The 72,089-nt window shown below is 43.3% G+C and overlaps 1 long non-coding RNA gene across 1 annotated transcript; it reads right to left on the bottom strand.

The window, feature by feature from the left end:
• Positions 1-21,775: 21,775 nt before the first annotated feature.
• On the bottom strand, positions 21,776-58,013 carry LOC124788257. The gene is made up of 2 exons (XR_007016076.1): positions 57,817-58,013; positions 21,776-23,578 (listed from the first exon to the last, which is right to left on the bottom strand). It is a non-coding gene; the product is annotated as an uncharacterized LOC124788257 (long non-coding RNA).
• Positions 58,014-72,089: the final 14,076 nt, after the last annotated feature.

Below are 72,089 nucleotides of genomic sequence, written 5' to 3'. Positions count from 1 at the left end.
CATGTGGCGAAACCAAAGTGAAACCACATCCACGACTTGTCGGGTATTCGAAGAGTGCTGTGGTGAGTATCTCCAACACGTGGCGAAACCAAAGTGAAACCACATCCACGACTTGTCGGGTATTCAGAGAGTGCTCTGATGAGTATCTCTAACACGCGGCGAAACCAAAGTGAATCCACATCCACGACTTGTCGGGTATTCGAAGAGTGCTGTGGTGAGTATCTCCAACACGTGGCGAAACCAAAGTGAAACCACATCCACGACTTGTCGGGTATTCGAAGAGCGCTGTGATGAGTATCTCCAACACACGGCGAAACCAAAGTGAAATCACATCCACTACTTGTCGGGTATTCGAAGAGTGCTGTGATGAGTATCTCCAACACGCGGCGAAACCAAAGTGAAACCACATCCACGACTTGTCGGGTATTCGAAGAGTGCTGTGGTGAGTATCTCCAACACGTGGCGAAACCAAAGTGAAACCATATCCACGACTTGTCGGGTATTCGAAGAGTGCTGTGGTGAGTATCTCCAACACGTGGCGAAACCAAAGTGAAACCACATCCACGACTTGTCGGGTATTCGAAGAGTGCTGTGGTGAGTATCTCCAACACGTGGCGAAACCAAAGTGAAATCACATCCACGACTTGTCGGGTATTCGAAGAGTGCTGTGGTGAGTATCTCCAACACGTGGCGAAACCAAAGTGAAACCACATCCACGACTTGTCGGGTATTCGAAGAGTGCTGTGGTGAGTATCTCCAACACGTGGCGAAACCAAAGTGAAACCACATCCACGACTTGTCGGGTATTCGAAGAGTGCTGTGGTGAGTATCTCCAACACACGGCGAAACCAAAGTGAAATCACATCCACGACTTGTCGGGTATTCGAAGAGTGCTGTGGTGAGTATCTCCAACACGTGGCGAAACCAAAGTGAAACCACATCCACGACTTGTCGGGTATTCGAAGAGTGCTGTGGTGAGTATCTCCAACACGTGGCGAAACCAAAGTGAAATCACATCCACGACTTGTCGGGTATTCGAAGAGTGCTGTGGTGAGTATCTCCAACACGTGGCGAAACCAAAGTGAAACCACATCCACGACTTGTCGGGTATTCGAAGAGTGCTGTGGTGAGTATCTCCAACACGTGGCGAAACCAAAGTGAAACCACATCCACAACTTGTCGGGTATTCGAAGAGTGCTGTGGTGAGTATCTCCAACACGTGGCGAAACCAAAGTGAAACCACATCCACGACTTGTCGGGTATTCGAAGAGTGCTGTGGTGAGTATCTCCAACACACGGCGAAACCAAAGTGAAATCACATCCACGACTTGTCGGGTATTCGAAGAGTGCTGTGGTGAGTATCTCCAACACGTGGCGAAACCAAAGTGAAATCACATCCACGACTTGTCGGGTATTCGAAGAGTGCTGTGGTGAGTATCTCCAACACGTGGCGAAACCAAAGTGAAACCACATCCACGACTTGTCGGGTATTCGAAGAGTGCTGTGGTGAGTATCTCCAACACATGGCGAAACCAAAGTGAAACCACATCCACGACTTGTCGGGTATTCGAAGAGTGCTGTGGTGAGTATCTCCAACACGTGGCGAAACCAAAGTGAAATCACATCCACGACTTGTCGGGTATTCGAAGAGTGCTGTGGTGAGTATCTCCAACACGTGGCGAAACCAAAGTGAAGCCACATCCACGACTTGTCGGGTATTCGAAGAGTGCTGTGGTGAGTATCTCCAACACGTGGCGAAACCAAAGTGAAACCATATCCACGACTTGTCGGGTATTCGAAGAGTGCTGTGGTGAGTATCTCCAACACGTGGCGAAACCAAAGTGAAACCACATCTACAACTTGTCGGGTATTCGAAGAGTGCTGTGGTGAGTATCTCCAACACGTGGCGAAACCAAAGTGAAACCACATCCACGACTTGTCGGGTATTCGAAGAGTGCTGTGGTGAGTATCTCCAACACGTGGCGAAACCAAAGTGAAACCACATCCACGACTTGTCGGGTATTCGAAGAGTGCTGTGGTGAGTATCTCCAACACGTGGCGAAACCAAAGTGAAACCACATCCACGACTTGTCGGGTATTCGAAGAGTGCTGTGGTGAGTATCTCCAACACGTGGCGAAACCAAAGTGAAACCACATCCACGACTTGTCGGATATTCGGAGAGTGCTGTGATGAGTATCTCCAACACGCGGCGAAACCAAAGTGAAACCACATCCACGACTTGTCGGGTATTCGAAGAGTGCTGTGGTGAGTATCTCCAACACGTGGCGAAACCAAAGTGAAACCACATCCACGACTTGTCGGGTATTCGAAGAGTGCTGTGGTGAGTATCTCCAACACGTGGCGAAACCAAAGTGAAACCACATCCACGACTTGTCGGGTATTCGAAGAGTGCTGTGGTGAGTATCTCCAACACGTGGCGAAACCAAAGTGAAACCACATCCACGACTTGTCGGGTATTCGAAGAGTGCTGTGGTGAGTATCTCCAACACGTGGCGAAACCAAAGTGAAGCCACATCCACGACTTGTCGGGTATTCGAAGAGTGCTGTGGTGAGTATCTCCAACACGTGGCGAAACCAAAGTGAAACCACGTCCAGATGTCGCTGTATGTCCATCTTTTCGAGATGGTTGCGGGACTTGGCTGTTCGAAACAGGATGTCAAATCAAACGCCTTTCAACCGTCTAGTTTACAAACTTATTTTATTTGACTACCAGTTTTGGCGATTTACTGCCCATCTTCAGGCACCTGACCGACGTGTAGGAAGATTCCACTTCGGTTCTGGTCAAATCAGGTGCCAGCAATACTGGCATTAGTAGATTTTTGCTTGCTATGTCGATCACTTCAACTGTCATCTGCCGACTGCGCAGACGTCGTGAGGTTGGGCGGCCACCTCTCATTACAGATGTCGGTCGTCGTAGGCTGGTCAGACTGGTAAAACAGGACAGGCGGCGAACTGTGGCAGAACTAACACCAGGCTTTAATGCTGGGCAAAGCACAAGCCTGTCTGAGCACACAGTGCACTGAACACTCCTAACGATGGGCCTCCACAGCCGACGACCGATCCAAGTGCCAATGTTAATGAACCATGAATTTATTTTCAAATTTTTTTCTTAAAGAATTTACTTTATTTACTAGCGATTCATCAAGAACATTAATACAAAAATGGTTCAAATGGTTCTGACCTCTATGCGACTTAACTTCTGAGGTCATCATCGCCTAGAACTTAGAACTAATTAAACCTAACTAACCTAAGGACATCACACACATCCATGCCCGAGGCAGGATTCGAACCTGCGACCGTAGCGGTCACGCGGTTGCAGACTGAAGCGCCTTTAACCGCACGGCCACACCGGCCGCCCACATTAATACATTTAATCAGACTAGGTGAGCGTGGAAGTAGTTGCCTTCAGGGAAGTAACTGATGGAAAATTACTTTTAAGAAATGTGAATTTTATTCCTAAAATCTTTTTCAAAAACAGATTTAAAATTATAAGCAGGAAAGCACCCTCGAAATATCAAGTTACAATTTTATTTAGAGGAAAAAAGAACAGTATTAACAGTATTAGCCTTCGGGCTGAGAAGTTTGCCTGCTCCCTTTCAACACGGCCGTAGTCATGACCGCTCACAACAACCTCTGAAAAAGTACACTGGTGCAAATCTGCAACACACCAGATTACTTCAAACTAAAAAGTTTTTAACAACTCACACAAACACATAAACTATGTACCCCGTAAGAGGGATGGAAATAGTAGAACACTCAATTTATTAGCCACCGAAAGCGCAATTTTTTTTTTTTTAAAGACTCTTACGGTGGAAGGGTGGCAACCTTATAACCTAAAACGACTATTTCAATAAAACCCATGAAATGCAGACTTACATTAAATGTACAACCTGCTCTACATTACACATATACCACCTCGCAAGATGATAGACAAGATAGAAAAGTATTTCAAGAATTCTGCCTTTAAAATATATATATATATATATATATATATATATATATATATATATATATATATATACAGGTTTATTACAAATGATTGAAGCGATTTCACAGCTCTACAATAACTTTATTATTTGAGATATTTTCACAATGCTTTGCACACACATACAAAAACTCAAAAAGTTGTTTTAGGCATTCACAAATGTTCGATATGTGCCCCTTTAGTGATTCGGCAGACATCAAGCCGATAATCAAGTTCCTCCCACACTCGGCGCAGCATGTCCCCATCAATGAATTCGAAAGCATTGTTGATGCGAGCTCACAGTTCTGGCACGTTTCTTGATAGAGGAGGTTTAAACACTGAATCTTTCACATCACTATGCGTGAAACTTGCCCGCACGCGTTCAACCGTTTATTCGCTCACTGCAGGCCGACCCGTTGATTTCCCCTTACAGAGGCATCCCGAAGCTTTAAATTGCGCTTACCATCGCTGAATGGAGTTAGCAGTTGGTGGATCTTTGTTGAACTTCGTCCTGAAGTGCCGTTGCACTGTTATGACTGACTGATGTGAATGCATTTCAAGCACGACATACGCTTTCTCGGCTCCTGTCGCCATTTTGTCTCACTGCGCTCTCGAGCGCTCTGGCGGTAGAAACTTTATGAAAAACAAAACTTTATGAGTTTTTCTACGTATCTGTAGTGTGTCGTGACCATATGTCAATGAATGGAGCTACAGTGAATTTATGAAATCGCTTCAATCATTTGTTCAAATGGTTCAAATGGCTCTGAGCACTATGGGACTCAACTGCTGAGGTCATTAGTCCCTTAGAACTTAGAACTAGTTAAACCTAACTATCCTAAGGACATCACAAACATCCATGCCCGAGGCAGGATTCGAACCTGCGACCGTAGCGGTCTTGCGGTTCCAGACTGCAGCGCCTTTAACCGCACGGCCGCTTCGGCCGGCAATCATTTGTAATAGCCCTGTATATATATATACATACATATATATATATATATATATATATATATATATATATATATTCACTAAATCAAAAACAGTATTTTACAGTATTTTAAGTTGCTGTTGCATAACCTTTTGTGTATTCTTTTCGGTGAGGTGTGGCTCGTTTGTATGTCTTTGTCCAGCTGAAGAATCATCGTTGAGGTGATTTTAATTATTTGGTGTACATTATATGTTGAGTATCAGGAGGGAATCATAACTCAGTGTGTGCATGATGACTGCGAGATTTTGTGGTAGGATGATCTGTGATTTGAGGTGTGTTTAAATTTTAACAGTTGTGTTAAGGAATGCCAAAGTTGACCAGATCGAGACAGATGGAAGTTTCAGGAGACTTAGAAATATGCGACAGTCTTTTAGATATGGAGGCGCCAGAAGAGAACAGTGAGGAGGTAGATACTAGCGAGCTGTGTGAAGTAGCATCGCAAAGCCAAAGTAATGTGAATAACGGGCATGGTCAGGCACAAATTAATAACCAAGTATCTGAGGTAGAGCTTATGAGAGAAGATGAGAATGAAACTTTAAGTGCAGTGTAACATTCAAAAATTACACGCCACGGAAGTGCAGCACAGAGCTGACCCCAGTCGTGAGACCACACCGCCAAAACCTACAGCATTCGACTTGCAGACTTTTCTAAGTGAGAGGTTTAAGAAAGACGAACAGGGTAGGGGAAATTTTATTGAAAAAAAGCGGAGGAAAAAAGATAGAAAATTCAAGACACCAGGTGAACAACTCGAGAAGAGGGAAAATTTACTAAGGAAATGAGAGAAGAAAAGCGAAGAAACTGGGAATGCAACATTTGAAGAAAATAAGAGGCACAAAATTTGAAGAAAATAAGAGGCAATTTAACAACTTAAGCGAAAGGCTAGACGAGCAGACTGGGGCTGTGAAACAGAAAGTAGAAGACCACATAAAGAAATACGAAGGGTAGGGCATGACTTTGGAGTAGAAGACAGATGATGAGACGGAAGAATTGGGTATGAGAATAAATATGCTAGAGCGGACAATGAAGGAGCCACAGACGAATTGAGGAAAAATGTCAACACACTGACACCACTACTAGGGATATTGAAGCAGTTCAGCCATGGAGCGAGGGGTATGTAAACTCATAGAAGAATACTATGGGAAAAATAATAGAGCAAGTTGAGGTTCTAACCACCGCCGTTGAGCAGCTGTCGAATTATAATAAAAGCAGCATCTGACGGAATGATACCAATAAACACGAGTGAATTTGCCGAGATAAGAGATTTGGTGCTATTTAAGGATGCGCAGGAAACTATTAATCGCATGAAAAGGAAGATGTTGGTGGCCCTCGTGAAAGAAAAGGAGAGCGGCAGATTTACCATGCGTAATAACAGAAAACAGAACGTAGCGATTCAAAGTGAGGAAGATTCGTGAACCTACTGAGAGATTACACCGCATCAGGAGAGTGCTGTCACCTTCAACTCCTCCAGTTAATTACACCAGTAATTACCACCATGGCTACCAAGGCTGTATCATGCGACCTAGTCGGCGGGGAAATCAGTAAGCAGTTCGTGTCGGAACAAAAATTTTCATTCTTTTCGGTGGTTCCAAACCGCCTACATTCCGTGAAACATTACCGGAACCTTGGCGACACGTTTTAAAATCTAATTCCGTATGTGCTCACTTCAGAGACGAAGGAGCGACGAAAATGCCAGCAATTATGGGACGGTCCAACCGCACGACGAATTTACGCGCGCCTTTCTTGAAGAATACTGGTCGAAAGGAATGCAAGATCAGGTGAACATGGGGATTTTTTTTTGTCATCAATCTTCTGACTGATTTATTACGGCCCGCCACAAATTCCTCTCCAGTTATTTGCTAGATGTATTCCAATCTCTGTCTTCCTCTACAGTTTTTGCCCTCTACAGCTCCCTCTAGTACCATGGAAGTCATTCCCTCATGTCTTAACAGATATCCTATCATCCTGTCCGTTCTCCTCTTCAGTGTCTTCCGTATATTCCTTTCCTCTCTGATTCTGCGTAGAATCTCCTCATTCCTTACCTTATCAGTCCAACTAATTTTCAACATTCGTCTATAGCACCACATCTCAAATGCTTCGATTCTCTTCTGTTCCGGTTTTCCCACAGTCCATGTTTCACTACCATACAATGCTGTACTCCAGACGTTCACTCTCAGAAATTTCTTCTTCAAATTAAGGCCGATATTTGATATTAGTAGACTTCTCTTGACCAGGAATGTTTTTTTTTTTTTTTGCCATTGCCCGTCAGCTTTTGATTCCTCCTTGTCTCGCCCGTCACTGATTATTTTACTGCCCAGGTAGCCGAATTCCTTAACTTCATTTACTTCGTGACCATGAATCCTGATGTTCAATTTCTCGCTGTTCTCGTTTTTTACTACTTCTCATTACGTTCGTCTTTCTTCACACTTCATACTGTGTACTCATTAGACTGTTCATTCAGTTCAGCAGTTCACATAATTCTTCTTCACTTTCACTCAGGACAACAATGTCATCAGCGAATCGTGTCATTGATATCCTTTAACCTTGTATTTTAATTCCACTCCTGAACCTTTCTTTTATTTCCATTATTCCTTCCTCAATGTACAGACTGAACAGTACGGGCGAAAGGCTACATCCTTGTCTTACTTGCTTTTTAATACGAGCACTTCGTTCTTGGATGTCCACCCTTATTATTCCCTCTTGGCTGTTGTACATATTGTATATGACACGTCTTTCCCTATGGCTTATCTCCACTTTTTGCAGAATTTCGAACATTTTGCACCATTTTATATTGTCGAACGCTTTTTCCAGGTCGACAAATCTTATGAAAGTGTCTTGATCTTTCTGTAGCCTTACTTCCATTATTAGCCGTAACGTCAGAATTGCCTCTCTCGTCCCTTTACTTTTCCTGAAGCCAAACTGATCGTCACCTAGCGCAATCTCAATTTTCTTTTCCATTCTTCTGTATATTATTCTTGTAAGCAGCTTCGATGCATGAGCTGTTAAGCTGATTGTGCGATAATTCTCGCACTTGTCAGCTCTTGCCGTCTTCGGAATTGCGTGGATGATGCTTTTCCGAAAGTCAGATGGTGTGTCGCCAGACTCATATATTCCACACACCAACGTGAATAGTCGTTTTGTTGCCACTTCCCCCAATGATTTTAGAAATTCTGATGGAATGTTATCTATCCCTTCTGCCTTATTTGACCGTAAGTCCTCCAAAGCTCTTTTAAATTCCGATTCTGATACTCCCCTATCTCTTCTAAATCGACTCCTGTTTCTTCTTCTATCACATCAGACAAATCTTCACCCTCATAGAGGCTTTCAATGTATTCTTTCCACCTATCTGCTCTCTCCTCTGCATTTAACAGTGGAATTCCCGTTGCACTCTTAATGTTACCATCGTTGCTTTTAATGTCACCGAAGGCTGTTTTCACTTTCCCATATGCTGGACAATCATTTCTTTTTCAATGTCTTCACATTTTTCCTGCAGCCATTTCGTCTTAGCTTCACTGTTTTTCCTATTTATTTCAGTCCTCAGCGACTTGTATTTCTGTATTCCTGAGTTTCCCGAAATATTTTTGTACTTCCTCCTTTCATCAATCAAGTGAAGTATTTCTTCTGTTTATTCGCAGTTACCTTCTTTGTACATATGTTTTCCTTCACAACTTCTGAGATGTTCATTCCTCTTCAACTTTAGTGTTTACTGAGATATTCCTTATTGCTGTATCTATAGCCTTACAGAACTTCAACCGTATCTCGTCATCCCTTAGAATTCCGTATGCCAATTCTTTACGCATTGATACTTCTGACTAATGTCTTAAATTCTTTCTTTTTTTTAAAAAAAGAAAAATTGTTCTAAGGTCTTATGGGACCAAATTCCTGAGGTCATCGGTTCCTAAGCCTACACACAATATAACTGAAACTAACTTGCGCTAAGGACAACACACACACCCATGCCCGAGGGAGGACTCGAACTTCAGACCAGGGAGCCGCGTGGACCGTGACAAGACGCCTGAGATCGCGCGGCTACTCCGCGCGGCAGTGTCTTTAACTTCAGCCCACTCTTCATCACTAGTATATTGTGAGCTGAGTCTATATCTGCTCCTGGGTACGTCTTACAACCCAGTATCTGATTTCGGAATCTCTCTCTGACAATGACATAATCTACTGAAATGTTTCCCTATCACTCGGCATTTTCCAAGTATACCTCCTCCTCTTGTGATTCTTGAACAGGGTATTCGCGAATATTAGCTGAAACTTGTTACAGAACTCAATTCATTCTTCTCCTCGGTCCTCCCTTGTCTCAAGCCCGTATTCTCCTGCAACCTTTTTTTCTACTCCTTCCCCTACAAGTGCATTCCAGTTCCCTATGACTGTTAGATTTTCCTCCCTCTTTACATACTGTATTACCCTTTAAATATCCTTATACTCTTTCTCTGTCTCTTCAGATTCAGGTTGCGACGTCGGCATGTATACCTGAACTATCGTTGTCGGTGTTGGTCTGCTGTCGATTCTGATAGGAACAACCCTGTCACTGAACTGTTCACAGTAACACACCCTCTGCCCTACCTTCCTATTCATAACGAATCCTACTCCTGTTACACCATTTTCTGCTGCCGTTGATATTACCCGATACTCGTGTGACCAGAAATCCTTCTTTCCACTTCACTTCACTGACCCCTACTATATCTAGATTGAGCCTTTGCATTTCCCTTTTCAGATTTTCTAGTTTCCCTACCACGCCTCTGAATACCACGCCCCGACTCGTATTCAATCTTTTTCCCATGGTAACCTCCCCCTTGGCAGTCCCCTCCCGGAGATCCAAATGGGGGACTATTCGGGAATCTTCTGGCAATGGAGAGATCATCACGACACTCCCTCAATTACAAGCCATATGTCCTGTGGATACACGTTACGTGTCTTTAAAGCAGTGGTTCTTATTACCTTTTCCATCCTCATGCCGTTGATAATTCCTGATTCTTCCACCGTTAAGGGCAGTTTCCCACCCATAGGAGAAGAAAGTGCCCTGAACCTCTGTCCGCTCTTCCGCCCTCTTTGACAAGGCCGTTGGCAGAATGAAGGTGACTTCTTATGTCGGAAGTCTTCGGCCGTCGCCAATGCTGATGGGGATATTGATGTCTAAAAATTACGTAGAGTCGAGGTGGCCGAATACCACTGAGTTTCTTGAAGACATGGTGTGGAAGAACTAATTTTTAGACACGCTGTAAGAACGTTCGGAACACACATAGATTTGAGTGACGAAGCTCCCACGTCATATACAGAAAGAAATAGGATTGCTTGCAGAAACAAGAATGATATTTGCGGATTCCAGCAACTGCTGCACGAATTATGGTACGACGAGAGTGGGTAAAACGGAATTTAGTTCAGACTAACTTTCCGCCAGTAAAACAACAAGTAAATAACCACGCCTGATGAATGACACTTTCATAAAAAAATAAGAATAGAAAAGGATGGTATAATCGATACTGTGATCTCACTAACAGCCTCTTGCCCGAACGAACAACTGGGACGTAACGACCGACCAGACTAGGTTGCAGACAATAGACTGTTGAAACTGGAGGATCTAACCACAGACAAAACCCAAGGTATGTGGAGAAAAGAAACTGACAAGGGCACCCACTCCAGAACGAACAATTTGATGTACTAGAGCATGAGCAGCACTATATATAGATTCTCAAGAACTTACGAATATATTATTACCAGAAGAAGAGAAGGATAAATGTTATGAATATCCTGCTGGCAATGTAGAATTCAACGATTGATTAGTCCAGTGTGTGTTTGATACAGTCAGCCAAATTTTCTGTTTTAGACAAGAGTGCTTATGATGTTTTTGATAAGAAAAAGAAATGGCTAATGTTCCAGATACCAAATTTAAAGATCAAAAACACCGTGGGATGCAAGAACGCCGATGTGAAGGAGCAAGAGCGAGTAGATTTTAAGAGCCAAACTCACGGTTTTCATGCAGATTTTAGTTGATAGAGGGCTTGACAGTGGAGGCAATATTGGGACTCGATTTCTTAAAAAGGTACGAGATGGTTCTGTGGTTTGAAAATTTCGTTACTGCAAAGGTAGCTGATAAAATCGTGGCGCAGCATTGCAATAACTACGAAGAGAAGGATGGAGGACAAGGATTTGTGGGATTTAAGTGACATGTAAGAGTAATAAAGAGGTAAGGTATGAAAGTAGGAAGTAAAGTAAACTACGAGAAAACTAGAAAGCAATATAGAGCAAAATTTCACATGTGTGATCTTTTTTTTAGTTAAAGAATTTTTGTTCATGATTTCTAAATATTAAATGTACAGCCATACAAACAGCTTTAATCCATTACAATCACTATAACTCTTATACATATACCTTTAGCTAAAGTAAACAGAATCTGCTCTTGATAATACTCCAGATCACGTTAACGTAACAACGGAAATAAGCCTACAGTTCATCTGAAGATTTGTTATTAATTTAAATATACAGCTCCTAGTCATACAGACAGCTGCACCTCACCGCAGATACAATAACTCTGTATTATTGATTCCTTGGGATTCACGTTAATGCCAAACATGATAATTGCTATTAAAAATATATTAAATTAAAAAAAAATAAAAAAAATACTGCCTGTAATATACAAGTACAATAAGATATCAGATCACCTGAAATTTGTTCTTGTAGTAATTTATTTATTATTGTATCTTGTGCTTTCATGTTATCGCCATTCCGATTAAAATATTTGCCCTTATACCGACTTTAACACATGTAAAGAACAACAAATTACATCTCTGTACCAAGTAGGCTTATGCCATATCTCTCTGTCAAGATCTTTGTTACAAGCAACAGTTGTAAGGCGCATGCTGGATGCTGGTAAAGTGTCACTGTCAAAGTGTAAACTAATATAGTTCGTGTGAAAGTGTTCTGGACATCAAAATGGAGGCAGACAGATACGAAAAAAGCAGCCTATACTGTCGCAGTAAGTAAAAACTAAATTTACATCCATATCGACAGATAAGCTATAGTCATGGCGATACTTTAAAGTGTGACCCATCTTTCTGCCATAGAACCAGCACCCAGCGTTACGCTACTACCAGTAATGATGTAACTTCCCGGATCCCCCCGAAATCATCTGAAGATGAACCTGAAAAGGTTCGAAAACCGGTTCATGTAATAAAGCATTATTATTGAAAAAAAGTGACTGGTTGCAGTTGTGTATAAGTTATTTACATTCAATACACGAGGTGTGGCTAGAAAAAAACCGGACTAGTACTGGTGAAACAATAAAACGAATGCAATAAGGCTGAAAGTCGCGTGGCCTGTCACGTGACTCTCGCTCCGCCTACTGCTCGAGTTTCATCTGCCTCCTGCACTCAGTCTGCCCGTGGCGTCTGTTTTAAGTAGTTGACGTATTGTCTGTGCGTCGGAAAATGTTGAGTGTACAGAAAGAACAGCGTGTTAACATCAAATTTTGTTTCAAACTAGGAAAATCTGCAAGTGAAACGTTTGTAATGTTACAACAAGTGTACGGCGCTGATTGTTTATCGCGAACACAAGTGTTTGAGTGGTTTAAACGATTTAAAGATGGCCGCGAAGACAACAGTGATGCCACTCGCACTGGCAGACCATTGTCAGCAAAAACTGATGCAAACATTGAAAAAATCGGTAAACTTGTTCGACAAGTTCGCCGTTTAACAATCAGAGCAGTGTCTGAGTTAACAGGAGTTGACAAGGAAAGTGTTAGGCAGATTCTTCATGAAAGTTTCAACATGAACAAAGTGTGTTCAAAAATGGTTCCAAAGTGTCTCACAATTGAACAGAAGGATCGCCGAAGAATGATTTGTTCTGACATCCTGGAAAACATTACAAAATGTTATTACTTGCGATGAATCGTGGTTTTTTACTTACGATCCCGAAACTAAACGCCAATCGATGCATTGGAAAACTCCTGGTTCTCCACGACAAAAAAAAGCACGAATGTCAAAATCGAAATTCAAGGCAATGATGATTTTTTTTTTTTTTGACATCAAAGGGATTGTGCACATTGATTGGGTACCAGAGGGACAAACAGTGAATCAGCATTACTACATTAGCGTCCTGGCTACCCTACGTGAGCGAGTACGGAGAAAACGGAACGATTTGTGGAGAAAAAAGTCATGGATCCTTCACCAAGACAATGCCCCAGCTCACAGTGCGTTGTCAGTGAAGACGTTTTTGGCAAAACACAACATTCCCATCTTAGATCATCCACCCTACTCACCTGATTTGGTCCCCTGTGACTTTTTTCTTTTCCCTAAAGTCAAGTCAGCTTTGAAAGGAACTAGATTTGAGACTGTTGAAGCAGTAAAAGGAAAAGCGACGGAAGTAATGTATGGACTTACCGAAAATGATCTGCAGCATTGCTATGAACAGTGGAAAATTCGTATGGAGCGGTGTAGAGACCGAGGAGGAGAGTACATTGAAGGAGATAACATGAAATTGTAAATAATTGTAAATAAATGTTTTTTCCAGCATCAGTCCGGTTTTTTTCTAGCCGCACCTCGTACAGTCACGGTTCTAAAATATCCGTAATGGATAAGCATAATCTGTTTTTTTTTTGTTTTTGTTTCTTTTGCAGATGAAATTTGAAGAGAAAACACGATACGACTAGTTAATGAGTTGAGGTGGGGGATGGATGGAAAGGGGATTGTCAGAGACAAAATTATACACAGAAGATTGAAATAACAGAAACGAGTAAGAAAAGAGCTTAGTTAGTTTTAGTGTGGCCGCAGTAGTATTGAGGTGAAGGATACTACGTACATCAATGTGTGGGTAATTAAGAGAAGGCCACTGAGTGCTGGTAGACTTCTCTGATTTAACTTGTAGAGCGTGAAATCGAGAGATAACGTCATGAATACATAATAACTAATCTAACCTCACCTGAGCTCCCAACCGAAAGAGTTTTTTACAGTATTTTAAAACCTTACTCAGAGATAATGATTTAACATAAAAAACTGAACACTGGAAACAGCTACAAACTAAGATATAAAAAGGAAGGAGTTCAGTTTTGAAAAGAAAAATCGATTAGTAAATAGATAATAAAGATTTTCAGTTTTACAAATGAACTTTAAATTTGTGATTGGGTAAATTCCTTAAAAATGATAGTTACGTAACGTGGGGTAAAATTAAAGTAATAATTTGGTAACTCTTAGAAAGCAATAGTTAAAGAAATTTTAGACCCTAGACACTTTTATCAAATCGGCCAAGCTTGCACTTTAGTATCATTATTTCTTTTCAGATAATTTGTAAGTAATAAGCCGATTTAACTGTGAATCTGGTTTCATTTAGTAATCATTGAATTCCTAATTCATTATTTTGGAGGGTGTCTGATAAATTCACGTCATATCACAGGGCCATTTAGCATACATCCAGATTGGAGACTATCAGCGCTGAATTCACACAGTGACTGGTTTCTTGATCAGAATGTTTTATACTGACACTACGCTCCTCTTTATGTGCTGCCTGATGGGAGTTACCACTGATATTGCTTACATCACTGAATACCGAAACGTGCCCGCTGACGTCAAGGAAAGCTCTCTAGTATTACCTTAGACCAAAAAATCTTACTGGCTCAGGCTTCTGAATTTTTTTCCCCTCGACTAAGTAAGAAGAAATTACTACCATTTTACTGAAGCCTCCCACTGTTCCATTGCTATATGTAAAGTACCACCCCGAGTTAAAACAAGAATCAGCTCATTCGCTAAACATAACCTCGCTTTGGCAAGGCTTGGAAACGAACAGTGCACAGTTTTAATTCTTTTGCCTTAAATATTACACGGTTGTCATGTCATCAAGTAAAGTGGCGGGGAGATGGAACTGGAAGGAAAGATTTGCAGTTTAGCAACAAGGTCATTGAGCGCAGGAGGAAGTACCGCACACAGTAGTTATTTGCTCATAGTAAAATGAAAGAATAAGAAACGGCACAGATGTTTGTGTGTGATTACTGTTCCCACCGTATATAGGCTCTTTAATGAGGCCCGTAATCCGCGTTTTTCATTAGCGCGTCCGTCAGGCAGGTGATTAATTGCGCCGCGGAAAACACACGCGAGTAATAGAGCGCCAATCACCGCTTTCGTCCTATCACTGATGCTATCTCAGAGAGCCGCCGCTACGGTTAATTTCGAGATTTAATGAAGACTCGCTGCAACAGACGTGTAATTACGTCCGAGATCTCTAATTCGAGTAATTACAGGCATCGCGGAACTAATACGAGAGAACATCGAGCGGTGAAACGGCGTAGCCAACTGGGAACGCTATGGCGCGGGCTGCAAATTGGCGTAAGTGGGTTTGAGATGAGGAGAGAGGAGCGTTAAGGAAAAGGGGGAGGGGGTGGGTAAGGATACACCAAGATGGACCACCCAGTGGTCCGCTTCGATCAGGAAGTTTGCAACTTCAATCGGCGACCGCTCGAACACAGTCCCCGCATTACGACGATTAGGGGTGGGTACACTGGAGCGGTCGGGACCGTCAGAGCTAAGCGTCTTCTTGGCTGGCGGTGGCAGCCTATCCGACTGCGGCGGCGAGTAGCGATCGCTCGCCGCGGGAGATTTATTGCTCGCCATCCATCATGCAGAGGCCCGCGACCGAGATTTATCGCCGTTTAATTTAGGGGATCCGCCGGGGGGTCTCGCAGGTGGTCCAGTTTGGAGAGAAGCAACAGGTGGCCGGGGAGCGGGGAAAACAAGTGTTCCAGGTCGCCTACCGTGGGGTGTTGTGGCAGTAGCGAGCTGTCAAAACATGACCTTTCCCTCCGTCCGATCCGACCCATTGCCACCTTAACGGCGCAGTGATAAAATGAAGCAAGCATGAATGAAGTGTCTGGAACAGAATGACCTCCGTCATGCCAACCAGTGTGGATTCCGTAGACATCGTGTGTGACACAGCTAGCACTTTCTCACACGATATCCTGAAATCTAGGAATCAAGGCAGTCAGGTAGATGCAGTATTTCTTCAGTCCAGAAAAGCATTTTACACATTACTCTGCGCCAAACCTATTCATTCCTAGAGACGAGGTACTGGCAGAAGTAAAGCTGTGAAGACGGGTCGTGAGTCGTGCTTGGGTAGCTCAATTGGTAGAGCACTTGCCCGCGAAAGGCAAAGGTCCCGAGTTCGAGTCTCGGTCCGGCACACAGTTTTAATCTGCCAGGAAGTTTCAAACCTACTCATGTTACCGAAAGCATCGATAGTCGTCTGCTGTTAGGCACATTTAATGCCGCGTATTTATGTGCGCATCCACAGGCACTTGTCTGTCTCAAACACCTTTACTCATCTAGCTGTCTGCTGGAGACGTAGGGAATCTGCGAGTTCTTGGCAAGTCGTTTGGGCTTTGATGTACGTCAGCCAAACTGAAAAGCTTGGTAGCAGAAGCAGTTTGTGAGGGCCTGTGATCTCGTGTTTAACTGGACACACTTACTGCTGCGTTCAGCATAGACGCGTTGTCTTGTGATAATCAAACAGACACAATGAAGCACCTTAGTACTGGATTATGCTATGATTGCTGCCAATGTAGTGGCTGCGTAAACGATCATAAAAAATTTCTAGTAATTTAGTTCAGTATTTAGGAGGTCAAGGCCTTCGTTCTGGATTATGCTGAGATGGTTCCTGCCAATGTAGTGTCTGCATAAATGATCACAAAAGAACTGTAGTAATGTAGTTCAGTACACAGGGGGTCAGGAACTAAAGGGCAGATATTGTGATCACTGGCAACTTAGTATATACATACGTCTGTTTGTTGGTTGTTTTCTGCATCTAACAGTTTTCCCGCAGACACATTACATAATATACTACGAGGTGCTTACTGCACTGCCGTAACTGCATCACAAAGTGGACTACGCTTGTCATTATAGATCACCTGTTTTGTGTCGACACATTAACATCTCACCTGCTGCCTAGGGGTAAATTAGCATTATTGGCTTGCTCTTGCTACATGAATTTGGAGGTACTAACCAGAATAAAAATATACTATTCTTAATAGCATTAATTACCAGTCTGCAAATAAAGTAAATGCTACAAATAACCTTATAGGTCGCGCTTTGACGTACAGTTCTGTTTGACGAGTGCCAATATATTTTCGTATGTTGACGACTCCCAAGGATTGTGTGTCTTTTAATTCTGTGTTTCCCAAGCAGATTCTGACGATGGTTTCATCCTATCATATGTGTGCTGTCCGGGCTCGTCTTTTGAACAGTGGTTTGGAAATGTGGTACTTATCATACATGGTGCGGATCGGATGCCCATCTGCTTTTTATCCAAGGATTTACCGAGGAGTGACATATTTTTAGGCGCACTTGCACCTTGAAAGTCGTGCCACGTGGGGTATTAGTTTAACATGACCTGAAGATATACCTCCCGGGTATGAAACCCGTCGTCAAACAGTGAAAACACAATAAACAGCTATTGCGGATTTGGACTTTCACTCAGTTTAATGTAGAATACTTTACCATTTCTAATTTTAAATTGTTTGATTGTCCTTCACACTACGTAGAAGTAATTGCTGGTGTAATGTTGTTCAGTACACTGTTCTCTGTCGGCAAAAAAATAATCTGCATTTACAACCCTTACTCCCCGTGTATGTTAATTAATGAAAAAGTCGTCCGTTAGCTGAAACTAATTGCTTGCATTGAGGTATTTTCACCTCATATTTTGATTGAGATATATCAGTTAGCAGAAAACAGTGGAAGGAGAGACCATTGTGGAATGAAAGAGTCCAGGAGGTAATGGGAAGGAAGAACAAGGCTTTCAGACTGTGGTTCGAAGAAAAGACCGAATTAGCAACAGGAAGTATAATAAAAAGAAGAAAGACGCAAATAAGACAATGGTTGAGGAGAGAACAAAGTGGATAGAAGAACGGACAATGATGATGGAGGGATAGTAGAGGAAATAAGAAAGTACTATATGGAATGCTCAGAAGAAGGAGGACAGGTTTGAGAGAGAATACAACAATGATGGATACTAATGAAAAAAGAGGTTAATGACAAAGAGACACCGAAGATCGTGTGAAAGGAGTACTTAGAGCAGTTGCAAAATCCGAACTAACTTGGAAATGAGGCTAACAGACTAAAAGATGTAGAAATAAACTCTTGCGGTTAGGCGAGGAAACACCTGACATGGAAATAAATGGAAATGGTACTGGACAAGATGAAAAGGAGGAAAGACACTAGGTGTGGACGAAATAAGTGTCGAAGTGGTGAAGGCAGCATGGAGGTAGGGAAAGAGAGATTGTATAGCTTTTCGAGGAATGGGTGGAATGAAAGTTTGGAAGAGAGCACTAATTGTCCCTGTATTCAAGAAAGGGAGCAGGAAGGATTGTAGAAACTACTGGCGAGACACACCGATGCCGCAATTTTCCAACGAGTACGAAAAGAGCTTGGAGAACAGAATCTGAACAAGGGTCGAGAACAAATTGTGAGAGCATCAGCATGTCTTCAAACCTGGAAGGTTAGCTGTTGTCCTTATATATGCAGTAAGGCAGCTGCAAGTGCATAACTATGAATTTGGCAAGCAATGGTGTTCACAGATGACTTGATGACCTGGGGAACGGGGAGGATGAAATTCAGGAACAACTTGAGGCTTGGGAAGAAACTGTGAGACGGTATGGAATGAAATTTTATACAAACAAATATAAGAGCCTGGTGACAACTACAAAGAAAGATAAAGCAACTAGAATAAGGACTGGAGGTGAAAAATTGAAGCAGGGTGAAAATCTAACGTACTTGGGAAGTGAGACAGACGAAAATGTAAGAAGTGAGAAAGAGATCACTGAATGTGACAAACAGGCGAAATGATAGGAGGCTGATTTGGAACAAAGAGTTAAAAAAAAAAGTTTGAGATGTGTAGAAGTTACTAAATCCCGGTACAGACCTATGTCTCTGAAACATGGGTAACGAAGGAAGAAATGAGATGTGCGAAGATTACAGACAGGTGAATTAAACTTCCTCAGAAGTTGCAGAGGTGTAACAAGTAGACCCAGTATGAGTAATGCGAGGGTAATGGAAACAGTGAAAGAGGAACCCCTGCACAGCAGCACATAAATATCAAATGTAAGATGGAATGGGCACTTAGGGAGTATGAAAAACAATAGGATTCCCAAAAAGACCCATGAATTGGTGATGCAAAGGAAACGACCAACAGGCAGACTTGACGATAAATGGCTGGATAGTGTAGAGGAGTCTGCTGAAAAAAGAAGCGAGGATTGGACCAGAGCGAACACAGAAAGATGGTGGACAAACAGGACTAGATGGCGAGATTTATGTTCCAAACATGGCTGGAAACTGTTCAAAATGACGATGATGACATCAGCTGCTTTTAAATGCTCCTTATAGAAACTCTCAAAAGGCAAGTTCAGCATGGCATTAGTTCACGGAAGCCATCACTGTATTATGTCGCTGCGAATAAGAAGTGGTTTTGACCATAAGTAATTTTAGATATAATTTTTAAAATGAAAAATGAAAACGAATGTTAGTTAGTTACATGTTCCATAAATCACTTTTATCGAAATGATGTGGAAAAAGTCAGTTTTAAGGGGTATGTATATGTAATTAGTGATAACATTAATGAACACATTATTTTCTTAGTCTTACTCAAGCAGCTACACAAGTTTCAGTACATGATGTAATAACTAATACGCAAAATTACTGGTACGAAGAGAGAGGTATAGTTTCAAGCAGTGTTACGCCATAATCAAAAGTGTTTTATGTTATATCGGAACTCTTATTAAGTGAATATGTAGGTTATAATGAACAAAAGGCATTCTCTTTAAAGCTGGCCACTTTAACTGTCAGGGATCTTCTCATAGAAGGAAACATTCCACGTGGGAAAATGTCTGCTTGTGTCTGTATGTGTGGATGGATATGTGCGTGTGTGCGAGTGTATACCTGTCCTTTTTTCCCCCTAAGGTAAGTCTTTCCGCTCCCGGGATTGGAATGACACCTTACCCTCTCCCTTAAAACCCACTTCCTTCGTCTTCCCCCTCCTTCCCTCTTTCCTGATGAGGCAACAGTTTGTTGCGAAAGCTTGAATTTTGTGTGTATGTTTGTGTTTGTTTGTGTGTCTATCGACCTGCCAGCGCTTTCGTTCGGTAAGTCACCTCATCATTATATATATATATATATATATATATATATATATATATATATATATATATATATATATATCACGATCCGATAACACTTCCTTAGGTTTCTGTTCTGAGTTATTTTTACTCCTGAAAATTTCTCTCCATTGAGAATGACATGCTGCGTCCAAGACTACAGGAAAAAAATTATATGTCATTGTTTTCCACTCTTAAGTAGCTCGGAAGAAAAATATGTACTGCCACTCCAATAATTTTTATATTTTTAACACACCAGCGAATATTTTAATCATACCCAGTGGTAATGTCTGTGTTAACAGAAGAATAGATTCTTATCATCAGTGACAGAAGAAGCACCTAGCGTGAAATGAGACACATTAATACTGTTCTGTTGCTTTGCCTCCAGAAATGAGCAATTTGGGGATGGTTGCAAGTGAAACAGTTGCTACAGTCTGAGTACTGTGGGATTTCTGCTTTTGCAAACACAAATAAATTCAGATTCTGTTTTCTCAAACGTAGTTCAGCATTTCTGTGCCAACATAAACAGCTTCTTATTTACATTACACCAGAAGACGTTAAATGAATGACAAAAAAGAGTGATGACTGAAAATTAGTCTAAACGCTTTTTGTTGTTACCATCTAAATTTTTGCTCTTCGTCTCAGTGAATCTAAGGCTTGTGAATTAACCAAATTTAAACAAGAGTGCATTTGGAAAATTTGGTGTAAGACAGGGGTCGAGTTATTGATTCATCTGTGACACAGCCACAGGCAACTTCGGCAACCGAAGCATTTGCCAGGTGCAACCCAACTGTTATCGGTCTATCCACGTTGAACAGTCATCTCAGATGCACTGGTGTATCCCTGGGACATTGTTCGTAGTTTCACATACAGCTTTTCTCTTCTAAGATATAGGCACTCTCTGCATGTCCAACCAGCCCTCAACACTGAAGAACGTCCAGATTCTATCAAAAATACAAATCCTCTGGGATCAAGTCCAGAGAATGCGGAGGTCAAGGAAATGACCTACCTCCTGCTATCAACCTGGCACAGAATCTGTTGTTTAGAAGCTGACTGCTTAACACTCAAATGAGGAGGAGCTACACTAAGTACGAACTCGTATTTTGTCCTGTTCATTAAAGCACATAATCTAGCTAAACAGGTATGGTACTCTTTAAGAAACCATTGCTAATTTCATCTTTCGGGCTCAAAATCGGACACAAAACACTGGCATCATAGCTAGGTACTGCAACATAACCAGATTTAAGGAAGAGTGAATTTTGATCAATTAGCGTATGTAAGTTCCATTTACTAGGAAAAGTTGCAGAAAATGTGTCCTGACACCAAAATAAACCGTCTGTGGACATATTTCCATGCAAAATATGTTGTTCTTTTATGTTGAGAAGTATCTCCTGAAAGATTGTACCTTTTTATCACACACTGGATACATCAATGAACACCAAGATATGTAAATGTCATTGTCAAACAATTTAACAACAGCCTACAGCAGAATCACAGGCGGATGTACCCTATCTGAAAACATTTATTTCTCTCTGTTTCATTAATCTATTATTTAGTTTCTTATAGGATATGCAGTAATTTTCTGTCACTTTCCCTGCATACTTGTTGTGTGTACCAGAAATATAATGAAGCTGGAAAATGTGGTTCCAAAAATACGAAATAAATTTCAAGACAGTATGAAGATTTTCATTGTTTAAGCTTTATTTGTTATCCCATAAAATACATTATATTGCTTTCTATATCTGTCTTAATATACAATGCTCTATCTATCATTTTACATATTTTTATAAATTTCATTATATACACAAAAATTATAAATAATAGTCTTCTTCTTGTATCTCTGCTATGATGTACTCCTAATGGTTTCCTTTTCCTAGGTTCATTAAATGCCCTAGTCACCTGAAGAGATTTGAAAATTTCACAGTAAAATAAAAGGTAGTGTTCTTTTTCATTCACATCAAGCATAAGTCTTTCGTTACCTGCCACATGTATAGTGATTCATGGAGACTATAGTTAAGTAGCGAATAGCTACCCAGTTGTACTATTGTTGATTCTTCACTTCTAATAAGTCATTCCCAGCAAATATTTTAACTCTTACATAATATACAATTATCTGTTTCCTCACTTTAACTTTTTATAATAGCATTAGTGACACTGGAGAGGGAATTATGTGAGCTGTTTTGGAAAATTACGCTGTAACTCGAATTTAAAATGTAAGAGTAACTGACAAACAGTGACAAATTAGAATATTTTTGGTTGACTGTGTTTCATAACTTTTATAAACTGTAGAAACGACATGTAATGCTGTAATCTGCTTCTCATTTTATTTTTCATTTAAAAAACCGAACAGCAGTACATGTTTACATGCTTTCATTTCTACAGTTCTATAACACAGTTCAATTAGTCATAGAATTTCTGTCAGTAACATTACCTCCCAAGGGATGTACTTTGCACATGTTACAAATTCCGCAAAATTACTCTTCATTAGCTAAGCTGAATTCATACCTTCTATTAATGTTCAAGTTAGCACTGTATCCATGTTCTCCTAATAGCAAAGAGGCACAAATTTACACAAATAACAATAGCAATGTTCAGTCAACCCAGTAATTATGTAATAGATTACAGGCAGTTTGGTCACAGAAACAAGATAATTTTTGGTCACTTCATTCCATTGTAAACTGTGTCATACTAACACTCGATCAGATGATGTTGTGGTACTTAAGCCAGAAAATGTATACCAAGAATATCTACTTGTGCAAAAAAAAAAAAAAAAAAAATCCTTAGACTTAATTCCCATGACTTTTTCAGAAGCACACTGATTCCCCAATGGGAAGAAAAGATTTCCTCAGTAACTTCAAAATATGTAACCTATAAAAAGTAGTATGCAGTTTGCTATCACGTTTGATGGAACTCATTGATAACACTGAAATTAATTTTCAAATTACACTAAAAACCAGGAATTTCGTATTTGCATGTAGATATTGGTTGCTGCAGTGACGGGATCAACAAAATATTTCAAAAGACATTTCCAACAAATATTAAAATTGGAGTGAATTACAGTGGAGGCAGTGTGCATAATAAGAGAATAAAAGAAGTTAACATAGTAACTTATAACGGAGTCAAGAATGATACCTTTTAGTTTTTTTCGTTGAAGAGGGGAAACTTAGATAGCTATCCAAATAAGATTTCAAATTGACTGTACGAGTAAAGCACGGTATTTCTAGGATGTGACGACAACCATTGCTGATGGGCGTACTCGTTCTGGAGAAGTGGCGAGGGAACTGGAGACCGGTCCTGTAGTTCCAGATTAGTCACAGCCTCTACTGTAAGCCACACGGGCAGTGCTAAGGGCGAGGACGGCGAGTGCAGCTGGCGACGTCACAGGTGACGTCAGCAGTCCTGCCGCGGCGGGGCGCAGGACGCGCTTTGCGTCACATTGTGCTAACTCTCGGGGCCCATCTCCTCCTCGGTGCGCGAACTCTGCAACACACCAAACAGCATCATGAAGCACGGAAAACTGGCATGTCGTAAAGGACTAAGAAACAAACATACACGCAGGACGATTTCTCAAGTACCATTTTTAATTGCGTAAATACTTCGGTGGCTGAGGAGGCGACACAGCACCAACCCTATGACTGGAGACTGATCCTCATTGAACTATTTCTCAGAAGAGCTAATTAACACATGACCCAAGATGCAAAATAGAACTGCCCGGGAAAATATTTCATGCTCCTTAAGATAGCCACCCAACTAACATTATCCGCTCCAGGTGTGGATGATTTGCGGTGAGATGCCTACCTTAAAGCACACGAAATATTTTTCGGGGTCAGTTCTATTGCGTCCACCCCGTGTGATTAATAATGTTACGTAATGCGAAGTTTATGCAGTACCCTACTTTCAGTTCTTAAAGTCAGCCATATGATCAGAATGCGCAGATATTGCAAACTTTCTCCTTGGATGATGGTGGGTGCAACTGTCAAGACATTAGTAACCATTCATGAATCTGCATACTTAGACAATTACCGAAATAATTTGTGAAGCAAAGTATGTTAATTTTTTTCTGCTTGTTCACACTTATAGCGACAACTTGACTGAGTCCCAATGAAATGAACACTAAATCTAAGTACATGAATATTCTTCTAACATTTCAAAGAGGTAACTTTTCATATGCTCTACAACTGTAAAGATTTCTTCACTTTTTAGCTCTTGCATGAAATACACTGAGTTGACAAAAGCCATGGAATAGCGATATGCACATATAAAGATGGCAGTAGTATCGCGTGCACAGGCGATAAAAGAACAGTCCATTGGCGTAGCTGTCAGTTGTTGTTAGGTGAGTATTTGGTGAGGTACCCCATGTGATTACGCCCACAACGACGGGAATTGACGGATAACCCAATTGACGGATAACCCGGTGGCCGCGGCCTACGCTTAATAATCCAGAGCAGCCGCGTCTCAACAGAGTTGTTAGTGCTAACAGACAAGCAACACTGCGTGAAATAATGACAGAAATCAATGTGGGGCGTACGATGAAGGTATCCGTCAGGACAGTGGGACAAAATTTCGCTGTGCCAGCAAACGACAGACGCGAGTGTCTGTGCTGACACCACGGCATAGCGTGCAGGGCCTCTCTTGGGCTCGTGATCTTGTCGGGTGGACTCTAGACGACTGGAAAACCGTAGTCTGGTCAGATGAGTCCCGATTTCAATTGGTAAGAGCTGTTGGAAGGATTCGCATCTGGCGTTTATCGTTGCGACGGGATCTTCTGATGAAATTTCAATCACCAATTTTCTCCTCCGATTGCGAAAACATTCTGTTGGCACCCACCTACATAGGGAGCAATGATGATCACGATAAAATAAGAGAAATAAGGGCTCGCACGGAAAAATTTAAGTGCTCGTTTTTCCCGCGTGCCGTTCGAGAGTGGAACGGTAGGGATACAGCATCAAGGTGGTTCATTGAACCCTCTGCCAGGCACTTTATTGTGAATAGCAGAGTAACCACGTAGATGTAGACGTAGATGTAGAGGCCTTCAAGCTATGGAACCAAACTGGCAACAAGATATAGTGCAAGCAGATGGTGTCCCCACAATGGTGTGGGCTGTCTTTAGATCGAATGGACTGGGTCCTTTGATCCAACTGAACCAATCACTGACTGGGAATGGTTATGTTCGGCTACCTGGAGTCCATTTGTAGCCATTCATGCACTTCACTTTTATCTATGACAATCCGTCATGTCCTGGGCCACAACCGTTCGAGGTTGGTCTGAAGAACATTCTGACAATTCGAGCGGATGGTTTGGCTAACCAGATCGAGCGATGTGAATCACGTCGAACATTTATGGTACATAATCGAGAGGTCAGTTGGTGCAGAAAATCCTGCGCATTTGTGGAAGGATATGTAGGGAGCATGGCTCGATATTTCTGCAGGGGACTTCGAAGGACTTGTTGACTCCGCGCCACGTCGAGTTGCTACACTACTAAAGAGGTCAGACACCACATTAGCAGCTGTCTCATGGCTTTTGTCACCTCTCCTGGGCACAGGTCAGGTGCTGAAGTGTGGCAGCATGGATGCAAAACAGTCAGTCTATACTCAAAGGCGTAGTCCATTTACTGGTGCAGTTACGACCATGCAGAAAACATCTAGTAGCAAAGTAAAGTTTGTGAGATGTTTGCAGGAGGACTGTTTGACGCAGAGAAAAAACGACGAACACAATATCGTGTACACATACTGAGGTACCTCATATAAAAGTATCTGCACTTATGCCCACTACATACTGCCTATACCGGGTCTCCGTCTAATGACCCGTCAGAGGCATTTTCTATGGTGCGTCGGCTCATATTTCCGGTCCTTTTTTTTTTTTTTTTTTTTTTTTTTTTCAGGGCGAAGCTCGAGACGGCCCAGCAAATAATGCTCATCACGTCTTTCTTGCGACGCTCTGTATCGACGGAAGGTGTCGGTTTGTTAGTCTAGTGCGTACTCGTTATTCCGGTATGCATTAACAAGGGCAGTAAAACAAGAAGAATAACCGATACCTCGGCAGTGACATTACGCCCTGGCATGTAATGACTGCTACCACCATACAGCAGCACTCCTCAGTCGATGCTGGAGAACTGGTTATTATTTGTGTTTTACTGTACTTTGTTAGTACATTCCGATAAAAATGGTTCAAATGGCTCTGAGCACTATGGGACTTAATATCTGTGGTCATCAGTCCCCTAGAACTTAGAACTACTTAAACCTAACTAACCTAAGGACATCACACACATCCATGCCCGAGGCAGGATTCGAACCTGCGACCGTAGCGGTCACGCGGTTCCAGACTGAAGCGCCTAGATCCGCACGGCCACAGTGGCCGGCTATTCCGATGAAACCAATATCGCACTAGCCTAACATGAGTCCGCTCTATCGAATGGTCACTTAAAATTCCGATTCAAAAATAATTTTGTTTGTTGCGGGAAACAAATCGAAGGTTTCCGTCGATATTGGGAGCCGCAAGAAAGACGTGGTGGGCGGTATTTGTTGAGCCGATTCCAGCTGCACACTGCAAAAATGAAACTGCAGATATGTCCAGAAAAACCGAGGAAATGCGCCCGAAGACCCTTAGGAGGGACACACAGGTGACGAAGGCATTAGTTACACTACTGGCCATTAAGATTGCTACACCACGAAGATGACGTGCTACAGACGCGAAATTTAACCGCCAGGAATAAGATCCTGCAAATGATTAGCTTTTCGGAGCATTCACACAAGGTTGGCGCCGGTGGCGACACCTACAACGTGCTGACATGAGGAAAGTTTCCAACTGATTTCTCATACACAAACAGCAGTTGTCCGCCGTTGCCTGGTGAAAAGTTGTTATGATGCCTCGTGTAAGGATGAGAAAGGCGTACCATCACGTTTCCGACTTTGATAAAGATCGGATTGTAGCCTATCGCGATTGCGGTTTATCGTATCGCGACATTGCTGCTCGCGTTGGTCGAGATCCAATGTCTGTTAGCAGAATATGGAACCCGTGGGTTCAGGAGGGTGATACGGAACGCCGTGCTGGATCCCAACGGCCTCGTATCACTAGCAGTCGAGATGACAGGCATCTTATCCGCATGGCTGTAACGGATCGTGCAGCCACGTCTCGATCCCTGAGTCAACAGATGGGGACGTTTGCAAGACAACAATCATCTGCACGAATAGTTTGACGACGTTTACAGCAGCATGGACTATCAGCTCGGAGATCATGGCTGCGCTACACTTGACGCTGCATCAGAGACAGGAGCGCCTGCGATGGTGTACTCAGCGACGAACCTGGCTGCACGAATGGCAAAATGACATTCTTTCGGATGAATCCAGGTTCTGTTTACAGCATCATGATGGTCACATCCGTGTTTGGCGACATCGCGGTGAACGCACATTGGAAGCGTGTATTCGTCATCGCCATACTGGCGTATCACTCGGCATAATGGTATGGGGTGCCATTGGTTACACGTCTCAGTCACCTCTTGTTTGCATTGACGGCACTTTTGAACAGTGGACGGTACATGTCAGATGTGTTACGACCAGTGGCTCTACCCTTCATTCGATCCCTGTGAAACCCTACATTTCAGCAGGATAATGTACGACCGCATGTTGCAGGTCCTGTACGGGCATTTCTGGATACAGAAAATGTTCGACTGCTGCCCTGGCCAGCACATTCTCCAGGTCTCTCACCAATTGAAAACGTCTGGTCAAAGGTGACCGAGCAACTGACTCGTCACAATACGCCAGTCACTACTCTTGATGAACTGTAGTATCGTGTTGAAGCTGCATGGGCAGCTGTACCTGTACACGCCATCCAAGCTCTGTTTGACTCAATGCCTAGGCGTATCAAGGCCGTTATTATGGCCAGAGGTGCTTGTTCTCGGTACTGATTTCTCAGGATCTATGCACCCAAATTGCGTGAAAATGTAATCACATGTTGTCAGTTTTAGTATAATATATGTGTCCAATGAATACCCGTTTATCATCCGCATTTCTTCTTGGTATAGCAATTTTCATGGCCAGTAGTGTAATAGTCGGAGGTAGTCCAAAATCTCATTCGACCAAAAATTACGTTCCTCTCTTCCTGATGCACGGCCATCAGAATAAATGCTCCGTCTTTAACAATTTTGACAAAGACGTGACATTAGACACACACCTGCCCTCCCCAGCTGTGTGACCAACCATACGACTGCTGAGCAAATTGCTGTGTTCGTCAGTTATTATTTCTTACCATAACTCGATAAAGGGAAGATCGAACACGTGTGAGCGATTGGACTTTTTTCCTTCTTCAAGACTGCGTGTGAACTACGTATCAACTACTCGCACTAGTTTTTGACTGCAAATTCTCTGCATGTCTGCCCAGCCTTGGTACGGTTCACGACTTCCTCCAGGAACGGTATGTATGTTCTGAGAGCGTCACACGGTATACAAATGCCCCGGGGTCGCAAGACTTCCTGCAGAGTGGTTCATGTAAAACAAATGAGCGCAGTGAGAAACCCGGTCGCTGGGGCCAGTGTTCTCTGATTGGACGAGTACGAACGCAGGAAATACGGTCTGAAGTTCGTACATTGCATGTAATGCGCGGAAATGATATGAATGTGTCGGAAGAATCGATTGTGTGGTAATGCCGGTCAAAAAATATAGAACGTAGTCCAAATGTCGCGTACTTATTGTTAGACGCAGTTTACGGTTTATGGAACCAGACGGTAATTTCATGTTACAAATTTATAAATTCTTAGAAAACCATACCAATCACAATTACAAATTTATAAATTCTTAGAAAAGCATACCAATCACAATTAATTATTTCATACGTAACTATTTTTATAATATATGTTTACAATAAATTTTGAAGATTTAACGTAAAAATCTTAAATTTAAATCTACCCAGGTTTACTAAATGTTTATCAATTAATGTCTTTAACAAAGATGTAAACGTCTTTGCTTCTAATGGTATCTTTGTACTTTCTCATCGTGAACAGTTGACACGGATTAGTGGAGCAATGGAGACAAGTCGTGTTTCGTTATGTCCTAAAAAAGCAGACAATGTAGTTGCAGTTGACAGCTCACGGAAGCGAATGAATCTTCCGTTTTATTATTTCGATGTTTGAAGACTTAAAATATAAACAATAAAAGTGTACATATATATTTGGTTTCTTAGATATTCACGACACTTCCAGAATTCTAGTATCAGTGAGTGTTCTTCGAGCAAACAAAACTTGCGGATTTCCGTACCTTTGTAAGAAGACAACGGAGCAAACTTCAAGACATTCAGTTACGTGAATATTAAATTTTAGTAAAGTAAGTATACTCATTAGTTCAGATCCATTCACAGTCGCTACAAACGACCGTTCCACGGACAAGTCGTTGAATAACCAGTACTGAATCTGTACATTAAAACACAGTTGACAGTTTTCTGAAGGTTTGCTAGCCCTTCCAGACAAAACCCCTTTCCAATCTGTAATTAATTATTATTAATTATTATTAATTAATTATTTACTCACACAAATAGTCTTCAAAAATTGGTTCGTTTACGTTTTAAAATAATCGGAAACTACCGATATCAGAGTTTTTATTTACTTTGGGTTCCACAGCCATTAGGCGTGAAACCCATTATCCGCACGGAGCTGAGAGATTTTGTTGAAATAAAATAATTATCAATATCCGCTACTGGCCTGTTCGGGCTTTTAAACCGAATTTTCACCAAAATCTGTAGTTTCTCGTTGCTCGACTGGTAACAGTTCCGAGGGCATTTCACACCAAGGGATTTGACGAGGGAAGAAAGTGAGATCGGAAGTGAGTGACGGAGGTCGTAATTAGTAGGCCTCCCATCTTCCCCTACAGCCCACCCTGTCTCTCTCCAAACATGCCTTCTATGACTAGCTTGCCCCACTATAGAGTTCAGTGCTGTTTTTCCTTGTCTTCTTTTTTTTAAATACTTAATTTTTTTAAATTAAAGTCCTTTATGCTCAAAATGGAAAAGGGGTAGAGGTCGTCCCTCTTTCGGGATTCAGATATTCATTCTGGTTCAGCAAATATCATTAGCACCCCAAGGGCATCGTCGGTTGAAATTCAACCTGTATTCCTCGTCAATACACAGAATATTAAAACCTTTTGTAACTGTTGAACGAATTTTCTGCTACACCTTTGTAGCATGACCCAATGTTGCAGTTGCAGTTAGGACTGAAAGTTCAGTACGCCTGGAATGATTGTGGTTATCGAGTAGTGAGTGAAATACGCAACGACCGATATCTGCTGCCTGGGAACACGAGCCAATCTGCCTAAAACCGAAGTTGAAATCTACGGTGATGGGGCAGGTTCTGGTAATTAAAGCTAATTTTTTCATCGTCTACGACCAAATTACATTCTGATCAGAACAAACGAACCTATGTGCGAGGGTATCCTGTAATCGACACTTTCTGCTGGGAAGTTCTGGTGGTAAACTGATGTTGCGTAGCTTTTGTAGGAGCATTCCCCTAGGTTACATCCAACCAAGTGCAATTGGCGTCTGACAGCAGAAATTTTTTGTTGAACATTACACAATCTACATTTACATCTGCGTGACTGTTCTGGAGTTCACACCCAAGTGCCTGGCAGAGTGTTCTTCGAAACAGACTATTTCTCTACCATTCCACTCTCAAGCTACGCGTGGGAAAAATGAACACTTAAATCTTCCCGTATGAGCTCTGGCTCCTTTATTTTATTGCGATAGTCATTTCTCCCAATATAGGCTGGCGACGACAAAATATTTTCGCATTCAAAGGTGAAAGTTGGTGATTGACATTTCGTGAGTAGTTCTCCCTGCAACGAAAAATGCCTTTGTTTTAATGATTGCCACCAGACAGTGGACGACGAGTTGCCATTCTTCGGCCTTTTCGATGTCCTCCATCAATACCATCTGGTAAGGATCCCATACGGCACAGCAATGCTCTATCAGAAGACGGACAACCGAAGTGTAGGCAGTCTCTTTAGTAGACCTGTTGCATTTTCTAAGTGACCCGCCAATAAAACTCATTCTTCAGTTTGCCTATAGGACAGAATTATCTACGTGATCGTTCCAACTTAAATCGTCCGTAATTGTGAAGTGAACTGGCAGCCTTTAGATTCGTGTGACTTATCATGTAACCGAAATTTAACGGAATTCTTCTAGTACTCATGTGGATGATCTCACACTTTCCCTTATTCAGAGACAACTACTAATTTTCGCACCATACACATATTGTGCCTAAGTGATTTTGGAATTCGTTTTGATCTCTTGATGACCTCACTAGAACGTAAATTGCAGCATCATCCGCAAGTAATCTAAGAAGGCTGCTCATACTGTCTGCTAACCCGTTTATATGGATTAGGAAGGTAAAACGGTCTATACCACGGCTTTTTGGAACGCCAGATATCACTTCTGTTTTACTCGATAAGTTTCCGTCTATTACCTTTCTGACAGGGAATCACGAGTCCAGTCGCACAACTGAAGCGACACTCCAGTAGCATGCAGTCTGATTATAGATCTGTTTGTGAGGAACGGTATCAAAAGCGTCATGTAAACCGAGAAATATACACACATCAAAAAAAGTTTTGCATCACCCCAGTTCCCAGAACTCCTGAAGATAGACGTTGACTGTGGATATTGTATCGCAGACATAGTCCCTTTGACTGTTCAGAGATGTCACTAAACCCGCCCAAAGACGTAAACAACCATGCATGAGCAACGACTATTAGACGGAAGGGGTCCGACAGCCGATCAGATCAAGTCATTCCACCAGGAAGGAGGTACACGGCTAGCGTTGTCTGTAGTTCAACCATGCATAGACGGTCACTAACGCAGTTCGATCGCGTCTGCATTGTTACTTCGTGCCAGGAACGGCTCTCAACAAGGGCTGTGTCCAGGCGTCTCGGAGTGAACCAAAGCGATGTTGTTCGGGCATGGAGAAGAAGATAGAGAAAGGCAGGAACTGTCGATGACATGCCTCTCTCAGGCCGCCCAAGGGCTAGTACTGCAGTGGATGACCGCTACCTACTGATTATGGCTCGGAGGAACCCTGACAGCAACGCCACCATGTTGAATAATGCTTTTCGTGCAGCCACAGGACGTCGTGTTACGACTCAAACTGTGCGCAATAGGCTGCATGATGCGCAACTTCTCTCCCGACGTCCATGGCGAGATCCATCTTTTCAAACACGACACGGTGCAGCGCGGTACAGATGGCCCAACAACATGCCGAATGGACCGCTCAGGATTGCCATCACGTTTTCTTCACCGATGAGTGTCGCATATGCCTTCATCCAGACAATCGCCGGAGACATGTTTGGAGGCAACCCGGTCAGGTTGAACGCCTTAATCACACTGTCCAGCGAGTGCAGCAAGGTGGAGGTTCCCTGCTGTTTCGGTGTGTCATTATGTGGGGCCGACGTACGCCCCTGGTGATCACAGGAAGGTGCCGTAACGGCTGTACGATACGTGAATGCTATCCTCCGACCGATAGTACAACCATATCGGCAGCATATTCGCGAGGCATTCGTCTTCATGGACGACAGTTCGCGCCCCTATCGTGCACATCTTGTGAATGACTTCGTTCGGAATAACGACATCGCTTGACTAGAGTGGCCAGCATGTTCTCCAGACATGAACCCTATCGAACATGCCTGGGATAGATTGAAAAGGGCTGTTTATGGACGACGTCACCCACTAACCAACCACTCCGAGGGATCTACGCCGAATCGCTGTTGTGGAGTGGGACAATCTGGACTAACAGTGCCTTGATGAACTTGTGGATAGTACGCCACGACGAATACAGTTACGCATAAATGCAAGAGGACGTGCTACTGGGTATTAGAGGTACCGGTGTGTACAGCAATCTGGACCACCACCTCTGGAGGTCTCGCTGTATGGTGGTAAAACATGCAATGTGTGGTTTTCATGAGCAATAAAAAGGGCGGAAATTATGTTTATTTTGAACACTATACCAATTTTCGGTACAGATTCCGTAACTCTCGGAACAGAGGTGATGCAAAACTTTTTTTGATATGTATTTATCAACTGGAGATTCCCTGTCGACAGCAGTCATTACACCTTGCGAATATTGAGCTAGTTGTGATTCACAATAACGATATTTTCTGAAACCTTGTTGGCTATTTGTCAATAGATCATTTTCCTCACGGTAATTCATAATATTCGAAGACAGTATATGTGACAAAATACTACCGCATATCGACGTAAGTGATATGGGACTGTAATTCAGCGGATTACCCTTATTTCCTTTCTTAAGTATTGGTGTAACCTGTGCATTTTTCCAAGCTTTAAGTACGGATCTTTCATTGATCGAGCTGTTGTATAGGATTGACAAGTACAGGAATATTTTATCAGTATACTCTGAAAAGAAGCTAACGGGTACAGGGGAAGGTGGGGTGGCCACTCCAAGGGAAATTTGATTTTCACCAAACCATGGTTACTGATAGAACCTTACCGCTAATCTACATATTATTAGGTATAGCAAGAAACTGGTTTATTTCAAAAAGAAAATAATATATAAGAGGTATATGCATTTGTCTAAAGGCTTATTATGGTGTCCATTTTTCCCTAGGTAGGCAACAGCATCCCATATTTATTTTTCTGATTTTAGGATATATTTTTAGACTCATGATGCCTACTGTCTGAAACAAAACCAAGCGGCTGGAGCACACTCTCTATGTGTGAATTCCTAAGGAACCAAAATGCTGAGGTGATCGGTCTCTGGACTTTACGCACTACTAAACTAACTTGTGCTAAGAACAACACACACACACCCATGCCCGAGGAAGGACTCGAACATCTGGCGGAAGGAGCAGCGCAATCCGTGACATTGCGCATCAAACCGACGACCTCTCCGCGCGGCTGGAGTAGACTCTTTTCAGACGTTTTCTATTACGCCAAATTTAGCCTAACAGATATGGTTTTCAATAACATAATGTAATTATTTCAAAAGCGTTACAAAAGTATAAAATGACGGATGATACCTTTGTGGATCAAAGAGTTTAGATGTCAATAAGAGTGATGTATGGAAGTAACTGTGGTGTCACCGCCAGACACCACACTTGCTAGGTGGTAGCCTTTAAATCGACCGCGGTCCGTTAGTATACGTCGGACCCGCGTGTCGCCACTATCAGTGATTGCAGACCGAGCGCCGCCACACGGCAGGTCTAGAGAGACTTCCTAGCACTCGCCCCAGTTGTACAACCGACTTTGCTAGCGATGGTTCACTGACAAAATACGTCCTCATTTGCCGAGACGATAGTTAGCAGACCCTTCAGCTACGTCATTTGCTACGACCTAGCAAGGCGCCATTATCAGTTGCTATTAATATTGTGAATCATGTAACGGCAAGACCGACGTTCACCATTAATGGATTAAAGTTAAGTATTCCACCAGCTACGTCCGTTTTTCTAAATTCTAATTTTCTTGACCTGTTCCAGACCTCACGCCAGCCTGCGTGAGCTAAAACGCGTGCCTTTCGGCTTCCTCTTGTAACCTGGAGTTGGCTATCCTGCCAACCCACAACAGTAACTAACTGTTATTGCTTAATTACCTTGGCTACTTTTCCCCGAAGAGTAGCGTGGCCACTTTACCCATCGGACACCATCTACATCTACATCTACATCCATACTCCGCAAGCCATCTGACGGTGTGTAGCGGAGGGTACTTTGAGTACCTCTATGGGTTCTCCCTTCTATTCCCGTCCCGTATTGTTCGCGGAAAGAAAGACTTTCGGTATGCCTCTGTGTGGGCTCTAATCTCGCTGATTTTATCCTGATGGCCTCTTCGCGAGATGTACGTAGGAGGGAGCAATATACTGCTTGAATCCTCGGTGAAGGTATGTACTCGAAACTTCAACAAAAGCCCGTACCGAGGTACTGAGTGTCTCTCTTGCAGAGTCTTCCACTGGAGTTTATCTACAATCTCCGTAACGCTTTCGCGATTACTAAATGATCCTGTAACGAAGCGCGCTGCTTTCCGTTGGATCTTCTGGTTCAAAAATGGTTCAAATGGCTCTGAGAGCTATGGGACTTAACTTCTGAGGTCATCAGTCCCCTAGAACTTAGAACTACTTAAACCTAACTAACCTAAGGACATCACACACATCCCTGCCCGAGGCAGGATGCGAACCTGCGACCGTAGCGGTCGCGCGGTTCGAGACTGTAGCGCCTAGAACGGCTGGGCCACCACGGCAGGCTGGATCTTCTGATGTGAAGTGCTGTCGGCAATAGCAGTTTCCAGAAGAAATTATCAAAACGAGAGCAATAACAAGGAGCTACTTTTAGAGGCCAAAAGACGTTGTTCCAATATTGGTACGGTAAAAAGTTATTACTCTACGTACATGTCATGTACACAACAAGAATAATGTAAGTGACTTACGTAAGACGACTGAAAATAAGAAAAGTTTGTACTAAAAAAAAATAGCGGAGCATGCTTCCTCCACCAGACTCACTGGAAATAACTAAGGTGCATATTAAAACTAGTTTGTCCACTGCTCGGCAGGCAGCAGCACTGTTCAGGACAAAAAAATTTTGCAGTGTCCACTTTTCCCGGCCTGGCTACTTTGCCTTACCTTCCCCTACTATCTGGAGGGAAAGTCATGCCTTTATTACGTAATTTAAGCTAGTTCGCTACATAGATGCTATTTACTTCTGCAGTGTTCGTGTTAGCAGCTGTCCTTGGTTCGAATTGTGGAGCATTTACTTCGTCTTCTTTGGTGAAGGAGTCTGCCGATGGGTAACCCCTGTAAAGCGAGTGTACCGGTGAATGGTGAAACGCTTGTTGGTAAAAAAAAAAGGCTGTGGAACCTGTGTTAACTTGGTTACGGAATTATCGTGAAAGACCGGCAGTACTTACATGTCTTTTATAAAATAATAAATATGCGAAAAGGGCATTAGACACAAAGATATTTAAGATAAAGAAAACTGTGGTGGCGAGCCACTAAGGGCTGCTCGTTACTTGCGTGGTTCAGGTTGCAAAACGGACTGTATTAAAAAATAGCGGAACAAGCTTCCTCCACCAGACTCACTAGAAACAACTAAGGTGCATGTTAGAACTAGTTTGTGCACTTCCCGGCAGGCAGCAGCACTGTTCAGGACAAAAAAGTATGCAGTGTCCACTTTTCCCGACCTGGCTACTTTGCCTTGCCTTCCCCTACTATCTGGAGGGAAGGACTTGCCTTTATTACGTAATTTAAGCTACTTCGCTAAACAGATGGTATTTACTCCTGCGGTGTTCTTGGTTCGAATTGTGGAGTCTGCCGATGGGCAACTCCTGCAAAGTGAGTGTACCGGTGAATGGTGAAATGCTTGTTGGTAAAAAGGCTGTGGAACCCGTGTTAACTTGGTTACGTAAGCAGACTGGAGTATGAAGTGAACGTGTGAAGACAGGGCAGTGACCAGGTGCGCAGGGCGAGACGGAAGGCGAGCGCTCTCTGCAGAGGCGGTGTGAAGTGCTGTCGGCCTATAGCGGTCGCGGAAGTGCGAGCCACCGGATGGCCGGGTCGCGGCCCCAACAGGTGTCCGCTCCCACACACACAGACGCACCACGGCCGCTCGCTTTACAGTACAACTGCACAAGGCTGTGCTCCGCCACGGCGTCAAGAACTCGTCCCGCCACACTTTACACTGCCATATGGCGACTTCGATAACGAGAGACGTCACTGGCTGTTGGAAGCCCGAAAGCAGCACAGTACTGGGCCATCCGAATCTCCGAGTGGCCTTTAAAAGTGCAGTTTGTTTTGTACCGATTTTGTACGCCGACACAACATTTGCCGACAATTTGACACAACAAACCGTACTAAAAATGGCACGTTTTGGAGAGATCTTCAATGCAGTGTGTCAATGAAATTGAATATTTTCTTAGTACGCAAGTATAAATACGAAAACCACCGAATTAGCTTTCCAAACACAGTAATCAGTATGGCGGCTGCTCCGGTTGGTTCTGTCAGCCAGTCACAGCCTTGGTCACGTGACCATGGTAGCCAGTCATAGCACAGGAAACGTGACTCATGTTGCTGTTTGTTTGAGACATAATAAAACTAAAACTCCTCCTGAACAGGACATGAAGGCCGAACGATACCGACCGGCCGCCGTGTCATCCTCAGCCCACAGGCGTGACTGGATGCGGATATGGAGGGTCATGTGTTCAGCACACCGCTCTCGCGGCCGTATGTCAGTTTCCGAGACCGGAGCCGCTACTTCTCAATCAAGTAGCTCCTCAGTTTGCCTCACGAGGGCTGAGTGCACCCCGCTTGCCAACAGCGCTCGGCAGACCGGATGGTCACCCTCCAAGTGCTAGCGCAGCCCGACACCGATTAATTTCGGTGATGGCCGGAATCGGTGTTACCAAAGAGGCAAGAGGCCGTTGGCACTTGAGACATAATAGCACGCCACAAATTAAATTAATAATCTTGGTTGTCCTTCTGAATCTAAAACTCACGAGGTGTCGTAGCTAAACAAAATTGTTAATTTTGCGCTGGCCTGCTGCAAGATGCAAATTTTTGTCGATGTTTTAACGATGTACTTACTATAGGAACAAATATGTGTTACGCCAGCTGAAGATGGGTGAAAGCCCTAAACGCATATTAGCATAAATAAAAATACATAAAAATGTGGCTGGTTGCTGTATTGCTTAAGTCGCAACCACGGAGCTCAACAACCAGTAACATGATTAAACTATAGGTTTTGCACCTATGTAGTATATTTTCACTGTGTTAGTTTTCGCTGTTAACTATGATACACTCTGTGTAGGAGATAAACCTTAAAATGGGAAAATACAACACAATATTAAAAGTGAGCAATGGAAAACTCTGTGTAGAAGATTTGGGAGTTGCAGAAAGCGTACCAAAAATAGAAATCATGGTATGCTTAATCTAAATTACTAATTTTTACAATAATAAGTTCATAAATGTAATCTTCATATAATCAGTACGAATTAAACTTAGCATATATGCTGAGATATCGCTTTTTACGAAGTAAACACAACGGTTGGATTAAAAAATATATACAGAATTAAAGAACCACTTTCTCGAAACCTCGTAATTCACACTCTTTGCGGTGCTTAAGTTTGAAATTTGGCTCAAAGGTGCGTACAGCCTTCCTCTGTAATGATGCAAAAGCATAGCGCCCTGCGATGTCATCCCCGGGCTCGACAACGCCTCAAACGGCAAGGTGTCCACACATACGGAAAAAGGCCACAGATCAGAATTTCACGTGGCGTGTAAAATGCGTTAATGCTGCCACAGTGGCGCCTACCCTCACCACAATTCTGACCAACGCTGCAGTGGACGTGTCAAACGATCGAAACGTCGTCACACTTCCTTTTGTCCACGTTTCACGTCTTCTTCTGAAGCCTGTGCGATGGAGGTCAGATCCGTAACGTTCAGTGTTGAAACCACGCGATTTTCTTGTGAGCCACCTAGGAAAACATTCCAGTCGCACCACCATTCAGATTAGGCACGAAAAGGCCGCAGTGCGCTGTATAAATGGCGTCAGTGAAATCAGCCCTTCTGCTGGGGCGTTCATTCCCACAAATTTCGCTGTCGAAAACGACAGTTTGCAGTGATACGAGCAACCTTTGATACTGCCGTAAAAAGAAGAGATGAAATGTGGGCAAGAGAGGGTGTGACAATCGGAAAGTCCACGGGGACACTGGGCACAACTGTGGTGATATTTGTTGTCAGCATGATATTTTTAAACCACCTTATACGTCACGTGAACTTTTGATCTGTGCCTTTTTTCCGCATCTGTCTACACCTTGCTGTCTGGAGTTTCGTCAATCCCAAGGCTGAAGTCACAGGCTCCACGCTTTTGAATCATAATAGAGGAATGTAGACAGTAGATGGTTGGAGAGACAACATCGCGTTTACACGTAGGTAGTTATAGATGTCAGCCACTGATGCATCGTGTTAACCCCATTAGCGTCAACTAAGGCCTGAAGATGGTTCACCGAAGCTCCTAAAGTGGCAGCCACGCAATAAATGACATCATAAGGACGGTTGTAGGTGTTTTATTTTCTTGCAGAAGTGAACGACCGAACTCCTCCAGGTCTCCAATCACAAGCATGGATATACAAAATTAGAGAGGAAAGTTGTACTCACCTCTGAGCCAAATTTAAAACTTAAGCGTCGTTGTTGTTGTTGTTGTGGTCTTCAGTCCTGAGACTGCAGCTCTCCATGCTACTCTATCCTGTGCAAGCTTCTTCATGTCCCAGTACTTACTGCAACCTACATCCTTCTGAATCTGCTTAGTTTATTAATCTCTTGGTCTTCGTCACCGATTTTATCCCTACACGCTGCCCTCCAATACTAAATTGGTGATCCCTTGATGCCTCAGAACATGTCCTACCAACCCATCCCTTCTCCTAGTCAAGTTGTACCACAAACTCCTCTTCTCCCCAATTCTATTCAATACCTCGTCATTAGTTATGTGATCTAGCCATCTAATCTTCAGCATTCTTCTGTAGCACCACATTTCGAAAGCTTCTATTCTCTTCTTGTCCGAACTATTTATCGTCCATGTTTCACTTCCATACATGGCTACACTCCATACAGATACTTTCAGAAACGACTTCCTGACACTTGAATCTATACTCGATGTTATCAAATTTCTCTTGTTCAGGAACGCTTTCCTTGCCATTGCCAGCCTACATTTTATATCTTCTCTGCTTCGACCAGCATCAGTTATTTTGCTCCCCAAAGAGCTAAACTTCTTTACTACTTAAAGTGTCTCATTTCCTAATGTAATGCCCTCAGCATCATCCGACTTAATTCGACTACATTCCATTATCCTCATTTTGCTTAGAGGGTTGGAATTACGAGGTTTCGAAGAGTCATCATTTAATACTGTTACGCAGTGTAGTGTTCCAGCACATGAATCTGTCACTTGTGCATTATTTAAAACAGGTGCAAATTATTTCATACATGCTTTGTGTTCTATGATACTATAACATTCTGACGTCAGTGATTTAGGTCTAGGGCCACAAGTGTCAGAAGTAAGCTAAATATGTGTAGGCTATCTGTCACTAAACGTCCATCACTAGTTACAATAACAGGTGTGCACAAGACTGCAACTCGGCAGTGGAAGTTAAGGTCGAAACGCAGCTCTCCAGTTCCGCACTCCAGAGAACGCAAGCGCTCTGCCCCTTTATTTCATTTTCTTACCTGCCTTCAGAACTCCTCCCTTCCACGCCCATCCGGTAAACTCGCCGTAAATTATATCCTCGCCGCCAAACCTAATTGCTATTGGAAAACACTACAATCGGCGTCCGTGCGCCAAATTAGAGCGCCGCTGCGCGGCCTTTATCGGCGTATTTAGGAGGGGGCGGTAATCGCAAAACAAACGCCGACCTGCGGTCTGACTGCTGCGTTCCGGGCCGGCCGGCCGATAGAATCTGCGCGGCCTGCTTCTTCCCGCGGCGTTTTTTTCGCCTCGGCCACAATCGGGGCGTGACCGGAACGGGTTTTTTGCCTCCAAGAAGGAGCCGGCAGGTTGGCGGCCGCCGCTGGAGCTTCCAGATACTGTGCAGACCACCTGTGTCCTTAGAGCCAGCCGCTGGATCCACGTCTTCATCTATGAGGTGTGTTCGGTCTTCAATATAATGTAATAATATACCTTTAGTCATACTCGTAATTTTGATGGTCCTCGAGATAGTCTCCTTTCGATGCGATGCACTTGTCCCAGTGTTTCTGCCAGTCTGCAAACAGATGCTGGAAACCATTGTTTGGAAGGCCCTTCAGAATCGCCTCCGCAGCCTTCACTTCTGCTTCTGATGATGGAAAATGCTTCCCACGTAGGTCTTTCTTCAGATTAGAGAACAGAAGAAACTCAAGTGGCGCTGAATGCAGACCATAGAGAAAGTGAGGGATACACTTTTCATTGATTTTTGCAATATGGGGCCGTGCATTATCGTGGTGGAGTCTTCTCCAGCCCGTTTCTTGGATACGAGCTCTTTTGGGCCTGATATGGAGCTGCAAAGTTTTCAGGACATCGTTGCAATATTGTCCAGTTATTAATGTGTGTGCAGGTGCAACATATTGATAAAATGTTCCTTTAACATAAAAAGATGAGATGACTATAACTTTCCCAGCAGAAGCAACTACGTTCGCTTTTTCGGGGGTTGGTGATAGAGAACTTCACAATGAGCTTTGCTGTTTGCTCTCAAAATCAAAATACTGTAGGCAGGTTTCGTCAGTAGTAGCAGCTATCTTCGTATCTTTGTCTAATGTCATCTTCAACTGCAGGTAGACCCGCATCTTCGAGCTGTGCTGCAGGGAAGTACAGACCCTCCATAGGGCTTCTGCCAGGTAGCGAAGGCCTCAGCTGAAGGTTCGTCGAGACGAAAGCAAAATTTCAAAGCCGCTTATTGTTCGTCGTGCGTCACATACTCCAACATGTCTCAGCTTGCCCACCTCTTACATGAGGGAGGCAGGAGTGTCAACAGTGAAACTAGGAGCGCCAACAATGAAATCAGTACGGCGTGTTTGTTACACATTAAGCTAACAGAACATTACAAGATTAAAATCCTAGTACAAGAAATTATGACCATAAAGAAATTATAATGATTCTTTATTGAACAGCCATACGTAAGCTCAATGGGCAAAATACTTATCGTCTTATGAGGGTAGCAGCCAAAATGCTCATATTGGAGGTGTGAAGATGCTGAGAAAATGGTACCGGGAGACCATGTATCCATCCAGCAATGGCGAAAGTAATGGCCGTGAAGTGGTGTCAATATGGCAGGAGGTTGTACAGAGTCACTGCAAAAGATGGTCGATGTGAGACGTGGCGGAATCGCAAGTAGGAGCTGTCGTATTCGTGGCCACACCGTGGAACAGGTCGACCATTTCGTTGTTGTATTAACGTGGATCGCCCAATGTGTTTGCAAGGAATACAGCATGAGAACAATAGTCGTACAAAAGATCCTAACCAACAGGGACGGGGAGAAGTTTGGTGCCTTCTCAAAGACGATCGGTTTCAAAGCCGACAGGAATTTCTACCGTTACTCAATGTAGGCACATGTCAGAGGCCCTCGAGTGAAAATAGTGAAGAGTACTGTGTGTAACGAACACCTCCAGCTGAGAACCTCGCAAAAGTCATCAGTGAAAGTTTATCAATACAGGAAAAGAATCGAGACGAAATAGTGAAAACTAACGCCTTATTGCCTTTCTAGCAGAAGGAACTGTTTTACACGTTACAAAAATTTTACCCAGGTGTTTGAACAAAAACCACGAATAATTAAACAGCCATTGTCAAAGAAATTAAGTGAATGCTTCAGCAGGGTGTCATCGATCCTTCAGATAATCCTTACTGTAGACTGCTGCTGGTAGTTGCCAAGTCGGGAGGGAGTGTACGACTTGTGTTAGACGACAGAGAAACTAACAAGGTCATTGCTTCAGTGTGTACTGGGTTGTGTACCAAAATTTCCACATGTGAAATACATAACCATTGTAGGTCTCCTATTATCTTACTGGCAAAATTCTGTTCAAAACAGAATCATCATCCTATCGTTTCACTGTCTTATCGTAAAACTTAACGTAAATTTATATTAGCCTGGGCTACTTTATTGAGATCGGAAATTCGGAAACTAATAACTTTGTAAATCATCTGTTAATAGTATCACAAACATGGCAGCATGACATCACTGTTTATCTAAGGTGTTAGAATGATTCACGAACCTGGAGTTACAGGACACAAGAAATCGAAATTTAGACTACCACAGACAAACTTTTGTGGTATCTAATATCTTCATCTAGCGTACTAAAGGAGAGCAACAAGACAAATGCTGTTAATAATGTACCAGCACCAAGAACCGAGAAATATTAAAAGGATTCCTTGGTTTTCTTCTTGACCAGCGGCACCTAAAGTTCCACATGTTCAGTGGGCCAAACAGCACAGAAACTGACTGTAGGTATGTAGCACAGTCAGACGAGTCGAGATTTTGACTCTTTTGAATGATCAAAGGCGTCAACTGCAACGATGACGCAGTGAACCATTTAACCTGGAGTGTGTAGAGAGTAGGGTTCTGACTAGAAGTGGTTCTGTGATGTTTTGCGACGTTTTTAAGTACCATGACGTGGATCAGGTTTGATCTTGAACCAGGATGTCTATTTCATCATTCTCAGCCCATTGTTGTAAAAATTCTTAATGAGTACCGGTACGTTATCGGCACTGCCGTCTTCCAGAATGACAACAGCTTTGTTCACAGGGCTGCATGGATGTGTTCATGGTTTGATGAACACTCAGGCGTTCAATCGAAGATTGACTGTCCCACCAAGTCCCCTGACCTTAATCCCGTAAAAAATGTCGAAGACAATTTGGAACAGTGGATGATGTATGTAGTGACTTGGCAAGACAGCCAAGCCACTATGAGAGGAAGCCGAAAGGCACGCGTTTAAGCTCACGCAGGCTGGCGTGAGGTCTGGAACAGGTAAAGCAATTGAGACTAGCAAATAAAGTACGAAGCTGCTGGAATACTTAACTTTAATCCATAGGTGGTGAACATAGCTCTTGACGGTACATGCATCACAAGATAAATAGCAAATGATAATGGCGCCTTGCTAGGTCGTAGCAAATGACGTAGCTGAAGGCTATGCTAACTATCGTCTCGGCAAATGAGAACGGATTTTGTCAGTGAACCATCGCTAGCAAAGTCGGCTGTACAACTGGGGCGAGTGCTAGGAAGTCTCTCTAGACCTGCCGTGTGGCGGCGCTCGGTCTGCAATCACTGACAGTGGCGACACGCGGGTCCGACGTATACTAACGGACCGCGGCCGATTTAAAGGCTACCACCTAGCAAGTGTGGTGTCTGGCGATGACACCACAATGTACGTACCTGTAACGAAGTAACGTACTGTCTGAAGAAGGTGCATACATATTGAGTTAGATCTTGATAAGACTTGCTTTTAATGTTCAGAAATGTAAAACTGTGCACTTCACATAATACAAAAACGTACTATCCTATGACTACTATATTTTTGAGTCAATCGTTAGAATCAATCAACTTCCACCAACACCTTCTTGTAACAGTTTGCGTGAACATGAAATGGAGTGGTAACATAGTCTCAGTCATAGGTACAGCAGGTGGCAGGAAACGGAGAGGGGGGAAACCCACCACGTACCAAGAGGCCTACCGTCCTTAACGTGCACACCCAATGGGGGACAGTTCATCATCAACAGACACTGCGGAGAAGTTCCGATACAGTTCTGGACGTCGTCTGAAGGCATGATGATCATTAACGTCACGTCATCAGTTCTCCTCCCCTTGCTGGCCAGATAGAGCCTGTCGAAATTTCCTTAACCGACAGGATTGGAACAGGACACTTCCGTGCCGAGCGCGACCGCATAAGCGTGCGTTAACGACCTTGGATACAGAGGTGTGTTTACAACAGTAGCAAACACAAACAACTAGTTTGAATAGTAATGAATGGAAACACGAATATCAGAAACATGACCAAATTTTCTTACATGCAGATATTGCATTCTAAATTGAAAATAAAGCTCGCAGTTTATATTCGAGTAGCGTGCAATCATTGGCAGTGAAAGATTGGCGACGTTGCAGTCGCGATGGAGCCGAGAGATGACAGATAATTACGAGCTTTCCTTGATGATTTACGGTTTGGGTCTTTCTCGCGTAATGTTTCGTCTTCTGCTGCGAGGACCATCATCACAGGCCATGGAGATGAGTGTTTATGAAGTGTCAGACGTTAACTGCCTCGAAGAACGTGACGATGTCTCTTGCAGCAAGAGTTGGCAGAAAATTATGCTTTTCAGAGTATCATCAAAGAGGTAAACACCAGTCATTAACACCTGTGCGTGAGAGTACAACGATTACGAGCTTTGACACCTGCTGCCGCCACTCATCTCCCTTTCTCTCCCCATCCCACACCGTCGTATCTCGTAGCTCCTGCCCCTCTTTTCGTCCTGTCTCTTACGATTCATAGCACATCACGTTTGCTATTCTTTGTGTCACACACTAAACAAAACGTGGGAACGATTAACGCACCTTTCTATAATCTGTAACTAAAGCATACTCGTCTCTGTTCCATCCGTACGCGTAAATGTGTACTGACATAAAGACTGCTAATAAGCCTTGAAAACGCCAGTAGCGTAAAATTCCCTGAGGTATCGAATATAACATTTCCACTGTCCTCCGTGTAGACACGGTGTAGCATCAAAGTGGAGAACACCAGATGGAATGACAGGTGAGTGTAACCGGTTTCTTTTACCAAAGAACGTGAAAGAAAGCTGTAGTACTGCTACTCACTTCACGACGCCTTTCACATTTCCTAAGAGCCGTTACAATAGGAAGATCGTATTTTTCTCGCTTCTATTATCTATAATAAGGGAGAGTGTGTATTTCAACCACAGCCTTTCATGTCGTCACATTGTCCTTGAGGATGAAAGTAAAAAACAGATTTAAATAATACTCACAAGTACCAGATACGATGTAACCAGTTAGCTATTAACGTAATTAATGTTCTTCAAGTTCTGAAGGAGGCAGTTCTGAAGTTCTTTCTTACATCGACGTTGAACCACCTCCTTCATTCAGTTGTTGCGGCGCAATGAACCGTTTGGCCACATTGTTATCACCGGCTTTCTGAACGAACAGAAAGACTCGAATGAGGAAAGCTTAAGGGAAAACAATTGTAACTGACAAGTAAAGCCGTTACTGGTGTTAGAGAGTGCAACAGGCTATTAATCCAAAGTTGCCTGTCAGTAGTTTAATGAGACATTTTATTTTTGAAAAATATGGTTTGGAATCAATAGACTGTAGTCTTCACAAGACTTTCTAGAGTTAATGCCCGCATTATTTAGTAACTGGCATTCCGGTGTCTATGTTAAATTTTCGTGTCAGAAGGTGTAAGTAGGCTGTTTTGGTTCTTATATCTGTAACGCCACCGCCACGTAGCGCTCTATATGAAAATCACTGGCTGTGCTGCGTGCAGTCTGTGGCTGGTTTGCATTGTTGTTGGCTATTGTAGTGTTGGGCTGTTGGCTGTTAACAGTGTGTAGCGTTGCGCAGTTGGAGGCGAGCCGCCAGCAGTGGTGGATGTGGGGAAGTGAGATGGCGGATTTTTGAGAATGGATAATCTGGAGGTGTGTCCATCAGAAACAGTACATTTGTAAGAATGGATGTCAAGAACTGCTATATATATTATGACTATTAAGGTAAATACATTGTTTGTTCTCTATTAAAATCTTTCATTTGCTAACTATCCCTATCAGTAGTTAGTGCCTTCCGTAGTTTGAATCTTTTATTTAGCTGGCAGTAGTGGCGCTCGCTGTATTGCAGTAACGAAGATTTTTGTGAGGTAAGTGATTTGTGAAACGTATAGGTTAATTTAGTCAGGGTCATTCTCTTGTAGGAATTACTGAAAGTCAGACTGCGTTGCGCTAAAAAAATATTGTGTGTCAGTTTACGCACAGTCGTGTATAATTTTTCTAAGGCGACGTTTCAAAGGTACTGGTGACTATGATGGATAAGGACGACGAATGTGACAATCACGTTAAAAGTACGGATAAATCGGCACTGCTTGCCCAGTCACATTAATGTGACCAACGCCTATCTTCGACATCAACCTGCAATAAACACTCACAGACGGCAGTTGGCAGCACTGGCAGTGGACGGTATAGAAGGCGTGTCTGGGGGGAGGGGGGAATGTGGAAAACAGTGCAGTCGTTGTCAGAATGCGGAAAAGGAGCGATTTAACTGAAGTCCAAAAAGGCATGATCACTGGATTTTGTATCACGGGTGGAAGCATTTCCGGAATGGCTACGATTATAAACCGTTCGCCTGCTGCTGTGGTTAAGGAATACCGTGCATGATAAAATGGTGCTATCCAAAACCGACTCCATGGCATCTGTGATGCACTACAAGTCATTGATGACAGGGGTAAAGACGGTTGCGGAGATGTACATGGGCGAACAGGCATGCAACTGTTGAACAACTGACTGCCCAGATGAACAAAGTGGCTACCAACAGTGTCTCAACAACGACGGAGCAGCGAGCGTTTTGCATATGGACCTCCGCAGCAAGTGCCTCGTACATGCAACCATGCTGACTGCTGCCCATCGGCGACGAAAGCTGGAATGCGTTCGCCAACAACGCAACTGATCGTTCACTGTGGTGGTCTTCTCCGATGAATCACGTTTCATGCTCCTTCGTCGGAAAGTAAACACACTGCAACAATCGATGGAAGGGTCCAGGCAAGAGGAGAGAGCGCCATGCTCTGGGGAATGTTTTAGTGACATTCCCTGTGTGATCTCAAAGACACAATGGATCAACACAAGTATGCCTCTATAACTGAGGACCATGGCAACTACCAGCCTGACAGTTGAATGGGTCACACAGCTCGCACTGTACACGCGAGGTACGAAGAGCATCAGGGTGAATTTACCGTACTCTCCTGGCCATCAAACTACCCCGATTTAAAACCAAATGAGAATCTGTGACCACCTCGATCAGGCTGTTCGTGTCATGGATCCTCAATCCAGGAAGCTGGCGCAGATGGCCGCGCAATGGAGTCAGAATAGTTTCACACCACTGTGGGTACCTTCCAGAACCTCACTGACTCTCCTCGTCACCCCTCGCAGCGGTCCGCGCTCCAGAAGTTGGTTATTCAGGTTCTTTGACAGGAGGTCACATTAATGTGGATGGACAGAATGGACAATGTAGTTTCACTGCACAGGCGGGAGTGTCTTCGGATATTCATTGCATTGACGGGTACGCGTTCAAGCTTAAAGCTCCATTCAGCACCATGGTGAACACACAGCGGAACTATTTCCGTAACTGGGATACTGAATCGCATGTACTCGTCATGGTAAGTGCAGGTATTGAGGGCTGTGCAATCAAATATTTCTCCTCGAACATGGTTCGACTATATACACAATGAAATTACGTCGTGTTTCACAAAATGATTTTAATAGTTTAAACTATTTTAGTCGACGAAAATAGTGGGAATTTTCGAATCGATGATACTGGATTAACACGTCTAAGTGCGACACAACAAGCCTGTGAGTGCATAAATTATTTCAAGATTTTATCATAATCATATATTTAAGTGTCAGTAAGTCTTTCCACGAGCTAACTGCTTAGAGTGTGGCATCATGGGCTATAGAAGAGAAATATGGATAATAAATAACACCGATAAGAAGACTATAGGAACTTTTGAAATGCAGTGCTGCGAAAACATGCTCACCATTAGCTGGGTAGATGAGTAATTAGTCAAGAAGCACTGGATTGAAAAGAACTGTAATAAATTTTGAATAAAAAAACGGCTACATTTATAGGATACATTCCGAGACATCAGGGAATAATAGTTAATTTGGTAATAGAAGGAAGTGTGGTGCTTAAAAATTACAAAGGGAGACAAAGGCTTGGCTATAGAGCGTCATTTCACACGTACGTAAGTTGCAGCACATATACAGAGATAAAAGACTTATAAAATATTTACCATCGTGCAGACGTGCACAGTAAAGCAGTCTTAGAACTGAAATTACAACTACAAAACATTGCAAAGAGACAAACTGCCTGTGGGCTTCTGTCTCGCGTTCTTCGACCGGTGTTTATTTGATGATTTTTCTGACGCTTCGCCAGCACGAGTGGCTGGCATTGTCAATGCTTCACCCTCCATTGCTGCTGGTGGAATGGAGACGAGCTTGCAACCGCAGATTATATGATGTACCTGGCGCACCAGTGACCAAGGGCTTTTCCGTGGTTATTTCCGGTGCCGTTCTCATCTTGCTACCTGCAACGATCGTTCGCTTTCTACGAACAGCTGGCAGGCATAGCCGTGGATAGTCCAATGATATCCAGTTTCTTCATAAAACATTCCGAGACACCGGCACTGGACATGGAACCCAGTAAACCTGAGGTGTGGTATAGATACGTTGATGATACCTTCGTTGTGTGGACTCATGGTGAGGAACAGATAGGTGACTTCCTAAGACATTTGAACAGCCTTCATCCCAACATAAAATTTACCTTGGAAGCAGAAAAGAACAAACAGCCACCCTTCCTATATGTGGTTATCACAAGGGATAGTGAAAACACGGGACACAACGCACATCCAAAACCGACACACACGGACCGATACCTGCAAAAACTGTCAAATCACCTTCGAGCCAGAAAACAGGCGTAATTAATACGCTCGTAACGCGAGAAAGACGAATATGTGAGACACCTCAGACGATAGCTCCAACATCCGGAAAGCGTTTTGAGGAGCAATGGGTACTCCATCAGTTTTATAAGAAGTGTCACACAGTCAAACACTCGGCGAAGTGACACATCGGAAAAAAGAAATGTCGGTCCGGTCTTTCTGACATACTTTCCCAGAGTGACGGACAGGATCGGCCGTATATTGTGCAAACACGGTGGAAAGACTATTTACAAATGGACAAAGAAGATCAAAGAGCGTCTCAGAGCGGCAAAGGAGACAATGGACCAAGTTTCAATGTCGGGAATATCAATAAACACTGGGATGCCATAATATAAGCGGCACTGCAGGTTGGGGCAGGTGGAGAAATTGGCCCTAGCAGAGCACATGCCGCGTGAGGCCGACCACATAATAAAATTCGCCGAAACGCCTGGCTGTAGAGAAGAGCTAACACACCCACTTTTTCAGCGAAGCTATAGAAATACACAAACATAGCTTCAACAGGAAAGAAGAAAGCCTCAAGGCGAACGATCGTTGCAGGTCGCAAGAGGAGAATCGCACCGGAAATGACCAGGGAAATGCCCTTGGACGTTGGCGCACCAGGTACATATTACAATCTGCGGCCGCGAGCTCGGCTCCAGTCCACTACCAGCAATGGAGCGTCAATACCAGTCACGCGTGCTGAAAAAACGTCAGAAAAATTATGGAACTAACGTCGGCCTAAGAACCCGAGACAGAAGCCCACAGGCAGTTTGTCAACAAGTGGCCACGAAAGCCTATACAATTTCGTATTGCTAATAGACTTTGTTTCGGCATGAATGACCCTCTGCATCAACAGTATGTGGTGCTGCCTGGCAGCAAGTCTTCCGTATAAACATTTTCTGAAAGTATTTTTGTAGTGTGAAACGTTGTAAGAAAATAAAATGTTCAGAACAGATAGTTAAGGTTCAAAATGGCTCTGAGCACTATGGGACTTAACTTCTGAGGTCATCAGTCCCCTAGAACTTAGAACTACTTAAACCTAACGAACCTAAGGACATCACACACTTCCATGCCCGAGGCAGGATTCGAACCTGCGACCATAGTGATTGCGCGGTTCCTGACTGTAACACCTAGAACCGCTCGGCCACCCCGGCCGGCGATGGTTAAGGGGACGTCTTTGTTCGTACTCTGTGTTATGTGAAATAAAACTGCTTTAGCGGAAATTTAGCCCTGTGAATTTTCTTCTCATATCAAGAAACGTTTCGTTCGCTTCCACCAGAAAGACAATTTTAAGGGTTCACCCAAACACTCCTAGACAGATACAAATGGCTTTCTGTTGGCACCTATTAATGCCTTTTATGGGGATGTTTCATGTTGAGCCGAGACAATTAGTATATGGTGTGATCGGAGTGACATACAAACTTATGGCATTTTCCTTAAGGGGCACTGGGATACTAAGCACGTGCATGGGCTGATCGGGGCGAGGAAAGGCTAGAAGGGAAAAAGTGCCGACTCCTCGCTGGGCTAGACAGAATCAACGGTGCCTACGACAAAGCTCTACCGTGACGCCGAGTTTCATTGTTTCCTAGCAAAAGCAGAACATTCATACGGCCTGTAGTTGTACGACTTCCGCCGATTTCTTGCCTTCCTAGAAACACGGCAAGGTATGCTGTGCGTGTAGTGCGCTGTGGTAAACATTTTGTTCTACAACAGGCAGAACAGCGACGTGGTTTTTCAATGTGACTTTACTGGATAAATTTTTTCACGCGTTCCTTGCCATGTCATATTTGAACGTAATCTCAAGCCTTCAACTGCCTCTGTCCTCGTCGACATGAGTTATCTGTGGGCCGAGTGCTACTTTATTTATCTGGCGTCACGAAGGCACGGGACTTCCGTATGAAACCAGATATTATGTCGATATCTGTGAGGGAGGTACATTGCTAACGATGTTGATTTCATTAGTTTGTGCACGACTCAGTCTATTTCTCCGTAGCTTCTAAACATCAAACGCCTGTCCTGATGCACCGCTAAGGGTATATCGACTGCGGAGGGCAAAGTTGTTGCTGCACATTCTGAACTCAACGGCTGCTTTTACAACATAACCCCCGTAGGCAGACACATGGGATAAGATTTCAGATTCAGCAAACATAATGGATTTTCGTTTATGAGACCCCGTTCGGCAACAGAAGACCCGTCGAAATCGTGATGTTTAATGTGTTCGTGAAATCTGTAAAACTCCTCATGAATGCGACGGCACTTAGAATGGTCAGTCAGTACGAATGGTTTCAGAACGTTGCACATAGCATATTAAATAACAGAGTTCCGACAAGACTGCTTTTGCCGAACATAGCCTTTAAGAAGGCATACGATTGTGTTTGTCGGAACGCTTATCTATCCCACGCATCTGAATACAGGGATTCTGTCATCAGCGAAACCATTTAGATCAACGAGTTTAACAGTGACAGCTGCTATTCTTTCACAAGTCCATGGAATAGGGAGCTTGCCGCTAAAACGCTACAGAGAAATCAACCGTCATTTGTCGTCTAACGGAATCAGAATCGCAACCAACGTTCCTCCAGAACAGGTATCGACGAAATCTCTGAAAGCATATGCAAGTCGCATGACTTCGTGACGTCTCCACGACCAGCTAAATAAAGAATCACACGGCCTACAGACAACTCTTGGTGTTAACAACACAGTAAGAAGCTGAAAAGTTGAGTTTTACACACAAATATGGCGCGGCGCTAAATCCAAGAAACTCAATTATATTTATCTGAATTATTAACTTGCAACTGCAGTTCCAGTTGGTGGTATACGTAGATATAATACGCAACCAGATGCTGTTGGAATTTGATGCTATTTATTTTCTATAACCTTACCTGCAGATTCGTCATCAGACGGAGGTGTTACAGGAACTTTAAATCGTGGACCTAATACAGCTAGGGTCGTCGTTGTTTTGGCACAAGTAACAGAAATTCAGTTCACGAAATATTTACGACGCAAGATCGTTACATTTTAGGATACTTATATTGTACTGCCTCGTGTTATCAATGAGATACTCATTTCGCTTAAGTATATTTTGCCATTTCTCTCTCTCTCTCTCTCTCTCTCTCAGACACACACACACACACACACACACACACACACACACACACACAAACTGATATTACATACTCATTGAAACAGCTGGAAAGGCCTGTAAGTTGTAATTTTCACTTGCGTCCATTACTTAAGCTTGTAAATATTTTATTCTGTGAAGCAATGCGTCTCATGTCAATAATCGCTCTGTGACAATGTGTGACTCTATGCACATACAGTTAGCGGTTGTTTACTGTGAAACCAAGCCACCTAAATATCGTTTGTTTGTGTAAACACCGTGTGTGTGTGTGTGTGTGTGTGTGTGTGTGTGTGTGTGTGTGTGTGTGTGTGTGTTCGCGTGCGTGTCAGCTTGCAAAACTTAAATTATCGGTGTCTGCCTGTCTTGAATACCATGAGACAGTGCAATATAAGTATCTTTCAACATGACGATACTTTCGGTTTTTAAACATTTCGTTAGCTAAATTTCCGTTATATCCGCCAGTGCCGATACCCTAGCGTCTAGCTGTATTTGGTCCAAGATATAACGTTCGTGTAATACGTCCATTTGATGCGGCTCGTAAACTAATGATAAAAAAAAACAATACTTGATTTGTGGCGATGTGCATCGTTATCTGGTGTCGATACCGCTGACGAAAAAAAAAAATCCAGACCCCCAGGTTTTGAGATGGCTTGTGATAAGACTTTTGCTGCGGCTGAAACTATGTAAAACTATGCCTACTTGGTTTAAAAAAATGGTTCAAATGGCTCTGAGGAATATGGGACTTAACATCTGTGGTCATCAGTCCCCTAGAACTTAGAACTACTTAAACCTAACTAACCTAAAGACAACACACACATCCATGCCCTAGGCAGGATTCGAACCTGCGACCGTAACAGTCGCGCGGTTCCGAACTGAGCGCCTAGAACCGCTAGACCACCGCGGCCGGCCTGCCTACTTGGTGGAATAGCAGACTGTAATTAATTAACTTTTTGTACCTGGGATTCACAGTCATGTAGAACTTTATAGAAGACGTAATATTTACGCCAATGACTGTAATACTTTCTTTATTTCACGGTTGCAATTTCGGCCTTAGGCCATTATCAAGTGCAGATTTTTGTGGCTTTAAGGCATGTGTCAACTCATATTAAGTTTGACGTGGCTTAAAGCCACAAGAATCTGCACTTGATAATGGCCTAAAGCCGAAATTTCGATCGTGAAACAAAAAAATATTACAATGGCGCAAATATGATATCTTTTATAAAGCAGAGTGTAATTTTTGTGGACGTACACAGTGGCTGGCAGTGGGAGATGGCTATCTATAACCAGGTGAGTCAGCTTTATGCGTGCATTTTTGACAATTGCGAGAACTTGGGTGAAGATCGTGAAAACAAAGCAAAGTATCTCACAAATTTGTTTCCGGTGGCAACTACCATCAAGACACTTCCATTGTCATGTAGCGATAGTGAAAGAGGGTTTTCGCAAATGAATCTAATTTTTACTGATGGTATAGCCTCTCTGTTAATAAGAGCTATTTATGCACATCTTTTTCTGAAGTTCGCCGGCCCACCATTCACTCCAGTTGATCCTTCAAAGAACGTGGAATCTTGCCTTCTTCGTGGACGGCACTCCTCTATAGATACCAATAGCAAGAAAGGAGTGAAAGTGGAGGGGCGTACAACGAAGATATTTCAAAGCTTTACATGGTTTTATAAACTGTAAGCTAAACATTTAAGAGTTTTTTTCTCCTTTTTAGGGTTTCGCGTTTCAGTTGGTAAAAAGTGAATTCTGATACGATCACTTTCTTGTCCGTCCGTTCGTCTGCCTGTCTGTCTGTCTTGTCTGTCCCGCTCTTAAAAACACTCATTCTCAGGAAAAGATGGAGGTAATAAGTTGAAATTTATGTAACTTACTGAGATTTACGGTTCTTTGGTAGTGCAATCACGAGATATGGCCATTTACGTAGCATATTTTGAGACTCGCCAACTCAGTCACCAAAATCTAATGGGTACTTCCCGTCTAGAATTATGTAATTTGGAAAGAAGGAAGGTCTCACACTAAAATAAAAGGACACAATCTGAAAATTGTTGATTTGTTATCACACGAGTAAAAAAGATTGTCATTTGTTATCAGACTATGTCTGCTAAAATTCCTTTTTCTCACGAGCGGGTAGATGCATCAAACTAAATTATGTCACATACTAAGTTCAGTGGTCCCTTGGCGGTACAATGAACGTTAGCTTCTAAGTCAATGCAATCACGAGATACGACTATTTATGACACACATTCTGATACTCCCAAACTCAGTCATCAAAACCTGTAACGTACTACCCGTAGGCATGGAATTCTGAAATTCGGCAAGACGCCATGTTCCACTGTACAAGTAAAGAAAAAAAATCCGAAAATTGTTAATTCGTAATTGTATTACACAAAAAAATGTTTGTTTTGTCGTTTGGCACCCGACTTCAACCTTGAAATCGAAAGTCTTGGAAAGCGTGGGACAGACATCTTGCGAGTATCAATGTCGATAAAAATCGGCGGGATTCTCGATTCCCGGAATGGGTAGTTTCCAAGAATGATTGCCTATGGAACGCGTGGGGCCTTAACGATATATATATCGAATGTGCGACTCTATTATTAATAAGCACTGATCCAACTATTTTCTCCAATGAGTTAATTAAAACTCACTGATCCACTTACCCAGGGTGTTAGCGCTGGTCGAACAGCACGAAGCTTTGAGTTGCTACGCAGTCAACCGTCTTGAGAAGACTGAGTAAGCGATCGATGTTTTTCAATTAAATCATGGAAGAAAATAGGTGGATCAATTTTCTTAAAGTCAGTACCGCCATTAGACTGTTTTTTTTTATTTGCAATGTTACATTTATCCGATCATGATTTCGGCTTAAAATGCCATTAACAAGTGTATTAATGTTATACAGCGCCTAAGATGGCATACTGTCATATTTAAAATACGATGGTCAAGATGGTACACTTAGTGATAAAAGGTGCAATAGGATTTTGCCAGAAATATTGACCCTTAGAGAATGCATCCAATAGTATATTTTAAATACGACAGTATGCCATCTTAGGCACTGTATAACATTAAAACACTAGATAATGGCATTTTAAGTCGAAATCATAATCGTGTAAATGTAACATTGCAAATAAAAAAAAAAAAAAACAGTCTAATGGCGGTACAGACTTTAAGGAAATATATTATGACTGTGGCCCCAGATTATGAAAAAAATTATTAGGTGCATCAATGTTTATTGACGACAGATTCGGACGATCGGTATATATCGTTAGGGGCACACGCGTTCCATAGGAAATCGTTCTCGGAAATTACCCATAATGGTTGAATTGTCTGTATAAATAATAAAGCATGTACGCAACCCGCAGTGTGCGATTCCTACTCACACCTGGCCAGTTCTTCATTACCTTATAGTTCGAATTTACATGTTTTCTCCTTACTGTAGTTTCTTTTTCTTTTTTCTTTTTTAACAGATCGGAAAATGAGAAATAATACTTATTAAACCACGTAACAGAACATTATTGGTGCGCGTGGGAATTTTTTTTACAAGTATAAATGTTGTATTCATGCTTTTAAGGGGGGTAGGACGTCAAACGGGCCGACTTGGAGCAGGAGAGGCACCACAGGACATTTTAATGTCCGCTGTCTATACTTTTACAAGTTAATTCATAAAGCGTTGTCAGCATGACCAGGAAGGATTCAGGATTCACACTCGTAGCAGCGGAAGTTCAAAAACATAACAAACTAATTTTTTTTTTTACATGTGAAATTTCATCATTTTTTCACTTACTATTGGCTGCATTTGTTGCTTTAGGTACACTTTTCTTTATAAGTAAGAGAGACTGTTCGATGAATTTTGCACAGCGTACAAACCATACTTACAGGTGTCTGAAAGTCTAGAATCTATTTAATTTATGAAAAAATTAATGAGCTGTTACGTTTTAAACTTTATGTTTAGAAAAAAATCAAATTTTGTAGTTAATTATCTCAATTTTTACCACAGTTTTTAATAGATTTGGAAAATTCTAGAGTTTAATACACCTGTAAGTATGGTTTGCATGCTGTGCAAAATTCATCAAAGAGTCTCTCTTACTTGAGAAGAAAAATGTACCTATAGCAACAAATGCAGCCAATGGTAAGCGAAAAAATGATGAAATTTCATATCTACAAAAGATTTGTTTTGTTATGTTTTTGCACTTCCACTGCTGTGAGTGTGAATCCTGAATCCTTCCTGGTCATGCTGACAAAGTTTTATGAATTTATTTGTAAAAGTAGACAGTAGAAAATAAAATGTCCTGTGGTGCCTCTCCTACATCTACATTTATACTCCGCAAGCCACCCAACGGTGTGTAGCGGAGGGCACTTTACGTGTCACTGTCATTACCTCCCTTTTCTGTTCCAGTCGCGTATGGTTCGCGGGAAGAACGACTGTCTGAAAGCCTCCGTGCGCGCTCGAATCTCTCTAGTTTTACCTTCGTGATCTCCTCGGGAGGTGTAAGTAGGGGGAATCAATATTTTCGATACCTCATCCAGAAACGCACCCTCTCGAAACCTGGCGAGCAAGCTACACTGCGATGCAGAGCGCCTCTATTGCAGAGTCTGCCACTTGAGTTGGCTAACCATCTCCGTAACGCTATCACGCTTACCAAATACCTCTGTGGCGAAACGCGCCGCTCTTCTTTGGATCTTCTCTATCTCCTCCGTCAACCCGATCTGGTACGGATCCCACACTGATGAGCAATACTCAAGTATAGGTCGAAAGAGTTTTTTGTAATCCACCTCCTTTGTTGATGGACTACATTTTCTAAGGACTCTTCCAATGAATCTCAACCTGGTACCTGCCTTACCAACAATTAATTTTATATGATCATTCCACTTGAAACCGTTCCGCACGCATACTCCCAGATATTTTACAGAAGCAACTGCTACCAGTGTTTGTTCCGCTATCGTATAATCATACAATAAAGGATCCTTCCTTCTATGTATTCGCAATACATTACATTTGTCTATGTGAAGGGTCAGTTGCCACTCCCTGCACCATGTGCCTATCCGCTGCAGATCTTCCTGCATTTCGCTACAATTTTCTAATGCTGCAACTTCTCTGTACACTACAGCATCATCCGCTCCTGCTCCAAGTCGGCCCGTTTGACGTCCTACCCCCCTAAAAAGGCTCAGAAAATGTTTATAATTATTTTTGTAAGATGTCTAAATTTGTAAAACACTCCCCCCGGAAGGACACAGTACCGGGAACTCTTTCTTTTCACAGATCAAGCATAGGATATAGCAAGTCGTGTGAAATTCGAGATGCAGCTGATTGCGTGTTATACCAACGTCCACGGCCAGTCCGTGAAACCTTTATACAGCGGGCAGAGTTGACATCGTCAGGATTGCGGTAGGTGCAGGACGAGGCGCGCGAATGGGGTAGGTCGCGGACGGGGGGCGCTGTCCTCCTACCTGTCGACTGCAGGTCGCGCAGAGGTCCTCGTCGTCTTCGAGCCGGTCCTCCGAGACGGGGGTGGCCGGGGGCGTGGGCGGCGCGCAGGGCACGTGGGCGGCGTGGGCGGAGGCGGCGACGGCGGGGTGGCGCAGCAGCGCGTGCTGCAGGTCGCAGATGTAGTCGATGACGTGGTGGATGACCTGGAGGCGCGAGAGGCGGCGGCGGCGCGGCGCGCGCGCGGCCGGCAGCAGGCGCCGCAGCTTGGCCAGGTACAGCTGCACCTCGCGCCGCCGCTGCGCCGCCGCCGGCAGCGCCTCTACCGCGGGTAGCGCGCACTTCATCCCGCGATCCACTGTGCTGGCGCCGCTCGTGGGCCGGCGACCGTCTGAGCCGCGCGCGGCTGCCTAGCCGCCGCCTGCCGCGTGCCCCTGCCCCCTCCAGCGCGCCCCGGCCCCCCACCAACACCGCGGCGGTGACGGCTACCGCGTATGAATGAAACTGCGATAAGTGGCCTCTGGCACCGCCGCCGCTGCCGTCTCGTCAGACCGCGGCCAGCAGGGACGCCCGGGGCGGAAGCGCAAGTGCCACACAGCCCTTCTATTTTTCCTTACATGTCCTCGAGGGCCAAACTTTTCTGACTTGCGGCCCCGCCTTTAGCTCACTAGACCACGTGACACTTTAGCACTCCACTTAGCGGTTACATGCTTTTCTTCCTTACTACTTGTTCAGCGCAACGCGTTGCTGTGGTTCAGTCTGGTTAAGAAACAAAGAGAAAGCACACGTTTCTTACACGTACGGGAACTGGATGTAAGGCCTTAACTCCTTCTCTCTCCCTCTTTATCCATGTCCTCCTCCCTCTCTATTTATTCATCTCCACCTCCTACCCTCCTCTTACCTCCACCCTCTCTTTATCTGTTCTGCCTTATCTCTCCTCCCTTCTCTCTGTTCATCACCTCGACCCAGCCCTTTATCCGCCCATATTTTCCTCTCTCTCTCTCTCTCTCTCCATCTCCTCCTACCACTCTCTCTCTCTCAATATCTCTCTGTGTGGTGTGCGTACTGTAACACCTTCGGTACACACACCATCAGATTATTTGACTTGTCGCTCTAATGAAGTAGGCGAGTGTCAGCAATATGTCTCGTGGTCTTATCGTGGCGTGTTTATCTTCTCCCGTTAGGTCAGACGATAGAAATGCCACTTGCACGCTTAGAGTAGCAGATTGATGGTGACCAACTTTAAACAGAACTTGATTAATTTTCACACACATTTATTAAAATAATAAAAAACATAGACATTACGTAACTTGATTCTGGATGCTGTTTACAACTGACAATCTGAAGTTCCTTTGGTCTTGGTACGTTAATCTTATTCGCACATATCTTTGATACTTGACAAAGTGTCTATACATTTCTCTTCATGGCTATGTACAGGAATATGATAATCTTATTAGGCGCAGACTGAAACTCGACTATAGACTGGTACAGACTAATGCAGACTGACTTATCGGAGGTCTGTACACTCGTTATAATACCTCGAGCGTTCAGGTATCACTGCGCGAGTGTGATCCGCGAGGAGAAAAGGTTCTACGTTAGCAGCAATCTCATTGGCTGCGTTACATATTAATACGTGGATACGCGGAAGCAGAATTTGGTCCGTCTCTAAGACAGCGCCATCTCGTAGTGCGGAGACGGCCTGCACTGTTATGCTTAGGAGGGCGCGCAATAGTAGGAAAGTTGTGTATGCGCTGACTACGCGGAACTATGTACACAACACTTTTATTCCTTAGGCCGGTATTACTCTATCAAATTTCTTTGTCAAAGATTTGATCAAAGATGTGATCAAATATTCCGTCAAATATATTTGACAAAGATCTTTGACGTAGCACTGGAAGGGGCATTACACTGTGATCATATTTTTCGTCAAAGTTCAAGATGGCTGACAACAAAAACTTGCTATTAACTGCAGCAGTTGCATGTACCACATTGAAAAAAAAAAATTCAAATGTGTGTGATGTGTGTGAAATCGTATGGAACTTAACTGCTAAGGTCATCAGTCCCTAAGCTTACACAGTACTTAATCTAAATTATCGTAAGGACAAACACACACACCCATGACCGAGGGAGGACTCGAACCTCCACCGGGACCATCCACATTGTCCACAATTGCACTGTGTGCACATGTGGAAGAGAAGCACCGGAAAAAAAGGAAACATACCTGGGTGAAGCCGTGGGACGAGAAAAGCATTCAACAAAACTCGTTACGTGAGTTTATAGTGGAGGATGTCAAGTCGTACATTAATTACTTAAGAATGGATGAGCATTCACTTCTGTATGTGCTCAGTGAAGCGTATCCTCATATCACAAAGCACAATATTAAGTTAAGAACTGCTACATCTGCAGAAGACAGGCTCACTGTAATACTCCGGTTCCCTCCTACAGGAGAGGGTTAGGTTAGGATATGTTACGTCAGGTTAGGTCTCCGTACCTCACGTTGTAAAGCGTCTCATCAGCTTAATACATCTCTATTAATTTTGTAGTTGTCGGCACACACCAATTGTATTTACCGGCAATGTTTATAAAAACACCACAGACGACAGAACGCTGCAGCGATGCTATAGCTCCACGTGGTAACATGTCACATTGCAGTGAGCAGAAGACAAGCGACTTCTTCGATCAAATCTACAGCGAGGCCCTAGATTTGATCAAATAGTGGACGACATTTGACAAAGTTCCCTATTACACCATCAAATATCTTTGACAAAGATTTTTGACAAAGATATTTGACAAAGAAATTTGATAGTGTAATACTGGCCTTACAACTTGTGCAGCACAACACGTTGCTGTGGCTCAGTCTGGTTAAGAAACAAAGAGAAGGTACACGTTTCTTACACATACGGGAACTGGATGGAAGGCTTTATCTCCTTCTCCCTCCCTCCACCTGTCTTTGTCCATGTCCTCCTCTCTTTCTCTTTATTCATCTCCACCTCTTACCCTTCTCTTACCTCCACCCCCTTTCCATCTTCTATTCCTCTCGTCTCTTTTCATCTATCCAGCGTCATCTCTCCTCCCCGACCCAGCCCTTTATCTGCCCATCTTCTCCTCTCCATCTCCTCCCACCACTCTCTCTCTCTCAATATCTCTCTGTCCAACCTCACCTCTCCTTCCTTCTCTCTGTCCATCACCTCGAACCAGCCCTTTATCTGCCCATCTTTTCCTCTCCCTCTATCTCCTCCTATCACTCTCTATCACCTCCTTTTTTCTGTGTCCATTTCCTCCCACACTCCTGTCAATCTCCTCCTCACCCCTATCTCTGACCTTGAGCCTTGTTTATTGTTCTTGCAAATCCATATTCTGTGGTATTCTGATCATAAGCCGATAAACCATAAATACAGCTATCCTATTTGCTAACGTTTCACTATTATACTTGTTGTGGATTGGCAAGAGAGCCAACCTACTATGAGAGGAAGCCGAAAGGCACGCGTTTAAGCTCACGCAGGCTGGCGTGAGGTCTGGAACAGGACAAGGAATTTAGACTTCAGAAAAAAGGTGGTATTTGGTGGAATACTTAACTTTAATCCATTAATGATGAATGTAGCTCTTGTCTGTACATTCTTTACAATATCAATAGCAACTGATAATGGCGCCTTCCTAGGTCGTAGCAAATGACGTAGCTGAAGGCTATGCTAACTATCGTCTCGGCAAATGAGAACGGATTTTGTCAGTGAACCATCGCTAGCAAAGTCGGTTGTACAACTGGGGCGAGTGCTAGTAAGTCTCTCTAGACCTGCCGTGTGGCGGCGCTCGGTCTGCAATCACTGATAGTGGCGACACGCGGGTCCGACGTATACTAACGGACCGCGGCCGATATAAAGGCTACCACCTAGCAAGTGTGGTGTCTGATGGTGACACCACCATATTCGTAAAAACGTTTATTAAATTAATATTTAAAAATTTGAAGTAAATCTCTCGAGTACTTTTTTAGATCTCTCATAAAAAAGTTGCCATTTATATGTTACATACAAGAGGGGTATTCGGAAAGTAAGGTCCGATTTGGCACGAAATGAAAATCAGAGTGAAAATTCGATGGAACTTTTGCACAAACGTAGTGCACTGTGTCTATAGAATGCTGATCAACCGCGTCTGTTCTGAGGGCACAGTGACCACGTAGACACGTGAAGAAAAATAATCTCTCCCGCCAAGTATGTGAATCCCGAGAGATTTCTCCTGAAGCTATGCAGCACACATAAGTGTCATGCGTTTCTTTCTTCAAGACAGTTCTTAGCCGCATTCTGCAGGGGCAGTGTTTTCAATGGGAAGTGTTTGATCAACCACAATACAGTCGTTAATTGGCTCCCTTCGATGTTCTTCTACGCTCATATGAAATGCTGGCTATGAAGACAACATTTTGGCACAAACAACGAAAGGCAGACCAGTATAGAGAATTGGCGCAGCGGCGACTATTTAGGGATAACTGGGAGGTGTGGCTAACAGTTGGGAACAAAAAATTTTTGATTTTCACTGTGGTTTCCATTTCGCGCCAGTAGGACTTTACTTTCTGAACAGCCCTCATCTTGCAGTATTACACATATTAAAAATATATAGCGCATGTCCCGCCGCATGTTCATTAGAGTATTGTCTAAAAATTTGAAGTAAACCGCTCAGGTACTTTTCATGATTTTTGGTAATAACGTTTCCCCTTTATACATTAAACATTTATTTGTATACTAGATATATTCAAAAGTTGGGTACATGAAAGCACCCACGTATTTGAATGCAATGTCGTCTCAAAATTTCGAAACAATCTGCGAAGAACTTCAGGAGCTTTAAGATTCTGAACAATCGACAATTTAGATTTTTATGTAGTTTTACAATATATTTCTAACATACATATTTGTATATTATATGTAGCACTCCAGTATTTCTGTAAAAAAACGCACTTGCTCTAATGCAACATTATGTCAATATTTCTAAGTAATCGGTGTAGAGCTTACGAAGGTTTACGATTTTGAAGAAAAGTGGGTACACATTTCTATTTACGTAGATTGGGAAATTGATATAGCGTATGCAAACAAAAATTATTCGTCCCGACTGAATATGATGTAAGAGAGTCAGTCATCAGCGAGTGAGCGAGATCGATTACCTTCCCTGTGCTATGAGAGACATCTTGAAGTATTACACATATTAAAAATATATAGCTGCCTCCATTTGTAAAGTCGTCCGTGACATCCCGAGGGCAAGTTCATCCGCCTAATTGGAAAGGTTTTCCCTGTTCTTCCCCGACAGTGGCACCTTCCCTTCGAAAAGTGCGAGATTTGCACGTTAAGTGAACTTGTAAATAAGTTAAGATAATATAATGTGGTGTATGCATACTGACGCACAAGCTTCTATACGCATGTACACTCACTACAATAACACAGAAAACAGTTAGTTTACCGTCAGCCTAGCACTAACATAATTTTAGGAACTGTGAGTGGAGGTTAGCGGCTGGAAGCAACTATTTCGAGGTATCGACTACCTGTCACACTCGGTGACACGGGACTAGTTACGCAACGTTGACGTAGCGCTCGATGGATCTCGTAACGTCACTTCCCGCTATTTCACGTTGAGGACCCGTTTCATCACACGTGAGACACAAAACAAGTTCTGCGGTATTTCGGCGACATCTCACAAGTAGAACCAATAGGAAGCAAGAACGCTCCCTATGTCACAAGCAGAAAGCTTGCGGCTGGCAGAAAGCGGGACGCCATATTATACTTCTCGCGTTAGTAGAAGCCCATATTCGGTGGCTTTTATGTTATATCTTACACCGCATGAATATATGCTGTCTCTAAGCACCAGCACATTGCATGTCTCAAGAACGAATGGCTATTGCTACAAATTGTTGTAACAGAAAGGCGGCAAACCTCATACTGGTGGTTATAGAATTTTCGTGTTTTGTTGTCATCGCGTTATAATTCGCGTGCTGTCAGAGTAAGCCGTTTTAAGGCAACGGTGCATTAAATATTCGTGAGAATTGCGTTGTTTTTGATACGATTAATGTAAATTAACAGCATTACGGCGATTAAAGCCTATGTAAGACTATAAAATACGAAGAAGGTCGTTATGACGCAATAATCTAGCATAATGAGTAAAGGCACTGTATTACAGAAAAGAAATTAAGTCGGTGCAGTGTTAGAGTCCCGTTGTATGTACTCATCTTTCTTACGTTTGTGTTTTCCTAAAAGTTGTGGGACTTTCTTACAATATTAACAGAAAAAGTTTCTGTAATTCTTGACGATGTGCGTTCTCTGTCAGGAGTGAGTTTGTTTGTTTTGATGAACTTTTATAAACTGATGTCCTTTCTGACTGGACAAATATCTCTGTATCTTATCACATGTCTACAGATATTGAAAAATGGCTCAAATGGCTCTGAGCACTATGGGACTCAACTGCTGAGGTCATTAGTTCCCTAGAACTTAGAACTAGTTAAACCTAACTAACCTAAGGACATCACAAACATCCATGCCCGAGGCAGGATTCGAACCTGCGACCGTAGCGGTCTTGTGGTTCCAGACTGCAGTGCCTTTAACCGCACGGCCACTTCGGCCGGCACAGATATTGAAGTTTCGGTTTATATAAACCAGAGAGAGAATTGTTGTGACTTGGTAAGACAGCCAAGCCACTAGGAGGTGAAGCCGAAAGGCACGCGTTTAAGCTCACGCAGGCTGGCGTGAGGTCTGGAACTGGACAAGGTAATTAATATAGCCAACAACGTACGTAGCTGCTGGAATACTTAACTTTAATCCACAATTGGTGAACATCGGTCTGACGGTACATGCATCACAAGATAAATAGCAAATGATAATGGCGCCTTGCTAGGTCGTAGCAGATGACGTAGCTTACGGCTATGCTAACTATCGTCTCGGCAAATGAGAGCGTAATTTTTCAGTGAACCATCGCAAGCAAAGTCAGCTGTACAACTGGGGCGAGTGCTAGGACGTCTCTCTAGACCTGCCGTGTGGCGGCGCTCGGTCTGCAATCACTGATAGTTGCGACACGCGGGTCCGACGTATACTACCGGACCGCGGACGATTTAAAGGCTACCACCTACCAAGTGTGGTGTCTGGCGGTGACACCACAAGAATAACATGAATAGTATATGTACGTTTTAACAGAGAAAACGTAGGAATTCTGCCCGCATCCACTTTCGAGATCAAACTGTATTGTTTGCGAGCCAAATAAAGCCGACAACTGCCGCTAGAGAGCGCGGAGAGCGCTAAATCACATTAACCAGATCGTCCCGTGGAACGACCGTGCTGTGTCTCGTGGCGTTGTATATCCTGTCTTCATGCGCCTCAACTTCAGGTGCTTCGTCCAGTGTCCAGTGTGCTGGCGCCATATCTAACCTATCTTCTGCTCCATTCTTCTTGAAAACAAACCACTTTGCTCAAATAACCAATGGGAATGCAGTGATGTCAACAACAGCTGCCGAAATTTTGACGGGTGACCGCACTGTCATGTACGAGACAGTTTTGCCACGAAAGTTACAGGGTGGTCACCTATCGAAACTTTGGCGGTTGTCGACTTCATCCCGCTGCAGTCCCGTAAGTTACTTAAACTTTATATATTACGAAACAAACTGAAGTGTTACAAACCACCGTATTTATATTTTCTTTTCATGTTTGTCTTCAGTGCTGCAGACAGAAACCAATAAAAACAAAAAGAGACAGTGGTGGGATACGGACAGCGGTGTGGTCGGATGTTATGCTGAAGGCACCTGTAGCTGGTGCCTGTCACACCGCATACACCAATAATAGCAGCTAAATGCCCAGGTGAAGTAGAAAATGAAAACGGTGTTAAGCATATCTCAGATGTCTACATCTACATCTACATCCATACTCCGCAAGCCACCTGACGGTGTGTGGCGGAGGGTACCCTGAGTACCTCTATTGGTTCTCCCTTCTATTCCAGTCCCGTAATGTTCCTGGAAAGAAGGATTGTCGGTATGCTTCTGTGTGGGCTCTAATCTCTCTGATTTTATCCTCATGGTCTCTTCGCGAGATATACGTAGGAGGGAGCAATATACCGCTTGACTCTTCGGTGAAGGTATTTTCTCGAAACTTTAACAAAAGCCCGTACCGAGCTACTGAGCGTCTCTCCTGCAGAGTCTTCCACTGGAGTTTGTCTATCATCTCCGTAACGCTTCCGCGATTACTAAATGATCCTGTAACGAAGCGCGCTGCTCTCCGTTGGATCTTCTCTCTCTCTTCTATCAACCCTATCTGGTACAGATCCCACACTGCTGAGCAGTATTCAAGCAGTGGGCGAGCAAGCGTACTGTAACGTACTTCCTTTGTTTTCGGATTGCATTTCCTTAGGATTCTTCCAGTGAATCTCAGTCTGGCATCTGCTTTACCGACGATCAACTTTATATGATCATTCCATTTTAAATCACTCCTAATGCGTACTCCCAGATAATTTATGGAATTAACTGCTTCCAGTTTCTGACCTGCTATTTTGTAGCTAAATGATAAGGGATCTATCTTTTTATGTATTCGCAGCACATTACACTTGTCTACATTGAGATTCACTTACCATTCCCTGCACCATGCGTCAATTCGCTGCAGATCCTCCTGCATTTCAGTACAATTTTCCATTGTCACAACCTCTCGATACATCACAGCATCATCCGCAAAAAGCCTCAGTGAACTTCCGATGTCATCCACAAGGTCATTTATGTATATAGTGAATAGCAACGGCCCTATGACACTCCCCTGCGGCACACCTGAAATCACTCTTACTTCGGAAGACTTCTCTCCATTGAGAATAACAAGCTGCGTTCTGCTATGTAGGAACTCTTCAATCCAATCACACAACTGGTCTGATAGTCCATATGCTGTTACTTTGTTCATTAAATGACTGTGGGGAACTGTATCGAACGCCTTGTGGAAGTCAAGAAACACGGCACCTACCTGTGAACCCGTGTCTATAGCCCTCTGAGTCTCATGGACGAATAGTGCGAGCTGGGTTTCACACGACCGTCTTTTTCGAAACCCATGCTGATTCCTACAGAGTAGATTTCTAGTCTCCAGAAAAGTCCTTATACTCGAACATAATACGTGTTCCAAAATTCTACAACTGATAGACGTTAGTGATATAGGTCTATAGCTCTGCACATCTGTTCGACGTCCCTTCCTGAAAACGGGGATGACCTGTGCCGTTTTCCAATCCCTTGGAACGCTACGCTCTTCTAGAGACCTACGGTACACCGCTGCAAGAAGGGGGACAAGTTCTTTCGTGTACTCTGAGTAAAATCGAACTGGTATCCCATCAGGTCCAGCGGCCTTTCCTCTTTTGAGCAATTTTAATTGTTTATCTATCCCTCTGTCGTCTATTTCGATATCTACCAGTTTGTCATCTGTACGACAATCTAGAGAAGGAACTACAGTGCAGTCTTCCTCTGTGAAACAGCTTTGGAAAAAGACATTTAGTATTTCGGCCTTTAGTCTGTTATCCTCTGTTTCAGTACCATTCTGGTCACAGAGTGTCTGGACATTTTGTTTTGATCCACCTAGCGCTTTGACATAAGACCAAAATTTCTTAGGATTTTCTGCCAAGTCAGTACATAGAACTTTACTTTCGAATTCATTGAACGCCTCTCGCATAGCCCTCCTCACACTACATTTCGCTTCGCGTAATTTTTGTTTGTCTGTAAGGCTTTGCCTATGTTTCTGTTTGCTGTGAAGTTCCCTTTGCTTCCGCAGCAGTTTTCTAACTCGGCTGTTGTACCACGGTGGCTCTTACCATCTCTTACGATCTTGCTTGGCACATACTCATCTAACCCATATTGTACGATGGTTTTGAACTTTGTCCACTGATTCTAAACACTATCTGTACTTGAGACAAAACTTTTGTGTTGAGCCGTCAGGTACTCTGTAATCTGCTTTTTGTCACTTTTGCTAAACAGAAAAATCTTCCTACCTTTTTTAATATTTCTATTTACGGCTGAAATCATCGATGCCGTAACCGCTTTATGATCGCTGATTCCCTGTACTGCGTTAACTGTTTCAAATAGTTCGGGTCTGTTTGTCACCAGAAGGTGTAATATGTTATCGCCACGAGTCGGTTGTCTGTTTAACTGCTTAAGGTAGTTTCCAGATAAAGCACTTAAAAAAATTTCACTGGATTCTTTGTCCCTGTCACTCGTTATGAACGTTTGAGTCTTCCAGTCTCCCAATATATATATATATGTATAGATGACTGTAATGTGTGTGTGTCTGTGTATGTGTGTGTGTGTGGGGGGGGGGGGTGTCATGTGGTATCGCGTCTGCATTGACTGACGTTGAGGTATGGAAGTGGGTGAAGCCAGGTATCGATACACAGCTCCTCTCGAATAACGCCAAGGGACAGACGAACTCGCCAGTCCCGTTGAACAGACGAATCACTGTCAACAGTGTAGCATGACCTCAATATGTGAGGGACAGTGCAGAGGTTTGGCATTGACATTGAAGCGAAATATGGTGATAGGAACTTTATGCCACCGTCCCTCCTCCTGTTTTCCATGAAGGAAAAGGGAGAATTTCCAGTCGCATTATGCAGGCAGTCACCCACCCAATCACCGGCCATACCTGGCATTGTTTAACTTCGGTATTTTGAAAGACGCCAAGCTCTCGTAGCTTGTCCACTTCCACTTTTCTTTTTTTTGCCTTGATTCGACTTTTTCTTGTTAACTTCCCGAGTAGTGACGACCAGTTAAGGTCACTGGAATAATGAAATCTGAAATGAGAGCTTTCGTTTTTTTTTAGATAGTAACTGGGTGACGGAGCTGTCACACTTGGTTAGGCGTGGAGCGAAGAGTGGTGGCATGGCTACCTGGGCAACAACAGCAGAGTCCGGCCCACTCTTTGCACCACAGCGGATGCCCTGTGTTTTCGCCTTTAGTAGCGAGGCAGGCAGACTCTCCGGGACACGGGCAGTGTCGGGACCAGCACCTCACAAATCGTTTTAGTGTGCTGGGGCCCACAGCTCATCTACCAGACGACGCCAGACAGCTTCATTGTCTGCATCGGTTTGCATCCATGGGTGGTCAACAGTACTGCGCCCATGTAGACCACTGCCTCCAGTGGCCAGAGGCAGTTTCAGGTCTATACTTTGAGAGATTGCAGGGCACTCTCACCTCTAATACGGTGTTATGATGCGTAATGTTCTTAGGAAAGTTGATCTTTATTACTTGGTTGCAATACCTGGATACCATCTGACTTCATTCATATGATGAAATGGCTGGCAGTAGTTAATGATCTTGCTTGTGTGCTCTAGGGCAGGAAGAGGGTGCCGATTTAAATGACTGCAGTAAAAGTGTACAGTGGCTGAGGGCCGAGGGCAGCGTTTTTTTCTGTGGAACCTAGGTGAAAACATTTGTGGACTGCCGAGTTCTGCGGTCTCATTGTGCAGACATGTTGGATGGCGCCGGTCGGTCGGCGGCCGCATCCAGACAGGCTGACTAGAGCCGAGGAATCGCCACTGCAGTGCGTAGAGGATTGAAGACCAGCAATAAAGCAGAGGATGGGCTCTTGTTAGGCAGGAACCAATGAGACGACTGTGTGTTTCTGCGAATTTCCGTGAGACAGGTCACTGGCGCCCAGACGTCCATGTTACAAAACATATTTCTGAAGGCACGAGGCTTTTAGCGAGTTTATGGCCGTTCTTTGGAGATATCGAAATGGGCACAACAGAAGAGATAGCGATCTTTTTATGGAGGTCTGTTGTTCCATCCAGGTCATACTTTTTGCAAAAGACACATGTGGGAAAGAGGCCACAAAGCTTAATCTTTTCTCTTTTTCTCCCAATTAACTTTAAAGGCTTTGACTGGTCAAATATGTGTACGCAGAGCAAGGGGCGCTCTCCCAGCTTCGAATGCCGCTCTCCAGCTCATGACTGGCTTGTGCTAAAGTGGGAATAGTCAAAGATGTAAATGTGCTGTGCTACCAAGCTGCTGAGGAAAGCTGAGAGAAAGAGAAGTGCTCACTCTTGTACTGTCGCTTCCCTAGTGAAGAACTGCAGGTCTTTAACAGTGAGAATTGTGTCCTTTGCTAGTGTGCCTCTTAGAGCATGTGCCAGTCACCATCTGAACCCTCGGAGGTACTGCTTCTAGCATCACGCCCACAACAAATGATGTGTGATGTACTTATTTGTTTTGAGTTGGCCGTCTAAACAGTTGACATATTCCAGCTCGCATAGTTGTGGCACAGAGTCAGATTGATTTGGCAGACCAGCAAATCGGTCCACCTGCACACTGGAATCCACTGGGGTTTCAGAGGCTCATAGGGAAGTACCTGCATTCCGAATTAGCTGAACGCGAGACCGCATACTTGCATTTTTTGGGGGCGTACGCCATTTATAACAGACGGCTCCTGTCCATGACTCCAGTCGCCGAGCACATCGTGGTGTGCCACCCTGACTAGCAGAAGGGTAAAGTATTCGCTGCTACGGCGTAGGGCTCCGATATTTGCTCCTCAGCACCCTGTTTCTTCGAAGCATATTTTTCTTAATGGAATAGTAGAGTACAGGTGCTTGATAGCTTGATAGTTTTTGGGTCGTACCACGGATTCAAACGTATCAAGTCAGGTACAGCGATTAGTTCCGGTTAGTGTCGTGTGATGATCCCCAGCTTATCACTTTGTTCACCATAGACAGCATATTAGTGAAAGCGTTTGTCAAATATAAATCTTTTTTTGTCTTGTGATGTTAAGAATGAATAAATCTAGTGTTAGTTAGACCATAACTACTCCCACCGTTCTGATTAACATTTTGTTGTTATTGTGGTCTTCAGTCCTGAGACTGGTTTGATGCAGCTCTCCATGCTACTCTATCCCGTGCAAGCTTCTTCATCTCCCAGTACCTACCGCAACCTACATCCTACTGAATCTGCTTAGTGTATTCATCTCTTGGTCTCCTTCTACGATTTCTACCCCCCACGCTGCCCTCCAATGCTAAATTCGTGATCCCTTGATGCCTCAGAACATGTCCTACCAACCGATACCTTCTTCTAGTCAAGTTGTGCCACAAACTTCTCTTCTACCCAATCCTATTTAATACTTTCTCATTAGTTATGTGATCTACCCATCGAATTTTCAGCATTCTTCTGTAGCACCACATTTCAAAAGCTTCTATTCTCTTCTTGTCCAAACTATTTATCGTCCATGTTTCACTTCCATACATGGCTACACTCCATACAAATACTTTCAAAAATGACTTCCTGACGCTTAAATCTATACTCGATGTTAACAAATTTCTCTTCTTCAGAAACGCTTTCCCTGCCATTGACAGTCTACATTTGATATCCTCTCTACTTCGACCATCATCAGTTATTTTGCTCCCCAAATAGCAAAACTCCTTTACTACTTTAAGTGTCTCATTTCCAAATCTAATTCCCTCAGCATCACCCGACTTAATTCGACTACATTCCATTATCCTCGTTTTGCTTTTGTTGATGTTCATCTTATATCCTCCCTTCAAGACACTAACCATTCCGTTCAACTGCTCTTCCCAGTCATTTGCTGTCTCTGACAGAATTACAATGTCATCGGCGAATCTCAAATTTTTTATTTCTTCTCCACGGATTTTAATACCTACTCCGAATTTATCTTTTGTTTCCTTCACTGCTTGCTCAATATACAGATTGAATAACATCGGGGAGAGACTACAACCCTGTCTCACTCCCTTCCCAACCACTGCTTCCCATTCATGTCCCTCGACTCTTATAACTGCCACCTGGTTTCTGTACAAATTGTAAATAGCCTTTCGCTCCCTGTATTTTACCCCTGCCACCTTCAGAATTTGAAAGAGAGTATGCCAGTCAACATTGTCAAAAGCCTTCTCTAAGTCCACAAATTTTAGAAACGTAGGTTTGCCCTTCCTTAATCTAGCTTCTAAGATAAGTCGTAGGGTCAGTATTGCCTCACGTGTTCCAACATTTCTACGGAATCCAAACTGATCTTCCCCGAGGTCGGCTTCTACTAGTTTTTCCAATCCTCTGTAAAGAATTCGCGTTAGTATTTTGCAGCTGTGACTTATTAAACTGATAGATCGGTAATTTTCACATCTGTCAACACCTGCTTTCTTTGGCATTGGAATTATTATATTCTTCTTGAAGTCTGAGGGTATTTCGCCTGTTTCATACATCTTGCTCACCAGATGGTAGAGTTTTGTCAGGGCTGGCTCTCCCAAGGCCGTCAGTAGTTCTAATGGAATGCTGTCCACTCTGGGGGCCTTGTTTCGACTCAGGTCTTTCAGTGCTCTGTCAAACTCTTCA

The sequence above is a fragment of the Schistocerca piceifrons genome, chromosome 3 (genome assembly GCF_021461385.2).
Source record: "Schistocerca piceifrons isolate TAMUIC-IGC-003096 chromosome 3, iqSchPice1.1, whole genome shotgun sequence".
NCBI classification, from domain to species: domain Eukaryota; kingdom Metazoa; phylum Arthropoda; class Insecta; order Orthoptera; family Acrididae; genus Schistocerca; species Schistocerca piceifrons.
The sequence above is the reverse complement of the archived record's forward strand: the minus strand, read 5'-3'. Positions and strand labels throughout refer to the sequence as shown.